The 72,089-nt window shown below is 37.4% G+C and overlaps 4 protein-coding genes across 7 annotated transcripts; all 4 read left to right on the top strand.

Moving 5' to 3' along the window:
* The first annotated feature begins 15,933 nt into the window (after positions 1-15,933).
* LOC141648256 (serine/threonine-protein kinase STY46-like) lies at positions 15,934-25,432 on the top strand. Its single transcript, XM_074456786.1, has 16 exons — positions 15,934-16,350; positions 17,581-17,695; positions 18,000-18,067; positions 18,214-18,330; positions 18,874-18,928; positions 19,288-19,398; positions 20,095-20,145; positions 20,548-20,723; positions 20,808-20,915; positions 22,421-22,494; positions 22,789-22,964; positions 23,496-23,591; positions 24,098-24,178; positions 24,271-24,324; positions 24,662-24,796; positions 25,136-25,432. The coding sequence occupies exons 1-16, from the start codon at positions 16,112-16,114 to the stop codon at positions 25,208-25,210; spliced, it is 1,731 nt and encodes a 576-aa protein (XP_074312887.1). The 5' UTR covers positions 15,934-16,111; the 3' UTR covers positions 25,211-25,432.
* A 1,691-nt stretch (positions 25,433-27,123) lies between these two features.
* LOC141648253 (serine/threonine-protein kinase ATR) lies at positions 27,124-42,880 on the top strand. 3 transcript variants are annotated; one of them, XM_074456780.1, is made up of 15 exons: positions 27,124-27,437; positions 27,538-27,682; positions 29,877-29,989; positions 30,471-30,787; positions 30,909-31,030; positions 32,210-32,354; positions 32,453-33,025; positions 33,123-33,219; positions 34,075-34,384; positions 34,709-35,947; positions 36,500-39,875; positions 39,958-40,521; positions 40,919-41,542; positions 41,758-41,952; positions 42,559-42,880. In XM_074456780.1, the coding sequence occupies exons 1-15, from the start codon at positions 27,278-27,280 to the stop codon at positions 42,724-42,726; spliced, it is 8,148 nt and encodes a 2,715-aa protein (XP_074312881.1). In that variant the 5' UTR covers positions 27,124-27,277; the 3' UTR covers positions 42,727-42,880. The 3 variants fall into 3 exon arrangements, with proteins under 3 accessions (XP_074312881.1, XP_074312882.1, XP_074312883.1); XM_074456781.1 differs by having other exon boundaries at positions 27,195-27,437; positions 33,123-33,198; XM_074456782.1 differs by having other exon boundaries at positions 27,205-27,437; positions 27,538-27,615.
* A 1,090-nt stretch (positions 42,881-43,970) lies between these two features.
* On the top strand, positions 43,971-49,924 carry LOC141648254 (uncharacterized). 2 transcript variants are annotated; one of them, XM_074456783.1, is made up of 5 exons: positions 43,971-44,423; positions 45,699-45,950; positions 46,194-46,337; positions 46,959-47,702; positions 48,982-49,924. In XM_074456783.1, the coding sequence occupies exons 1-5, from the start codon at positions 44,178-44,180 to the stop codon at positions 49,297-49,299; spliced, it is 1,704 nt and encodes a 567-aa protein (XP_074312884.1). In that variant the 5' UTR covers positions 43,971-44,177; the 3' UTR covers positions 49,300-49,924. The 2 variants fall into 2 exon arrangements, with proteins under 2 accessions (XP_074312884.1, XP_074312885.1); XM_074456784.1 differs by having other exon boundaries at positions 44,018-44,423; positions 49,311-49,924.
* Positions 49,925-55,316: 5,392 nt separating this feature from the next.
* Positions 55,317-58,062, top strand: LOC141648255 (pentatricopeptide repeat-containing protein At4g35130, chloroplastic). Its single transcript, XM_074456785.1, has one exon. The coding sequence runs from the start codon at positions 55,436-55,438 to the stop codon at positions 57,836-57,838; it is 2,403 nt and encodes an 800-aa protein (XP_074312886.1). The 5' UTR covers positions 55,317-55,435; the 3' UTR covers positions 57,839-58,062.
* The last annotated feature ends 14,027 nt before the right edge of the window (positions 58,063-72,089 follow it).

A 72,089-nucleotide genomic window follows, 5' to 3' on the forward strand; every position in this document is an offset into this window, starting at 1 on the left:
TCAAGTAACCTACTTACATCTACCTCGAGAAGAAAATCAATTCGCAGATACTCTTGCAAAACTCGCATCTTTGATTAAAATGCCGAATAGTATGGTAAAAATACCTTTATGCATCGAACGACGATCAGAGCCAGCTTATGTGCACCAAATCACCGATGAAGAGGAAATTGTGGAGGAACCCTGGTTCCAAGCAATCCTAAACTTCAAACTCAACGGCATCAATCCACCAGAAATGGACAAAAGGGGACAACGCGCTATCCGCTTACTAGCTTCCCAATACGTCCTCATGCAAGGAGAGTTATACAAAAGAACACCTCTTGGTGTAATCCTACGTTGTCTTGATCATTCACAGGCACGAAAAGTGATGGAAAAAGTACATGACGGAGAATGTGGCCCTCACATGAGTGGACCCATGATGGCAAAGAAAATCACACGTTTAGGATACTATTGAACCACGATGGAATCTGATTGCATCAAATATATGAGACATTGCCATAATTGCCAAATCTTCGGGAATATGCAACATGTTCCTCCCTCATTGCTTTACACCATGACATCTCCCTGGCCATTTTCTGCTTGGGGAATTGACATCATCAGCAAGATCACTCCAGCTGGAACAGGAGATCACTGTTTCATCCTAGTAGCAATCGATTATTTCACCAAGTGGGTAGAAGCAGCTTCCTACACCAGTCTTACAGCCAAGAACGTGGCCACGTTCATACAAACCAATATCATCTGTCGATATGGTTGCCCACATGAGATCATCAGTGACAATGGATCACATTTCCAAGCTGAGACTGAACAATTGCTAGCCAAGTACAAAATCAAGCATCACCACTCCTCGTCGTATAGACCACAAACCAATGGCGCGGTAGAGGCAGCGACAAAACGTTGTCACAATTCTCAAGAAAATGATTGACAACTATAGAGATTGGCCAAGCAAGATACCTTTCGCTTTATAGGGATACCGTACATCCGTTAGGACGCCCACTGGGGCTACTCCTTTCTATTTGACCTACGGCATGGAAGCCGTACAACCAGTCAAGCTAGAAATACCATCCTTGCGTATTTTACTCGAAAGTCAAATACCCGAAGCCGATTGGAAGAGGGACAGATATGAAGAGCTCATCCTCCTGGATGAACGAAGGTTACGTGCATTACATAATGTGCAGACATATCAGGTGCGTATCAAACGAGCCTTCAACAAAAGGGTTAAGCCAAGGAACATCAAAGAAGGAGATTTGGTCCTCAAATCCGTTAGGGCTCTTTTACCTGTCAATCCACGAGGAAAATTCAAAACCAATTGGGTCGGGCCATTCATAGTCAAGTCCATACTTCCAGGGGTGCGGTTAGGATCACAAACCTAGACGGGAACGAATTTGCCAACCCAACGAACCTTGATCAATTGAAACGTTATTATGCCTAGAATAGGGGCAAAAACGCGCCTCGCGTAACCTCACGTGTCGCTCTTATGCACGAAATAAACGGCCCCTGGCCAAGCTGAATCAAGCTAATGTCATCTTGCTCTTGCATTTTGACAATTTGTCATTCTCATATCATCAAATAAAATAAATTGCATTCTCAGAGTAAGTGAAGCACATGCTTATTTTCTAAAGTTCATTACAAGCTCTTGCTTAGAACAATTATTCTTTTACATTTACTCGAACTACGCGAAGGGTTTGATTTCATTTTTTAATGATACGTAGGCAATCCTTCACGGGATACAACCCAATTAATCACTTTAAATGTAAATAGAAGAACATTTGCAAATGCATTTGAAATTCGACAAGAATAATGAAAAGAAAACCACAACGGTTTCATAACCAATTAACCTCTTTTATTTCATTCCTAATAATAGTACGTTACGTAATAAAATCATAATAAAAATAAATAGGCTAGGATTCTAAAAACCCCACCTTCTTATTACAATAATAATAATAATAATAATAATAATAAATAATAAGAGACATAGGCTACTCTTCCATTTTCCCTTTGCCTTTGTCATTTTTATCATACTTCTTGTCGCGACCTCGAGCCGGCCGCTCCTGCGCCACTTCCGACCTAATCACCAATGGTCTCTCTCGTGGTCTCGCTTTGCCATTCTTGCCAACCACCATCTCGACGGCAGGAGAAGTCTTCGGTTTTTTCGAAGGATGAACAACTTGAAACCCGGCTTCTTCCTCTCCCTCGGTCAGGTGCTTCTCCTTCTCCTTTTCCACCTCGCGAACCTTGTAGTCAACTGGTTCACGCTTCCTCAGCCTCTCGCGTTCCTCCGGAGTAGCACCTTTCCTCCACCGCATATAGGAATCTGACACCCATAGAGCACTGACAGAAGAATTCAAGAACCAAATGTTCCTCTGAGCCCATTTGATGGCCCACTCTCTTCGACTCTCCGTAGTAAGCGCCACGGCAGTCTGCGGGACAATGTCAAGCTTCGAGATCATTTGCTTCAATCCAACCTGCCTCATCAACCTCTCCGGGAAGATGCATATCATAAACTCCAAGCCGGGAATGCGAACAGCTCGGATAGGATCCAGGGAAGATACTCCAGTAACAGATTTTAGGTGCCACCATGGTACGATCCATCTAATTAAGGGGCCATCTTCACTTTACAACTTGTTTTCCCAGTAGTTGCACACTCGAGTGAAGTCCACCATGTAAAGCCTGGTCCTCATTGCAATCGAACGAGTATGGTAAGAAGGAACATTAACTGGAGGCTCGATCAATCGAAGACGCTCCATAAGCCAGACCTACCAAAAGCGTGTATTAGAAAAAAAACGAAAAAATAACGGAAAAAAAACGAAAAAAAACGAAAAAAAAACGAAAAAAAAAATTTACTCTTTTACCTGCAAAATAATGGGACTTCCCAAATACGGTAGGTCGCGGTTGGCTTTCCTGTTATCCAAGCCCAATAGGATCTCTCCTAAACATAGGCAAGCTGGGCTCCTGCGTAGATCCATTTGCTCAATCAAGCTCAAAAGACGAGGGTCGCCCCTCATGTCCTCATCAACATGCCCTTGAAGGACATATATGTGCAGTAGGCAAAACCCGAAAGCCATTCGCCTTGCAACATAAGAAACAGTAGGATCAGCCTTATTGATGAAGCGATCGATGAAATCCAACATTCGCACTCCTTTAGAGGTCACAAGACGGTCAACAACAACTCTGACCAATCCAAGCAAGTCTCTAAACTTATTCTTATACCCTTGAGAAGTGGAGAGAATAGCAGGCAAGTGTTCCGGATCCCAACCACCAATCGCAGCAATCTCCTCAGGAAATGGGCAAATGTCTCCTCCAGGAAAGGCAAATACGTGATGATTAGGGTCCAAATAGTCAAGACAAGCATCGAGAAACGGTTTGACTACCTTGATCAATTTCAAGCTCAAAAGTGCTCCAAAATTATAAGCACCCATGTCATACTTCTCCACACTAGAGAACTCATTTGTCCACTCTTTTAGACGAATTTCAAGAGTATTCATGATGTAGGCTTATTTCGGGAGTTTTTGTGTAATAAGACGAAAAAAGACGGAAGAATTATGTGAATAAAGCCTCCTTCGACGTCTCTATTTATACTAAAAGTTGTTTCCTAAAATCCGTCAGAACGGACGCACTGGGGAACAGGCGCAGCAGGTGCTGCGCCTCTTCGAAGGGACGCAGCTCTTGTTGCGCCTCTTCCTCACCTCTTTTTCTGCGCTTTTCCGCGTTGGATCTTTCCTTAATTTCTCAACGAATAATTTCCTATTCATACGGGTTATTATTTTGGTAAATGCGTCAGGTACCATATTTCGTGTTTCCTAAATCCGCGGGCACGCATCTCGAGACGATATCGACGTTTTCGTCATTTTAGGACACTTATACATTTCTTTTTAATTTTCTTTTTTCGGGAATCATTTCACCAATTTAATTTCATTTATTCTTTTTTACATTTTTGATATTTAATTATATCATTTTTTCGAACTTTACAATTCCCTTTTGCTTTTTTCCTTTTGGGGAGAATCATTTCACTCTCCATTTCAAACTTATATGTTTTTATTTTTTTTCTTTTTTTAGGGGTAACCCTCCCTACCGTCCGGTCATTTCCGACCAATTTTTTGCATTTTTGCCATTTTCGACCAAATTTTTGCATTTTCATTTCTGGTCATACTTTTTGCATTTTCGAATCACTGTTTTGCGCTAATTTAGGCCATATGTACAAATATATGTTCTGTGTGATTTCTGTGTAAATTTCGGCAGCATGACGGCGTAAACCGTCATCTACCAAACATGTTCAAAGCTAACCTGCAGGTACAAACAAAGCAACCCAGCAGCAAAGGCACTCAGGTCATCATATATACAACCAAAAAAGGGATATGTACACCAAACTGGGGGCTCGAGCCCCGAAACAAGATCCAAATGTCCAAAATTATATAAATGTACAAAAATACAGCCAAAAACAAGAAGCAACGCGCAAGCTACCGCTGGTCGCCGTCTAGCTCAGCAACTCTCGCCTCGAGAACAGCAACCTCGGCGTCACGAACCTCGAGCTCTCTCAACAAGCGAGTCGTCTCCTCTCGGGACTGGGCAAGCTCTCTCTCCAGCTCGCGCTCCCTCTGCAAACGACAAAAACTGGCTCATGTCAATCATTTCAAGCATAAAGGAAGACTAGAAAACTCAAAAATAAAGTAAACGAAAGGTTCATACCTGACGTCCTCGGCCACCAGCAAGTGCCTCCTCGGCGGTAGCCCGCAGCCGGTTGACTACCCTCCACAAAACCACGAACCGGGATGGCGCGACCTGCATTTCAAAAGGAAAAAATGTTTAGCAATTGAGCAAATGTGAGCAAATGTGTTCTTACACGAAAACTATACAGGCTAGAAGACTCACCCTCCGAATCAGATGCTGCCAATCGTCCAAGCCAACATCTCTCACGTCAAAGTCACGTAGCTCGGAGATCGTTGTCATCCCCGTCGTGTCGGTGTACTTAAGGGTTTCGGGGTACTCTGGGGGCTCGATGCCCGCCGCCTCGACCTCCTGCAAGATCAGATGATTTTCGTTAACCGATGATTCTTCATCATATGCTCAAACAATCAAAATGAAAGAGGGCAAAGCACTTACCACAACCGGCCAGTACGCCAACCTCCCGTAGAGGAACGCCGAGTAGTCCTCACCAGGAAGGAGGAGGGCGTCGCCACCAACGCCAACCAAGTCAGTCTCCCTCTCAGCCTCAGAAGACTTCCTAAACATCGTCCGAGGAGGATCGATGGGAACCGTCAAGACATCCCGAGAGCACTACCGAGCCAAGCGCTCGCCCAGGTACCACACAGGACCCATCGACGTCCTTAGCAGCTGCCGACTCGAGCTCCTAGGTCGAAGGACCTCTGCCACGAAAGGAGGAGCGCCAGCATACTCCTCCCAAGGCCTAGGTACCCACTAGAAAAAGCAAACGAAGGGTCATTCTTATGATCAGTTCTAAAAGAAAGGAAAAGTAAAGACAGACAAATACTCACGCCGTCCAACTGAAGAGTGTTCACCTCCCGCTGACAGACGTCGTGGAAGGAACGCCGACTCCTCGTGCGGCACATCACCCAATCCCTCACAACGGGATAAGCCTTCTCCACTGGCTCCGTCCCCTTGGGCGCGAGGCCCGGAAAGTAGGAGTACACCCACGCTTGTAAATCAAGATAATCAACAACGATCTTTCGTGATTTGATAAGAAAAAAAAAAGATCTTTCATGAGAAGAAGTGAAGGTTCATACTTCCAACAGCAGTCCAGGGCCGACAGCAGCAGGAGAAGTTTCCTTCTCCATCAACTTCGGACGAACCATGGCCCTCATGAAGCGGATGAGGACCGCAAAACCAGCAGTGACCCAGTCCCAACGGCCTAGGGAGCTCAGGTCAGAAAGAAAGGGAAGAAGCTTCGTCGAAAGCCTCTCTCCCTTGTCTCCGAGGTAAATCGAAGACATAAACCACCAGAGCCACAAGCGGACTCTCTGCTCTGCAGTGCAGGGAGGAGGAGCTGTCTCCCTCCCCTCGATCACCACCAACGCCGGGGTCTTCCCCGCGAAGTAGTCCCGCACGTAAGAACTAGGCACCAAGCCAGGTACCGCAGCCGCCTTCGGTGCCAAGTTCCAGCCGATCAACCTCCTGGCCTCCGCCAAGTCAATCCTCATGGCCGTCTCTGGCCACTCCACCACCTCAGTCCCACACGGCAGACCAGAAATCATGCCGTAGTCCTCCAAAGTGACCCACACCTCACCAAAAGGCATGTGAAACGTGGAGGTCGTGTCCCAAGAACGCTCGGACGAGACTGAGGTTAGCCCGAAGCTTCCTCCTCGCAATGTCCCTCTAGGCCTGCACCAAGGCGCTGAACGCTCCCCGCTCGATCATGGCCCGCTCCTCAGCCGACAGCCTTTCGTAGCACCTCATCGCCGTTGTGTAACCCGAGAACGACCTGATGTTCCCAGCCTCCTATGTTGATTTGAAACAAAAGCTATCTTTAGCTCAAATAAAGGAGAAAAGGAATGACAAAAAGAAATAAAAAAGATGAATGAAGAGTTATGAATCCTATTTACCAAGCTCTTCACCGTCCTGTAGGACAGGTGACCCTCCGCAGCCCAGAGTAGGTGCCTACTGTCCCAGGTCTCAGCCCACGCAGGTGCTCCTCTCAAATGGCGACCACCTCATCCAACGTTGGCCCGTCTCGGGGCCTGCTCCTCCTCAGCAGCTTCCTCCTCTAGGATCTCGTCCTCAGCAGCCATCACCGCAACGGTGAAAGCCTCCTCCAACGCCTCCTCAAGCACCTGAGAAGGGTCAATAGCAGTGTCTATGTCCATGGGAGCCCTCCCAGACGTAGAATCCTCGTCACCTGCAAAATTAATAAGGCAAATTTAGGCCATGTCAAGTGACGACAAGCCGTGATTAGGGGATTTTCGAGTTTTCGGAGCTCCGAAATCGCTCGTTTCTTGCCATCTTTGGCAATTTTACCACAAACCCGTCCGCTCCTGTGGTAATTTGGGTTAAGTCAAGCCTAAGTTGAAGCCTAGTCATGGGTTCGAGTCGGAATTTCAGCAGCATTTCGTTATAACGGCGATTATGCCATAAAAAAGTGTCCTGAAAAAGCCGTCACAAACCAAAATTCCGAGATGGTAGGAAGTTTACCCATCACACAAGGATTTCAAATATCAAGTTTCGTCACAAATGGACAATCCTAAGGCCATTTTCGAAGCAATTTACAGTTTAGCTGTGAAACCGTCTCAATTTCACTCAAATGCTCAAAAACTCAACGAAAATTTGAAACAAATACATGGTTATGATCCTTATATTACCAATTAGCCATTTACAAAGTCAATTTGGCAAGGCAAAATCATTTGGAGGAAAAGCCCCAAATTTTCGACTAATTAGGGTCGAAAACCCTAATTTTGTCGATCCCATTTGATCAAATACGGAAGATAAATGCAAGATTGATACACATACCTCGATTAGTCATGGTAAATGCAAGCTCTTGGATCAAATTTTGACGGAAATGGTTGGAATTCGAGAGAGTAATTGAGATTTTGTGTTTCGAATAAATGAAATGAAACCCCTGTTTCATCGGGTTTTTACGCAGAAAAGACACGCCCAGGAATAGACGCAGCAGGTGCTGCGCCTCTTCCAAGGGACGCAACTCTTGCTGCACCTTTTCCTCAGCTTCCCTTTATACGAATTTTCAAAAATTCGTTATGAGTTCGTTATTTTTGTGGGCCCATCTTTGGTGCGCCTCTTCCTTGATGCTACATTACATATTTGGTCCGTTTGACGTATGTTCTTCGCCCGGATCCACATATTCCAAGCCAACAACAAATTATCGCCTTATTTCTTATCCAAGACCTAGCTTGTCACAACGAGCATTCCTTCTTTGACAGGTGTTTCGACACGCCTTAATTAAGTTCCCCCAGCGAGAGCACAAGGATAGACTTTCCCTCTCGAGACATGGAGATCAGTTCCCGATTAAGTTCCCCAGCGAGAATTCACGACCGACAGTCACTTTCTCTCGAGACATGGAGATCAACATCGACCCCAAATTCTTCCGAAATTTGTTTGAAGCTGAACACAAACAGATTTCTCCCAGCAGTTCCAGACTATGTCCTGCTGTCTTCCCCAAAATCATCGTTTTATTCCCCAGGCGAACCTTCATATCTCTTAGGTAACCCTTTTCAGGATAAACCCTTCAGATAACCTTCATATCTTTCAGAAACTTACCTTAATCTTTCAGACAACCCTTTAGATAACCTTCAGGATAATCCTTCCTTCAGCCTTCCTCCTTTCAGATAATCCTTTATTTCTTCAGACACTTCAGGATAATCCTTTCAGTATCCCTTCAGGCAACCCCTTTCAGTCCTTTGGGATAATCCTTCTTCAGCCTTTCCTTTAGAGATATCCTTCAGAGTTAGCCTTCGGAAGTGTTAAGAAGTTTCTTCATAATTCCTGTGACCCCTAATGCCTTCAGACACCAAGTTATCTTCAGACCAAAGAGTTTTGCCGAAGCGTCTTCAGTCCCGTTTCACCCAGGGGTATCTCAGGTATGGTCTCTTCTTATGGCTGGCGAGCTTTCTTATGTAGTCTAATGGACTTTAAACGACCCTCCCCGATAGCCGACAGACTCTAAAATATTCCCGACGACAGGTCCTTGGTTCAGACCCCTCGAACCGCCTCGCGTCGCCATAGTCGTCAGGTTGTAATATTCGATTGACCTGATGGATATACTTTAACTTTCGTCTTGTCCAAGCCTCAGTCAAAGTGGAGGCTCTGTAGATACCTCATTTCTGCACCTCCCGCAAACCACCCGGTGATGATTGGGCCGCATGTTTGGTACGCGGAACGATTTGTGACAGTTCGTAAGTTTATCGTCAAGTGATCGCTCAAACATTTATGTCTACCTCTTAATTGTCATCTACGCGCTGATACGGTCGTTTTGGAAGTAATTAGAGTACATTTGGAGTCCGGGCCTAAAACCGTCTTCATTTTCTGACAAACCTTAAAATGCCGAGTCGGAATGTTCTGGAATGTTCCGGATATTTCTATTCCATATTTTATAAATCTTTTAGTCTTTGGTAAACAATTTCCGTAATATTCACACAAAATATTAAGGAAAACCAAATTATTCCGTTATTCCATAAACTAAACATGGAAATCTTTCTTCCGCTGGAGGAAACCACTTGGGAATAGACGCAGCAGGTGTTGCGCCTCTTCCAAGAGACGCAGTTCCTGCTGCGCCTCTTCCCGAGTCCTTTTCTGCGTATTTTTTCGTATATTTTCATATCTTTTCGAGATTCACTTCCAAAGTTTCTCCGAAAAACCCTACTTCCTCCACGTGATTAGTATAAATAGGAGCCTTCGCTCCTCATATTTTTCACGCGAGTGTCCGCCCTTCTCTTCTTCCTTTGCATTCTAGACCACGTTCTTACTTTTTGGCGTCTACGTGCTTGAACTTTCGACCACGTAAGCTTGGATCCTTCTGAGTACCAGCCTCATTTTGCATGACCGACCAATTTGACCAACTCCACATCAATCAACTTTAATCAATCTTAATCGTTTTCCTCTTACGAGGGCACTTTCGTTACATTCGAGTCGAGCATCACTAAACGTTAACTTAGTTCATCTCCTTTCGTCAAACATGTAAGTCTGAGGGTGTAAATCTCTCTTTAATTTATTGTTATTTATCTTTTGTAATCATATTGTAAGGTTTATGTCGAAAATACAATTAAAACTGATTTCTAAAACCCTTTGTTTAAAATCCTTTTTACGGATTATCAGAGGACAACCGTCGAGAAAGGACGCAGCAACTGCTGCGCCTCTTCGAAGGGACGCAGTACCTGCTGCGCCTTTTCGTGAGGCTGCCGCAGTTCCTGCTTCCTTTCTTCTTCCTTCGTCTTTTGTTAGTTCGTTCGTTTCTTTTGTTTTATTTTGTTCCTTGTTTTAATGTAACAATCCGAACGTAATAATTTGACATGTATATTGTTCATCGTCATTAACATTAATTCATCTTTTAAATTCCCGACTTCAATCCCATGTAATCAATATTTGCGGGTTTTCGTCATTAAAGTCAATCCGGGTTGTAGAAATTCAATTCATTCATATTGGGTTTCTGGAATTCGATCTTTGATATATTTCCACCTGTTTATTATCATGTTCATCATTAGTTCGTCATTAGTCCATCGTATTTAACCTAATTAATTAGTTTAGTTTGTTAATTTGTAATTAATCCTCTTTAATCATGTATAATTCATCCTAATTTCGTTTCATCCATGTTTATTGCTTTTATGACCGTCAATAATATGTAAATAATATGCTAATAACTTTCACCCGAGTCAAATAGCATAATCGATCATTAAAATCACCAACGAGCATTAACGATTCGCAATTCCGGCTTCACAACCAGAACTGAGCCAAGAAACAGACACAGTGACTGCTGCGCTTCTTCCAGAGGACGCAGCTCTGCTGCGCCTGTTCCTGGCTGACTTCTGTCTCTGAACTCCCGTTTTGCCTCGACCTAGTTTATTTAATTACGTAATTAATTAACTATTATTCGTATTATCGCCTTAATTCCTGTTCGTTCATTCATTCATTTCTTTCTTTTCCAAATTATCCGTTTTAGATGTATTTTCGACATAAATCATTAAACCCGATATAATTGTTGTATTTTCCTTTATTGTATTTATCATTGTATTTTGTATCACTTGTATGTCTTCACATGTAATCAATCTTAAATCCCGATTCGACCTAATTGTATGCTAAATTAATTGTCTACCGACTTAGTTAATTCTCACATGCTATGATTAAAACGTTGGATGTTGCATTTCATGCATATAATCGACAATATATCAAGTATAGATAATTTCCCTAATCATTAGTAGAGGCCGCTATCGAGGCGGGCGGGATTAGGTGTTCGATCAAAAGAGCTTCCTAATACGTACCCTCACCCCTTACTCCAGATCTCTGTGAACATCCGTGTTCATTGGCATCCACGAGAGTTATTCTAGACATAGAATGCTAAGGGTAACGAGTTCTTGGTGTTCATGTCACTACTTTGTGTCTTGACATGGCACGAGGTATTCGAACGGTTTCCAATTTTCCACAATAAATTGGTGGCGACTCCACAAATACAAACGCTTGTTCTTTCCCAAGCGCCCCCGTGGGCCCATTGTCCACAGCCGTCTGGTAGGGCGTCTCGTTTATCTATCTGTCACACGCCCGACCTCACATACGCGGTTCATATTTTGTCTCAATTTCTTCACAAACCACGAAAGGAGCATTTTGATGCAGCTCTTCGCGTGGTTCGCTATCTAAAAGGTAAACCAGGTCAAGGTATATTATTGCGTTCTGATAGCACCTTAAATCTTTTTGGGTGGTGTGATTCGGATTATGCTGGATGCCCCTTTGACTCGTCGCTCACTTACGGGTTGGCTCGTTTTTGTGGGTGACTCTCTTGTATCCTGGAAAACGAAGAAACAACACACCGTCTCACTCTCATCTGCTGAGGCGGAGTAACGTTCTATCACTGCCCTTTTATGCGAGTTGAAATGGTTAATAGGACTTCTTTCTAGCTTGGGTGTGACCATACCACGACCTGTGTCCGTTTTTTCTGATAGTCAGTCTGCCCTTCAACTCGCTCATAATCTAGTTTTCCATGAACGAACGAAGCATATCGAGGTCGACTGTCACTTTATTCGTGATGCTATTGTTGATGGCCTCATTACCACATCTCACGTTGACTCTTGTTCTCAACTTGCTGATGTTTTTACTAAAGCCTTGGGTTCCGCCCGCAATTTGATTGTCTTCTCCGCAAACTGGGCGTTCTTGATTTACACGCTCCAGTTTGAGGGGGGTATTAGGATAATATATCCTTTGATATTATCCGATATATTATCCGATTTCATATGGTTACCTTACGATATTATTACGATTGTATTTTGATATTATAACGATTGTACTCCGATCTCATTTGTAACCTATATAAGCCGGACTATGGCTGAATGATTAATGACACACACATATTCTCTACAAAATACATCTCATTAGTTTATCAGTATGTGTTGCTTGGTCTAAATATCATGAATAAGATTTATAGAAAATTCAAAAAATATTTCATGTTGCGAGCTTCTTTGAGTTTGTATTGTTTCGGTTTCGGGAGTATGTCAGTATCTTCTACACTTTCAATGTTATATACTTACTTCGTATACAATTATATTGCCACAATGATAGTTTGGGTTTAGTTTGTTTTTTAAGTGAGCTATTGCTTTCGATATTTTGTATGGTAAGCAAAAACAATTATAAATGCGTGAGCAAAAGACATCTCTATATAAGCTTTGTGACTGCTGTTGCTTATTTTTAATTTTGGCGTGTTTAGCTCAATATTGCATGGGGTGAAGTATAACATTTATCGTCCAAGATAATACGAAGACGATGTTTATATTACAATAACTTTGTAAATCGTTTATGTACCACATATTATAGAATAAAACAATCTCACACGTGAGACAATTCATTTTTGTAAAAATATTATTCATTTAATTAATATTAATAAATGAGTTATTTTTTACAAACCATCACCGTTTTACAATGTGTGACCGTTTCAAACAATAATTATTGTTTGTGAAGAGCTTTATGGCGGTTTGTTATTCAAAAATGATCAACACACTCATAAAGACCGGACAATACTACAATTCAAGATTTGGGAATGAAGATGATCAATACATAATGACTTTATTTGCTTTTGTTTTCTCTATCGCGTGAGTCTTGCAAGTTTATTTCAGATGTTCATTTAGAGTTGGCAAACGAGTAAGTTAGGTCATGGTCGATTCAATTCATCCGTGTCGTATTTGATTTGGTTATTGAGGCCTTCGCCTTCTTCTGCTACGTTGTTTCCAAGTCATCTCGAATAAGGGTTATTCGTGTACGATTATTTCAGATATGGTCGTTTGTGTCATGTTATTCGAGTCGGTTCCTTATGATAGAGTCATGTATTAGCGAGGCAGTGGTTAAAATAATGTTGCTAAATTTGATCAATAAGAAATATTTTGCTAAATTATTTTTCGATAAGGCAATGATGATAAATGACATGAAATGGTTCAGGGTCAATAATGAATCACAACCAGCCGACCAATGGCTAAAAAGAAACTAATTAATTTTGTTACAAATACAAATTTGTTTATTAGTGCCAAAATATAAACAACAAAAATAGATTTGAGGTACGTAAATGGAAAAAAGAAAAAGGTTTACAACTGGTAAAAGAAATACTAATTAGAAAAGGGTTATAAATTGACTAAAAAATAGTTATTTAAACCTAAGAATGAATATTTTTTGCAGATAAAGATCCGACTGAAGAGTTCAGGCCAATTACATTTGAGTTTGGTCAATTTAATTTAGATTGTTACTCTGTATATTTAAGCATATCATTATTTCACACCTAATATATGAACGTTAACATTTTAATAACAGTTATGACTTAAAATTTGTTTAGAACATTTAATTTCATTTATCATATATCATAGTATATTTTATATTAGAGTTGAAACCGATATTTCATATAAGTGTCAAGTATCATAATTCATAAGCAAGAAAAATTGGAATATTTAAAATTGAAATTATTATGAGAAGGGCTAGTGGTCGCGATGAGTGGGTAATGATGGGGTGGGGAGTCGCATAAGATTATTACCAGAATGTTGGAGCTGGTGTCCTCCACAAATTAGTGTGATAACATTTGTAAATCTCTTACAGGTTCACAAGGGTATACTTCGTATATTTAATCAGTTGATTAACGTTTACCTAATAACGGTTGGCTTGCTAGAAAGTTTGACGTTATTATCATACAGATGGCGGTGATCAACTGGTCCCTAAAGGTCACACCTATAGGACGTATTTGAGAAATGTGGTTATAGAAATATAATTACATTGATGCCCAAAATGACTAAAAAGTTAGTCAATGTGTTGATGAGATAATTATTTAATGAAAATTAAATAATATTAAGTTGAGACGAATTAACTGTCAATTCGTAAATTAAATATAATAAGTTATATTTAATTAAATATATATAAGGTTAGTTTGAAAGAATTAATCTGTTAATTCGTAATTAAATATAATCAGTTGTATTTAATATCAACAAATTGAATGTGTCATAGTGGTAATAGTGAGGGTACACAAGCCAAGAGGTCATGGGTTCGATCCTCACTAGATGACAGTTTAACACACTTTATATATTTTTGGAAAGACCAAAAATAAGGAAATTTAATTCCTATTTCGGATCACATTGGCCGAAATTAGGAGATATAAATCTTTCTTAATTGATTTCGGATTTCGGTCTATATAAAAAGAAAGGTGGAGAATTAAAACTAACCTAATTCTTTTTCTGACCTAGCCTCCTTTCTCATCACAAAAACACAACGGAAAATTTTAGATTGATTTCTAGCATAATCAAAGGGTATATCTTAGATCGTCTTGGGTGCAACTAATAGGCGAATATCAATTTTTATATTGTTCTTAGGCCAATTTTGCAAGGACCCGAGGTTAATTCTAAATCTTTTTACTTATGCTTATGTATTTTATTTTATGACCATAGATCATCTTTATTATATCGTTATAATCCTTCATGTTAAAGGATTGTTACCAGAAGGATTATTTGTTTAGAACATTTAATTTCATTTATCATATATCATAGTATATATTATATTAGAGTTGAAACCGATATTTCATATAAGTGTCAAGTATCATAATTCATAAGCAAGAAAAATTGGAATATTTAAAATTGAAATTATTATGAGAAGGGCTAGTGGTCGCGATGAGTGGGTAATGATGGGGTGGGGAGTCGCATAAGATTATTACCAGAAGGGTTAGGGGTCACGCATGGGTAGGGTCAGGATGGTGGTTATGCTGGAGGTACGGGACATAGAAGATGAGGTGGAGGAGGCAATATGGGGTAGGGTAGTTGGAGGACGTATGGTATGAATTGCAAGGAGGGTGATTAGTTGTAGGGGCCTCTTGAGATACAGTTAATGTATTATACAACTGGTTGTATATACAACTTATTCAATGTAGCTGAGCTTTGTTACATAGTTGTCGAGCTTTGTAAACAAAATTATCGAGTTATGGTACAAAGTTATTGAGCTTAACATAATAATTATTAAACTCAATAACTTCGTAAAATAGCCCAGTAACTTGTAAAATAGCTCAGCAACTTTGTGTAAGAACTCAACAACTTTGAGGCGGTTGTACAATGCTAACATACAACTGGTTGTAGGATAGTATTTGTGCTTGAGATAAGGGTTGAGAGGGACGTCGTGGTCTAATGTGTTGGGTGTATGTGGTCATCACTGTGGTTGTGGTGGAGGTTCTGTTGATGGATCTCGAGGTAGTCGGTTAGTGATGGGCTGATGGCGAAAGCTGCTTCCAGGCAATGGTGGGTGGGAGAGAAAACGAGAGAGAAGGTAGACAATTAGAAGGAGAATAAACAAGAGGAGTAATATGATAAAAAAAAAAGTACAAAAACGAGTAGAACTAAATATATATTGCGTAAATAAACATGTTTATGAAATCTGCAATAATTTTATATCAATTTTTCAGATTTCACCTCTCATAAATTAAAAAGACGAGAAAAAAACCCGGAGTACTTCTAATAAAATTAAGCAACATAAAGTTATCAAAAGTGTATATGGGTATGTAAGTCAAGTAAAATTTTCTAATATTTAGTTATTTAATAAATAAATAAAGAACATAAGTCCTTACTTTTAATAATAATACTTTCCGTTGTCATTTGTGCATTACACGGGTTCAAAAACTAGTTATATTTAAAAAGTGGGATTGAGATTAAAAAAATAAAAAAATAACTTGCATCAATTCAATTCGTAAAACACAAAAAACTTCAGAGTGACTAAAAAACCCTACCTTTCCTCTTTTTTATTTCCTTTTTATTTTTATATATTATCACTCAAATCGGATTCTTCTCGTGATAAATAAATAAATAACATAAAATAAAAACAAAAAAGCATTAATCACAATTTCCCGTGAATTGTCCTTTTCGTGTTTTTCTTTTTCTTTTTCATTTTCTCTCTCTTTTTCAGAGATTAAAGCTTGAGAAAAAGGAAAGAGAAAAAGAAGAGAATGGTGATGGAAGACAGCGACGGCAGTTCCGACTCTCGACCACCGCCGACAATATCTCCGGCGGACTCAACACCGTCCACGGCCGCTTCGACGGCGGCGCAAAACACAAGACAGCAGCGACAAAAGCTCGAAGTCTATAATGAAGTGTTAAGAAAGTTAAAGGAATTGAATGTTCCAGAAGCTTTGGTTCCTGGTTTTGATGATGAACTTTGGGCTCATTTTCACCGTCTTCCTGCTCGGTAAATTTAACATTGTTTAATTTTGTTGAATTTAATGATCAATTCTTGTGTGATATGATGTTGATATGATTATACGAGTAATTCGAAGAATTTCGCGTAGTGTTTGAATGTTTGATGAATTAAACGAGTAATTTGAAGGATTTATTGAAGTTTATGATGATGAATTGATGTTATTGTTTGATATATATTGTAAAATTTGCGCGATTTTTTAGTAGTACTGCTCAATTCTGGTGTGATGTTATGTTGATAAGGATTGTACGAGTAATTTGAAGGATTTATTGAAGTTTATGATGATGAATTGATGTTATAGTTTGATATATTGTAAAATTTGCGCGATTTTTTCAAAGTACTGCTCAATTCTGGTGTGATGTGATGTTGATAAGGATTGTAGTAATTTGAAGGATTTTGTAAAGTTTATGATGATGAATTTATGTTATTGTTTGTTAAATTGTAAAATTTGCATGATTTTTGTAGAATTACTGCTCGGTTCTTGTGTGATATGATGTTGATGTGAATTATAAGAGTTATTCGAAGGATTTCTCGTAGTTTATTCGAAGGATTAAGCGAAGTTGTTGTTTTATTGATTGTCGTTATCATTGGATGTTGATGTTGAGAGAACGGATGATGTATTTTAAAAAGTTGCGTGCTATTTTGCAATTGCTGCTCAATTCTGGTGTGATATGATGTTGATATGATTGTAGTTCGAATGTTTTGGCATAGTTTATGATGAATTTTTCTGGATTAATACTCAATTCTGGTGTTACATGATGTTGATATGATTGTAATCCGAAGCATTTTGCGTAGTGTATGATGAGTTTTATGCTGTGGTTTGATTCGTAGTGTATAATGAGAAAATTTTAGAAACACTGCTCAATTATTATGCAGTATTCCTATCATGTTGATATGATTATCCGAGTAATTTGAAGGATTTTGCATAGGGTATGATGAATTTCGTTTATGGTTTGATTCTTACGGTATGATAAATTTAGAATTGCAGATCAATTTTTACGTGAAATGATGTTGTAGTTATTATACGTGTAATTGGAAGGATTTTGCATAGTGTATGATCAATTTTTATTTTGTGGTTTGATTCTTAGTTTATGGTCAATTTTTCAGAATTACTGCTCAATTCTTATGGGGATACAATATTGCTATGATTGTACCAGTAATTTGAGGGATTTTTCATAGTTTACGATGATGAATTTTGTGTCGTGGTTTCGTTGATTGTAGGTATGCGTTGGATGTGAACGTTGAGAGGGCAGAAGATGTGTTAACGCATAAAAGATTGTTATATCTTGCTCATGATCCAATAAATAGACCTGCATTTGACGTCCGATTAGTTCAGGTTTGTTTACTTCTTTGTTTAATTAAGATTAATCTGGTCCACAGTTTCTTTTTTTGCAGTTGTATAGTTGTTTTCATGTCGTTAGTTCATTTTGTTGAATATCAAGACACTCTCTTTGATGTGTTTGTTGCACTTAAGGTAGTTTTACGACACACTTACATGTCATTAGAGTGTGAATTTGAGTTGGTCATATGTAGTTGAACTTTTGCGGAGATCAATCTGACCGTGTCACGAAGTCTGAGTTTTCTAGCTTCTTGATTGGTACTCCGCATAAAACTAAAAGATCTGTGGCTGATTTGATTAGGTTCTTCATGCTTCTGATCCAACATCAGATGATAAAACTCAAGAATCTGCCCCTTCTGCTCGAAAGAGGTATGCAATGTTAAAGCTGTGCTACTGCAAGAAGCCTATTTCCATTGTGATGCTGATACTTTATACGCTCTATTGCTTCTTATTATACTTTGTTAATCTTTACGTCCTGCTGATTCACTGCCTCTTCTTTCATGATGTGCTTATAGTCATCCACCTCCAGCATTTGGTTCATCTCCAAATCTTGAAGCCCTTGCAATAGATGGAAATAAATCACATGATGACGAGGAAAATGATGATGATGATGTCACTTCAAGGCTTTTGCGGTAAATGGTGCTAGACGTAATTTTACATTGGCGTGAGCATAATTTTTCATTTTCTCTATGTTGTGTGCATGTGCATAGATATACTGTGATTTCGCTATTATAAAAGCAATGTTATTTGTCTTTATGATGTAGCTGCGGTACCTTATCACGTACTGTTGTCTAGAAAATGTGATTTAATCAAGAAATCTCACTGTATTTATATCTTGCTTCCAGTGCGGGACTAAAAACTGTGCACATATGATTGATCTGGTAATTATACGAAAATCTTTTCTTTCCTTGCAATTCAAGGAAATGGGTGGCTTTAATTGACATTGTTCGCTTAAAATGGCGTCTTAAAGCAACACCAATTTGATGACTTCCATCAATCTTGTACTGATTTTTACCTGTTTTCTCTGTATCACTTGTTGTCAAATGAAACACAGAAAATCGTTGTACTTTTGTACCTTTAGTTTAGTACTTGCAGTTTCTTTGTTCGTTTCTACTGCTAACTATTTGATTGATCTACTTATATAAGCTTACAGCTACAGCTTATGGTTTGTGCAGGCCCATGCATGAGATCACCTTTTCCACAGATGATAAACCAAAACTTCTTAGTCAGGTTGGTAATTACTGTTTTTAGTATAATAGCTAAAACGTAGGGTTTTGGATTGGACGGAATGGACAAAGAAGTATGCTGGTGGCTGGATTCAAATTTTCTTTTGTTTCTTTGATTTCCTTAACTGAAACTGGAGCAGAATTCTTTCTTTCTTTTTTCAGAAATTTTTTCTATCCTTTTTGAAATCTTACTGAGAAGAGATGTGTAACATGCTTATAGCTTAGCACAATATTTTTTTATACCATGAGTAGTGGTCACTGGTCAGGCCTCTAGAGATTTGTCCCTTTTTTTTATACCATAGCTTAGCACAATATTTTTTTATACAGTGGTCGGTGGCTTGATTAGACTCTTGATATTTGCAGCTTACATCCCTGCTGGCAGAGGTAGGGCTGAATATCCAGGAAGCTCATGCCTTCTCTTCAACAGATGGCTACTCGCTAGATGTTTTTGTTGTGGATGGATGGCCATACGAGGTACGGAGTGCTATTTCTTATCTGATCATGACCAAAACGCTCTTGATGTTTTTTTTTTTTTTTTTTTTTTTTTTTTTTTTTTTTTTTTTTTTTTTTTTTACAATTACAAGGCTTCAAGTAGTTATGCTGCCAAAATCATCTTTTCATCTTTCTGTCTCTGTAGTGGTTCAAGGTTTACTTCCTTATATAACGAATTTATTGACTGTCGGGCTCCCACATATTCGATATGGTTTAGGTAGCATTAGACAATCACAGCTTTCTGCGTTTATAAAGTAATATCTTGTGGTGAAGTTACAATGGGATGTTGTTTACTACGAGTAGCTTCTAACTCATCAAAAATACAATTGGCTAGATGTGTTAAGTTCAATTTGTTGCACTATTATATGTAAATGGCAGTGACGCCTGTAAATATCTGTAGATAGTTGCTTGAATGCCGTGCACTTTTCTCCTATCATGGCTTACATGGCTTAAACATAACTATGTACATAAACTTGTACCTAACCCCCCCACCCCCACCCCCCACACCCACCCCCTCGCAGTTGCTTAAAGAATGGAAAGACACTAGCTGCACTTTTTGTTTGTGTTCCTAACAATATGTTTATTTTTAGAGAGTGTGAAACGAGTTCTTATATCTTAAGTAGCATTGCAGTTTGTGGGTTGGCATGTTGAACATTGTTTTTTCTTTTGCTCTTACAGGAAACTCAAAGGCTCAGGTCTGCTTTAGAAAAAGAGCTAATACGAATTGAGGTATTTTGTTTCTTTTGAGCTTATTTATTTTCTTTTTCTTTGTGCGAAGTTGTGGACAGCTTTTCTTTTTTTGGGATGTGATTTAGTGTTTTTGTATTGCGTATTTTATGGAGATGCAACTATGTCGAGACTGTTCTTCAGTTGACGTATCCTGTTACACTTGATCCCCCTGTTGAACAAATGTCATAGGTTGGTATAAGCTTGCAAACATGCCTATTTCGTCATAACCGGCATGATATTTGACGCCAGCGTGATCCCTATGTCCTTGTTTTTTTTTTCAATCTAAAATTTTGAACCATTGTTTGGTCAAGGATACCGTGTACTTCAGTTAGAGGAGGTATCGTTCCATTTTAGTTAATACCCTGGTAATAATTGTTCGCTTTACACTTAATGGTTTTACAGAACTCATCGTGGCGCAGCCAGCAGTCATCGTCTCCTTCAGATGACCTAGAGCAAACCCCAGTCGAATCAAAGTGTGACCATGTAGAGATACCAAATGATGGCACTGATGTTTGGGAAATTGATCCAAGGCTCCTGAAGTTTGAGAACAAAGTTGCTTCTGGGTCATATGGTGACTTGTAAGTCATCGATGCTTTAGCATTTTAACTACCGCCTTGTATCCTTTAAATATCTGATCAAGTTGTCATTTTCTTAAAATTCAGATTTAAGGGTACATACTGCAGTCAGGATGTGGCAATCAAGGTCCTCAAGGCTGAACGAATAAATACAGATTTACAGAAAGAGTTTGCTCAGGAAGTGTATATTATGAGGTGTGTTTCCATGTTCTAAGTACTTTAAGATATTCTTTTCCTTTTACTCGTAACTTCGTAGCGTTGTAAGATCTCTTTCAGAAAGATGCTGACAAATAACATTAAAGCTGAGACCGGTTTAGTTTGTTTATGGCTGTGCTATCATTAAAGTATCAGCTGAATGATGAAGTTTCATTATTCTGAGATATTATGTTAGCAGTCATACTTTGCCCTGGACATATATATCCCAGGTGTACAATGGCTCGTTCTACTTGAGGTTGGGTTGGGTGTGGGGTGGGGGGAGTCAGATTTTTGAATGATGTTTGACGAGGTGATGTATGTTTCCGCACTCTATTTCCACGTCTTTACAGTTCATCTACGTCTTTACGTGTTGCCACTATTTTTTCCTTTTGCCCCAGTGGATGAAATGAATAGCACCTGCATATGAGAAGGCTCCATACGATTGGGGGATAGATGACTTGATGCTCTTATTAGTGTTCTCTGTTCATATCTTTGTCATATGATGAAGATGTTGATATATGCAAGGCAGAAACTTTAGGAACCTTTAGTTATTTTTATTTTATTTTATTTTTTTACGTGGGCTTACCGGGACAGTGCCTACTATTACTGTTATAAATCAAATCTGGAAGGGCAAAGCTCATCTCAAAGTACAGGCTTTCTATTCAACATTAGAGACAGTAATACATATGATATTCTTCAGTTATGGAGACCTTACAAGGCTCTTAGCCCTGATGTTTGTTTCCCGTGCTGTAAAAATTCTGGATGTGGCTCTCATATTTCCCATTGCTGCAATTTTGCACGTGCCCTGTAACAGAAGCTTATTCGCACCTCTGAGGAGGAATAGGGCTGTCCAATTTTCTTGTGCGGTTTGGGACCAGTACATATGGGAGGGTGCGACAGAGATGTAGTGTTTTGGCAGCTCTCTGACATGTTTGGTTTAATAGAAAATTTCGTATAAGATTATACTTGGGGTTGGGTAGATTTTTAGCTTCTCCGCGAATGAAAGCTGCTTGTGCTTTTAAGAGGGGGCGTCAATTTTCTCGCTTTGGAGGAATTGAAGATACTTGTTATATCATGACAAGGACTGTTTGTCCTTTCTTGCTTCCCCCAGCTAACAATAATTGCTATTTATTAAAAAAAAGGGCAGCCTGGTGCACGATGGCGTCCCCGCTAGGCGAGGGTCCGGGGAAGGGTCCCACCACAAGGGTGTAATTGGGGCAATCCTTCCCTTGCCATTTTGGCAAGAGGCCGCTCCAAGGACTTGAACCCGTGACCTCACGGTCACAAAGCAACACCTTAACCGGTGCGCCAAGGCTCCCCTTCAATAATTGCTATTTATTAAAAAGGTTTTTTCATAAAACTGGCAAGGTGTTTTTTTAATTAGCAAGGCTCCAATTAGGTACTTTTGTTCTAGAAATGAAATGCAAAATATATTGTCTGCTTTTACTCGCATTGCGAATTTGCAACTACAGTATTTTTAAGCTCGAGTATCTGCATTTTTGCAGGAAAGTTCGTCATAAGAACGTTGTTCAATTTATAGGTGCCTGTACAAAACCACCTAGCTTGTGCATTGTTACAGGTAACTTGCCTGCTTCTTTTAGCCCTACATCTTTACTGGAAAATCTATTTCTATCTGAAGTGTACTGTATGTCGTTACAGTTCTAATATTTTACACCCTAGAGTCCTAGACCTCCTTCTCTGCAGTCATTTGCATCTTGAATCTTGATGCTACTTAGGCCACCTTCCATGCAGATATTTGCATCTTGATGCTTTTATTTTAGTGACAGCAAGTTTCTTTTCCTCTTTCTTTGTTTCATTTTTATCATGTGTTTACATTACCGTTCTTTTTTTTTTTTTTGGGTTAACTGCACAGAGTTTATGGCTGGTGGAAGTGTTTATGACTATCTGCATAAGCGGAAGGGCACATTCAAGCTTCCATCTTTGATAAGAGTAGCTATTGATGTTGCCAAAGGAATGAACTATTTGCATCAAAATAATATCATCCACAGGGATTTGAAGGCTGCCAATCTTCTGATGGATGAAAATGAGGTAAGGCGGTAGAGATTAAAATTCTGTTTTCTCAAATCAATTTTAGCAATTTCAAGAGTACTGATGAACCTTTTTGTATCTGTTGTAACTGTGAACATTTGTTTGTATGATGCAACGTGGAAAAGATTTTTTTGGTAGTTGTGTACCAGTACTTCTTGAACCTCAAGTGAATGTTATTCTTGTGAATCTCTATGGACGACCCAATTTTTGGTGACACAGAGGAACTTGTAAAATAGTGGCTTTGTTTAGGAAACATACCTCCCCTCCCCCTAAATTTAGTTTTCTTTGTTGATTGGTTAATTGTTTTAAATTACGGGTGCTAATCGTATTGCACCCTATCAAGGTTTCAAAAGTTATTGTGCTTGCATTTTAAGGAGGTAATTGGCCACATAGCGCTACGGCAACTGATTCTGAGATCAAGTCTCGATCCAAGATTTAGCATCTATCTTTTGGTTAAAGCCGTAAATAGAATGGGACAGTACTTCTGGAAAGCTATAGCTTATTTTATCTGACTCTTTCTGTGTGATACAGGTGGTTAAGGTTGCGGATTTTGGGGTGGCAAGAGTAAAGGCCCAAACAGGTGTGATGACTGCAGAAACCGGAACTTACCGTTGGATGGCTCCTGAGGTTCTATTCCGCACCCTATGTTTTATAGACAGCTATATATCCTTTGGACCCTTATGGTATACATGTCACATGTGTGTTCACAATTAGGTAGTCAACTAGTCATATCATCTCTTATACCCCCTTCATGTAGGCTGTACAGTGTTGGAGAATACGAAAATTTACTAGAGCGAACTACAACTTTAGAAGTATGACCCTATTGGGTGTCAGCCTATACTTCAGTAGTTGAAGAAGGTTGTTCTGCCTAACTACAACTTTAGAAGTATGACCCTTGGATTCAGTGGAACTCCTTCTATTGAGTTTTTTGCATCAAAGTTATGCTGGATATTTTATGGGGTCCTATGTACTGATCTATAATTGGTCCATTATGTGATGCGAAAATACCATATGCATTTGTGAGATTTGCTTTGTTTAAGCATGGTAGAACAATTGTACATGTTGATTTTTCTTTCTAATATTTTTGTCTAAAGACCAGTATTCGTCAAGTTAACCTTTGTTGTACATTGAAGGTTATTGAACATAAGCCATATGATCACAAAGCTGATGTATTCAGTTTCGCCATTGTGCTGTGGGAGTTGCTAGCAGGAAAGGTATGCAACTCACAAAACTAGTCTCATGACTTCGTTTCTCTATCAATCTTTTTCATTTTACTTATTTCTTTTTGCCTTCTTCTGCATTGCAGCTTCCATATGATTATTTGACTCCATTACAAGCGGCTGTAGGGGTAGTGCAGAAGGTAAACATAATTTTTTCCTAATCAATTTTAGCGTAAAAGTTAGGAGAGGAGGGGGCTCTGCAAGATCTCTGTCCTTTTACTCCTTTGTAACTTCGACTCTTCATATTACATTTACCTGGACATCGTATAACACTTGGACACTTCATTTTAACTGAAAATATGAGAATCATTCCTAAAGTAATGAACCTGACTCTTGGTCATGCATCCATGCATAATACTTCTAACCGAGTATGAGTAGTAAGTCTTTAACAGTGAAACTTATTGAAAAAGGAATTGCTAGAGAGGTGTGGTGCTAAAGTCAACTTTGACTCAACTGGTGTATTTTGATTATTGTCAGGGTCTACGCCCTACTATCCCAAAGAACTGTCATCCCAAGCTCGCTGAATTACTCGAGAAATGCTGGCAACAAGACCCTACATTGAGACCAAACTTCTCTGATATCATACCTATTTTGCAGCAGATAGCCAAAGAGGTAAAATAACCCCCACTGATATACTTGTATCTACTTCTATATGATAAATGAAGTCGCAACCTAGGTTCTGTTGTTATTTGGTACTCTCTTGATTCCATCGATATTTTCCCGATTTTTGTGTGTCTTCCTTTCCTGAATCTAGTAAAAATAAAGGTGAAACAGTAGTCAATGAAATGGTGGTAATATAAATGAAACAGAATGAGAACTATGTTTTCTACAACCTGCTATTTGATGGAATCTGTAGACGTATCTTATACATAGAACTCATAGAAGCCACTGCTTGTTTAACACGGAGAAGGATTGAAGTGAAATCTTTCATTAATCCATTTTTCTAAACAGGTTGCAGGAGAAGAACGCGATAAGGACAAACATAGTGGTGGATTCTTTTCAGCTCTTAGACGAGGCCATAACTAAATACAAGGCACATAATCTTATAGGCTACTTTTATCACCAAGATAAAGCAATTATTTATTCCACCCCTCGTAGTTTTACTTGAGCGAATCGTTCACATTAGCTGAGAAAGGGAAGAATGTATGAGCATGCTCCTTTTTGAAACTACCCCACCGCAGAAGAAATGACAGATTTACTGATTCTTGTTCATTTCTTGATTAATAGATTTTTGCTTCCGAGTGTAAACCTGTATGCATTTGCATTACATAGTTTGGTAGACAATAGTACGGAGTACATAATTTTGGGATAGAAAATAACGAGCAATGTATGCAGGTTATGGTATATGAATAGTAAAATTCATCATATATTGCTTTTTCGATACATTCCGGTTTTTGACATAAACCCATTTGTGTCTTAGTAAAAATGTAAATTAGAAGGCTAATGGTCTAATACCACCTTTTCAATACCTTTGTAAACTAGTCTTGTAAAACATAATCCAGTTTTTGGCATAGAAAAACAAGTGTTGCGATTTACGTCCAAAGGTAGTAGAGTGACGATCGTGCTATGCTAAACACTTAATTAGTCACGCAGTCTGGATATCACATATAACATGCCATAAAACAGTCAATAGCGCAACCACCTGTGGTATAATCGTTAAATGACCCGCCAAAAACAAAGTGTCAACCACGGTCTCTATCAGGGGCGCCTAAGGCCCTGTGCAGCCACGAACGAGGAACCGGACCTCCGGTTTTCGGATCATCGATTTTACAAGTTTTATTGACGAAATTCAATACGCATGTCGGGAGTATACTATACAGTACACTTGTGTCTGAATTTTTGGAGCCATAAATTTTTTTTTTTGTGGTGCCAAGGACCTTCATTTGTTTTAAGACGCTACTAAGTTCCATAAAAACGTTTCATGCCTGATGCCTCCGCCTCCGCCTCCAACATTATTGTATTACTCGTTCTTACAAGTTTGTAGTACTCGTTTTTCATTGAGTAAGGCGGCGTTGATATTGTAAAACAGTTATACACCGTACAAATGTCTGAGATCCCATAATTCTTAAGCAAACAAAGTGACTATCTTAACTCATTAAAATTAAAATTATTGATTAATAGGTGATTATATATTTATATTTATTACTATATGAGTTCAAAATTCATCAATATTAAAACTATTCTGATGACTTTTGTAAGCTAAAAATATCAGAAAAATATTAGAGATTGAACACGAACATTTTATGCGTTTGAGAAATCTTATAATTTGGAATTGGAATTGTGTTCAATTTATTACATCAATTTCAAGCTAGATAAATTTTGGATCCTCAAATTTCTACTTCGTAGTAGTCATTTCGATTTTATCATTATCTGATTCCTATGCAATACTTTTTCATGACACAAGTTATGCCAAAATATTTTCCTTTTTCTTTTTTTTTATATGCAAAAAATTATGTTTTTTGATCATTTTTTTCTGATGACCTTAAGTCGGACGTGCTTCGCCTAATTTCAATACTAAATCCATGATTTCAAAAACAAATTAAACAACTAAAATCATGAAAGTGAAATCATTTCGCGTTTTCTAATACTATAATAAATTAAATTAAATTAACTCGAATGCAATACTAATTCATTAGTTACATACTTACACCTAGACCTGAGACTTATAACCCGACCGATAGCCGATTCGACACCCAAACTTAGTGATTCGAGATTTGACTCGTAACTCGAATTGACCCGATCAATATCATGACCCGAGTGTTTATTGCTGCACATAACTTGATAATAACATACCCGAAAATGATCTGATCTGCAATTAACCCGAGTCATCCCAAAGCCACTTAAACCTGAAAATAAGCCGATCCAAACTGACCCCAACCCGAATTTGACTCACTTAACCCGTTTACCAGATGTACTTGCAGTCTTGACTCTTGACTCTTGAGTCACCTATTTCCAATTCTCAAAAAATATCTCAATATCATAATTCGAAAATAAGGAGGGAAAAAGCAAAACTCCACTCCACTCCCCTTTCAACTTCGAGTTAAACAACAGTATGTGTGCGCATATGGAAGCTTAACCGCCATAGCCGTCGCCATGGCCAGTCGCCTTTCAAGCTTAGTAGACGAACTCCGCGTTCGACTCGCCACATCATCATCTTCACCTCCTCAACCTGGAGACGACGTCGTTTTAGTCACTCGCTTTCGCACCGTCCTCCCTAACCTTCTCAATGCCTACGTTATCGCTTCTCCTTCAGGTAATTCAATTCCTCTCAATCATCAGCTTTTTTCAATCATAATCTATTGATTTCATTCAATTATTTTGATTGAATCGATTTTATTTGTCAAATTATGTAGCTAATGAACGCGAAGTAATTGCGGTACTAAAGCTGGTTAATCATACCGCGAAGAATTTTCCTGGAGTGTTCTATGATGGTAAATCCGACGTCGTTTTGCCTATTATTGGCCGTATTTTGCCTTTCTTCGCTGAGCCGGCGTTTCGGTATAATTTCATCGCCATTACCGCTTGTCTTTGTATGATTTTGTGATAGTTCTTTCCTCTTAGGGTTTTGATTGGTCTCGCGTTGGCGTAATCATTATCACATTTTACCTTAGTAGGAGGGGATGCATTTGCGATCAATTGTTATTGTGGAAGACGTAGTAGGACGGTCCTTTTAGTTAACGAAACAATCATTTTATTGATTGAAATAAAAGGACCGTCTCACACTCAACGCTCTAAGGCAGTCTTATTCTATAATTTGTTTTTTGTGTTACTTTTAGTGGGAGGGGTGGGGAGGCTATTGCATTATTGCCTACCGGTGTGATTAGTACTCCCTTCCTTCCGGTCATTTGTTTACCTTTGATTTTGGCACAAAGACCAAGGAAAGATGAGAAAACCAATTATTTGATGACAAGTAGATCAAATTGAGTGTGAAAGATCAAATTATTTATCAAAAGTATTCCCAAAATAGAAAGCTAAACAAATGACTGGACAGAGGGAGTATCAATTATTATCAAAACCGACTTTTGGTTGGAAGTTTGGAAGAAATTTTTGTGAAATTATGTGTTTTGATGAAAAATTATATAAGGTAGAGTACAAGTCTTGGAAAAAATTGGTATTGAAAAGTATTTTTTTTGGTGAAATGTGAAAACATATTGACAGTCAGCACTGAGTAACTTGATCTATCCTATCCATAATTCTGGGAATGATGGAGGCCTTAACATTCATCGTATTAGGATGACGTATTTCCCCCTCAATCCTGCATCTGTTACGAGCTTGCCAGATGTGGTAAATTAAGCTAGCTACACCAGCCACAACAATTTGCTTCTTGAGGAGGGATCTGCAGCGCCAATTGGTACCACTTAGTTGGTTCCTCCCCTTGCAAGTTAAAGCCCAACCAATTCTGCCCTAGGAATAAGCATTGCTTGCTGAACTCACAATCAAAGAACAAGTTACCCCTGGTTTCATCACTTTGTTAGCAAAGAAGGCAAAGTTGATCCATATTGATACTATGATGGAACAGCCTGTCTCTTGTTGAAAGTCTCCGCAAGGTATACAACCAGAAAATAAAAGCATGCTTAGGCAGGGTAATTCTGTTCCAGACTACAGGCCACCAGTCTGTTTTAGGTTTAGCAGACTGCAACCAATCATAGCCTTTCTGGGCAGAATAAGCTCCAATGGATGGTTTTAGGCAATACCGTTGATACATATGACTATATGAGTCGTATGACATTCAGAGCAGTTATTAGAACTATCATTAACTGAGGTGCATAACATAACTAGTTTTTGACCCATGCAGAATTGCACGGGTTTACTCACTAATCATTTTTTAGTAAAAAGTTTAAACAATTCTTCATGTTGATTTTATTGGGTAATTATTGTTTTCTTATTTAGCAAAAATTTAAAACAATACCCCATGTTGGTGTTAATTTAATATTTTAATTACTGTTGTTTATTAAGATTTCGGGCTTGCTTGGGATGAGAGTAATTATTAAGGGAGTAATAGTGCTTAAATGAACTAAAAAATGGAGGGAAGGTATGGGGTTGGAGGTAGAAATTGATACAAAATGGGGAAATATAGTATAATAGTCCCTCCATTAAGGGAGTAATTGTTACCTACCTCCCCCCCACGTAATGCATTACCTCCCTATGGAGGTAATAATAATTCCTCCCTCACCTCCTCTTTCCACCCTCTACAACCACCACAAAGCACATTAAGCCTAGATAGGAGATGCCACATTAAGCCTAGAAAAATAAAAAAATAGTTTAGGTCGATACTCTCACATAAGTGAGTGACCAGACTTTTGTTTTTTTTTTTTTTGGTCTAAACCATCCGGTAATCCGAACCACATTGGGCCGACTAATCCGGATTTCGGGGCGTGTCCAAGGATTACGGTATTTAAACCCCTCCCAATCGCAGTTGCGGGGGATCGATCCGCAGACCTCCCTACCAAGCGCAGCCCCATGCTACCACTGCGCCAACCAACGATTGGTAAGTGACCAGACTTTTGTCCCTTGGCGTTATCACCGCCTGAAATGAGGTGCATAGCATAGGATGAAGTCGTTGTATGATGTAAAAAGGTCTTATTTGATTTTTTATGCTTGTTCCATGCCATTACCTTAGTAAGTGAGCCAAGACCTTTTGTGTACTTACTCCATTGGCATTTTGTTGTTAAACTAATGAATGCTGTGACAGGTCCCGACATGGAGTAATTTTTGATACCATTGGGTCGCTTCTAGCTTTGCTCCGAAGTGGAGATCGAGATGCATATCGACAATTTTTCGTGGATACCATGTTACTAGTCGAAGGTTAGATAAATCAGGGTGAACTTAAATTTTACGTCAATCCATTGATGTTTGTTGTATCTATGTAGTATAGCCTTATGTATTACGATAACCCTATAGTTACTTCATTTCGGAGAATTACGCTAGGAGTATTAACAAAAAATTGTTGGATTTACTTCATTTTGAGCATTGCAATTAGTGGTAAGAGTCCACCATCCCATTTCAACCGAGGCTGTGATTCCCCTTCATTTCTCTCTTAGTCTCTTATGATCTTAAGATAGGCATTACGTTTCAGATTTCAGTTTCTACTGTGTATTTTCTGGGTTATGTTGTTGCTTGTAACTTCATATACTTTCACTTCAATTTTTGTTTATGAATCATTGAAAATGTTTTGGTGAACATTATCAATTCTCATCATTCGGAATACCTCAACAGCGATATTCTTAAGCCTAAACCAGTGATCTCTTGATCTCTTCCACATTCTGAACAGTTTTCCATTGTGCAGATCTTCTTTGTGCAGTATCGAATTCTAAACAACCTTATCGAGTTCCCTTAAGGTGCTTTGCAAAGTCATTTTCTAGATTATTTGACAGTGGAGGCCTCCTTACTGATCTCCCTGAATGCAACAAGCCTGCTGATGGGCATGGAATTTCAATTGATCTCTTTCTTAAGGAGAGGTGGCGACTATTTTCTACCTGGACAATTCGGCTGTTGAATAAATGCTTGACTGAGGGAACCTTATATGTGGATGGACTTGTGACCTCGTCTTTAGTTTGGGATGTGTGCCACATGTTATGTTATGACGATGCTGAGCTGCTACTGGTATGATTGTGTGCAGCATTTAACTGAGTTTAAATTATATTACCCTCTGAAGTGTGAACATTGTTCTTTCGCTCATCTATCCATGCTTATAATGATGCAATTGTTGTCTCTTTTGTTCTAGGCATGCTTTGACTTCGCTCGAATCGTTGGAACAACAATGAAATGTGATGTTCCATGGAAGGAAATATTGCTGTCCATAGCAGTTGTACTAAGTGAAGATGATGGCAGCTTTCCTGTGTTCAGGTATGTCGAAAAGTACAAAAAAGGGGAATATCGGCCTTTTGGTCAGGGAGTACCTAACATTTACCCTCATTGGCACCAAGGTACCTAACTTTTTACTTTTTGCCCAGAGGTACCTAAAATTTTATGTTGACTTGTCGAGAGGTACCAAATGCTAATTGCCGTAAAAAAAAAAGTCAGATTTCCGTCAAAACTAACGGAAAACGTAATGAAGACCTTACTTTTTCTCTTTAATCCTTTACCTAAAAATATTTTTTCATTAAATTAACCCCTTCTTCATTTCCTCCAACCAATCCTAATTAACCACCCTCTTCATTTCCCCCATCTAATTCAATTTTCCTCCACCATAGACTAATTCAACAAGAAAAAAAATACTTTGTAACTAACAAGTACAATACCCATAATATCTAGGGGTTTAAGAAGAGAGAAGTAATGGAGTTTCAAAAGGATGCAAGATAAAGATAAATGACATGGAGAAGATGATTAGAGTTGAAAGTAAGAAGGTGAAGATGGGTAACAAAGAAGATGATGAAGAACAACAATGGAGATTGATAATAATTATATGTATGAGTTGCAAATCGTGCTATAGTTCTTGAAGAGGAAGAAGTAGACTAGGATTACAAGTTTTGTGGTGGTAATTGAGAGATAGATGGTGGTGAAAAAAAGGTGAGTAAGGAGGGTGGTTATGGGGTTGGGTAATGGGAGGGAGATTTGGAGGAGGAAGAAAGGTTGAGGAGTGAGTTAGTGAATTAACAATGGTATTATAAGATCTTAATTATAATTATAAGTTTTAAAACAATTTTTATTTATGTTTTTCTGTTAATTTTAGCGGAATCTTGACTATTTTTAACGGAATTCGTCAATTGGTATTTGTTAACAAACAAAATATGAATTTTAGGTACCATTGGGCAAAAAATAAAAAGTTAGGTACCTTGGTGCCAATGAGGCTAAATGTTAGGTACTCCCTGACAAAAAACCCCGGCCTTTTTTGGAAAGTTTGCCAGGATCAAGTGACCTAAAATTGCAATCCCTATGGTGTTTCCATTGTTTGGGCCACTAGCAATGCATTTTCATTTTCGAGATTACGTTACCAAATTGGGACTTTTGTCTCCTCCCATAGTAGTTTTCCCCTCTGAAAGAATGCACAGTATGTTTGCCTCAAGATGCTGTTTTTCCATGCAGAGATACGTCCTTTGATGCTACTATAGGTAGTTGCCTTCATGCTCTGCATTCCAGATGTCCGGATGAAATTATCACGTCAACAGCGGCCGAATTAGTTTCAGCGTTTTATCATTCTGTAACCAAAACAAAAAGTTCAGAGCTGCAGGTCAATAATATTGCTTTCCTTTTTTCCTTGGAGAAAAAGTATCAAGAAATTTGTTGTTTTTGTTTGAAAAAATTTATTGATTGGAGGTTTTATAACAGGTTTCCTTGTGCAATGCATATATCCGAATCTGTAGAAGTTGCCCTCCTTATATCTGGAAGCCAGATCGTCTGATAAATATGATTTTCTCCTCCAGCATTTGCTTTACTTTACGAGATTGTTTTGAGGTGGCTGTTTCTATTCTTGGTCCTGCTTGTGTCGAAGGAGGCACCATTAATAATAAGTCTTTGGGTCAATCTATAACATGTGATACAGGATCAGAGAGGGTTAGAGTTGGGTGTAAAAGATCAGGCGAGGATTTGGAAAATTTGAAGATCAAGCGTCAAAAGGCAAATGCGAAAAACTTGGATGCTCAAGTTGATGTCCAGGGAGCTGACAGTTTTCTTCAGCTGAATTTTCAGATGACTGAAAAATATGCTTCTGATATTCACTTATTACTTGTTTCATCTTTTGAGTTTCTAAAACCTCCAGCCACTTTAGAATCTCGGGGAGAAGAGCGTGTACTAGCAATTCTTAGCATGCTCTGTATGGTCTTTTGTAAATACCCAAACACCAAAATATCAGTGCGTGCCGTTGAGCTGATTCATTCATGGATCCCATGGATTTGCAAGCAGGTATATTGTGTCCTGCGCTTTTGCCAAATTGCTGTATCCCACATTCTCACCATATATGCTGGTTTTCTTAGTTTGATACGCTGTCTCTCCTCTGCAGGCAAATCAGAATAACTCAATCAGCTTTGATTTGACAAATTATCTGGATGCATTACACAGCACACTTTTATTACCAAGTATGCAAAAAAGCTGTATAGGTAGAGACTCTGAATTTGGGCCTAAGAATCCCTTTTCATGAAATATTTAAATCAAACTGCGGAGGCCTTCTGTTTTCTTTTTCTTTATCATCCATGATTTGATGCTATTTTTACATAGGAATTTGTACAAGGTTTTGATTATCTGCATAAGCATTGATCTATTTAACATGATGAATCCAACCAGATTAATGCGTTGTACTTGTTAAGAAGCTACTTGGTAGGAACGCATGCCGTGGATGACATCTGAGTTGATAACTTTTGCTCATTCTAGATTAAGTTCACTACTGTACATGAGCTTAAGTTGGCAATTTCAATGGAAATTAGGTTTAGGTTTAATGTATAATGTGACTCTATGACAATAAGGTGCATTGGTTTGCATTGGAATCGTCAACCTTTGTATATTCCATCTCCGTTTTTCTAATTGGTGCTTGATTTTTACTTCCTAAATAGCTGATCCATCTCTTTCATATATGTAGGCTAAAAAGAGAGGTACAATATTTAGGCCCTTCTTTGAATGAAGGGGTTTGGAGGGAAAGGAAAGGGAGGTGGAAGGTGGGATATAATCTCTCTTGTTTGGTTAGCAAATGGAGTAGAAGGGAAACAGAGAGGGAGGGAAATGGAGGGATCTATTTTCCCTTCTCCAAACCAAATCAAAATCCCATCATTAAAGGAAAGATTTGGAGGGAAATTGTATCCAAATGCACCTACAACACTCGCTCCCCTCCCTTGACCCTTAAAATTGTATCCTAACACACTCTTATACGTGAAGTATAACTGCAGTGGCTGTATATCCTTTTGTGTTCATAAATTAATTCTTGTCTTACCTTTCACATTTTGTGGTCATCCAATATCCAGGGGAATTTGCTGGAGATGTGAAGCAGTCCTGGAATGATAGTGGAAATGCAGCTCTGATATTTTCTTTGCTTCAGCTTCCATGGACCCATTCTCTAGAAGTCATTGAAACCCATCAACCGTGGAGAGCGAAGTGTCTTTCAATTAAACTTTTTTCTAAGATTGGTCATAAATCAGAGTCTGAACTTGGTGTCTTGGAATTGGGTCTTCATGATGAAGTGGAAGATGTTAGAATTGAAGCTATCCGGGCATTGCCAGTAATTGTTCTGACATCTGCTTTCCGTGCACTTTCACCTGTTTTTAAACATATTAAGTAAGTGAAGATGATATTAGCTAGTTGATTATGCTGTGGCTAAGCGAACAATTCATGCTACCAGATGACTTGAAAGATTAAAATGTGACTACGATGGCATCTGCTTATTGCTAATTGAAGCTATCATTGCATTAGATGGTTGCTTGCTTGCTAAATAAGTGTAAAACAATTGCTTAATTACTCTGCAATTCTGCATATTGCTATATGAAGAGGTGTCTAGGTTCAAGTCTTGCGACTAAAACTATAGTCTCTGCTGTTGTTGATCTGATTCCACAGAAAATGCTTACATTTCCTTATTTCGGTCTGTTTTTCGTAAAATTATAGGTTTCTTGGGGAAGAGGTGCATGAGAAAGTAAAGAAAATGATCCCGGAGTCTTTAGGCTATTTAGCATGCCTGCATGGATTTTATCATGATTCAGGTGGTAACAATGGACATGACTGCAAAAGTTCAAATCGCAGTGACAAGAAGTCCAAGTTGATGGTTGATACTTTCTTGCAATCGTTCTGGTGCTTTAAATGTGACAAAAGGGCAGTTCTTGCCGAAGCTCAGTTTTCCCAAGTTTCTGACCCAGAAAAGAGCAGCGTTAATAACATTGCTGTTTGCGACTTTCTTCAACTACAATCCTTGTTTTTCAGTTTTCTCTATGACAACTCTTCGGAAGAAATGCAACTTTCCTGCATTGAAGTGCTACATCGTATTTTGTTGCATGTAGAGAGAAAAGCACTCTTAAAAACAAGATCTGAATGGATCAAATGTATTGAATTTCTTCTTCTTCATAGAAAGAGGTCTTTGAGGGAAGCGTTCTGTACTCAAATCAGCTTTTTCGTCAGTGAATCTGTTTTGATTTGTTTATTTCCAGAGAGTGAAATGAAGGATCAGTTGTTCCTCGACTTAATTAAAACTGCATTGGAAGCAAGTGAAGACACCGAGATAACTGAGACTTTGCTGGAATGCCTAGCTGAGATTTTGCTCACTGTTGATCTGAAGTGTCAGCTTTTCTCCTCCTGTTTTATTTTATTAGTTGACAAGCTTGATGATCATCATATGACCTTGAGAGTGACTGCTGCCAAGTTAATCAAACGGGCTTGCCACTTCCGTCTTAAAGGGGGATGTAAGCTTATCCTGTCAAAGGTTACTCATTTTCGAAATGATCTTTTTGCTTATCTTTGCGCAAGGCTTGTTACTCGTCGGAAATTGATTAGGGAGTTTGCGGAGTCTGTTTTAGGCACTGAAACCACACGGCTGATCAGCGAAATGATTCCAGTTGTTCTTCCAAAGCTTATCATTTCTCAAAAGAATAATGAGCAATCAATTGTCATTTTGTATGAGTTGGCCAACTGCTTGAATATTGACATGCTTAAATTGATTGTTGATGGGATCCCTAAGGTACTTGCTTATGTTCTTCAGCGCGCTGACAGTGAAGAGTTGCTCTCTGTATTAGAATTTTATCAGACACAGACTAGAACTGGCAAGCAAGAATTGTTTTCTGCTGCATTATCTGTGCTGTTGGAAGAGTTAGTGTGCTTTGTGGATGGCAATGATCCAGATGAGATAAGCCAAAGGTACAAAAACTACAAATCTTGTATGCTGCTCATAACTTAGGGTGGTTACATTGTACTTCCTCTATCCCAAATGTATCTTTCAATTGACTTTTTGAGGCAAAATTTTTAGAACTTAGATCATGAGTATCATAAAATATAGAAAGATTTTACTGCTTAACTTCACTCAGTTAACCTCATTAGGCTTTGGCTCCTCACAGATAAAGTCAAGTGAGGCTAATTGAGTGAATGGAGGTAGGACATGACAATAAAATATTTATCAAAATGTCTTTCAAGATTATATTATCAACACAAAAAGTAGTATGTGAATGGTAGCAAAAATATGACTAAAGTGTTGTATTGGAGACCATGCAAAGTCAAACAAGAAGTTATTAACCGGGATCCATGGACTAGTCAATTTAAGTTTTCTCATCAAGTTTCTTTTATTTACATTCTCTCTTTTACCTACTATATATATTGTTCAAGTGCTCCCTTTCTTCTTCCTTCATTTCATAGATTCTTAGTATGACCATTTTATGCCACCTTTTTGATAAGGTACTCTTAACTCAAATACAGGTTGGAAAGAGTACCCCAGTTGATACAAGAGGTTGCCAAAGTTCTGACTGGAAGCGGGGATCTTCCTGGCTTTTTAAAGAATCACTTTGTCCAGCTTCTTAGAAGCATTGACAAGGTGATGCTTCATGCAGCCGATGTCTCTTTGCAGAAACTAGCCGTGCAACGAATAGAAATGTTAATCAAAATGATGGGCCCTCAACTTAGCAAAAATGTTCCAAAACTTATGGTGCTTCTTATGCATGCGGTTGGGAAGGAGTCACTGCGGAGGGAGGGTCTCTCCGTGTTACATTTCTTTATCAAGCAATTGGCATTGCAGTCACCAGCCAGTGTCAAACACGTAATATTTCAAGTTTTTGCTTCCCTGATTCCTTTTTTAGATAAAGAAGAAAAAGATAACTTACAAAAGATGGTTGACATTTTGGAAGAACTTGTCTGTGAGAATAAGGTTATACTGAAGACACATATACGTGAATTCCCCCTATTGCCTAGCATTACTGCTTTGGAGAAGGTGAATAAAGTGATACATGAAGCAAGGGGGTCAATGACTTTAAAGGATCAGTTACAACGTGCTGCTGATGGCTTGAATCACGAGAATTTAAATGTTAGGTATATGGTTGCTTGTGAGCTCAAAAAACTACTGAACCTTAGAAAGGAGGAGGTGGCTAGACTAATTGGCACTGAAATGAGTTTAGAACTCAATGTATTGAGCTCTTTGATCACATCTTTGCTAAGAGGATGTGCAGAAGAATCCAGGACTCTACTAGGGCAGAGGCTGAAAATGGTCTCTGCTGATTGTCTTGGAGCTTTAGGTGCCGTTGATCCTGCTAAAATAAGAGGAGCTTCATGTCAAAGATTTCAAATTCAGTGCTCAGATGATGATTTGATTTTTGAATTGATTCATAAGCACCTAGCCAGGGCATTTAGAGCTGCCCCAGATGCTATAATTCAAGACAATGCTGCTCTGGCTATACAGAAGCTTCTAGAAATTACCGGCTGTGAGGCATCTCTTGATGAGAATTCTACAATGTCTGAATCCGAGAAGCTGAAGATTACAGCCCTGCGGTCTAAGGGATCCAGTGACGGTCAAATGATGAGTGGAAGGGGTCAACGTTTGTGGGATCGCTTCTCAGATTATGTCAAGGAGATTATTGCACCATGCTTAACTTCTCGATTCCTTCTTCCTAATGTGTCCGATTCTACAGCGTCTTGTGCTATATATGAACCTTCATTGTCTTTCAGAAAGTGGATCTTTCTTTGGATTAAGAAACTAATTGTGCATTCAACTAGCTCTCGTGCTGATGTTTTTAAAGCCTGCCTGGGTATAGTGCGCCATGATGTACAAACAGCCATATACCTGCTCCCATATCTGGTTCTTGATGTTGTTTGTCATGGCTCGGCAGCAGCACGCGAAGGAGTTACAGACGAAATTTTGTCGGTTCTTAATGCAGCTGCCTCAGAAAATAGTGGAGCAGCAGTTCATGCAATAGGTGGTGGGCAAAGTGAGGTTTGCATCCAAGCTGTATTTACTTTGCTTGACAATATGGGGCAGTGGGTAGATGATGTAGAGCAGGAAATAGCACTTTCCCAGTCTCTTTCTTCATCGTCTTCTAAACAGTCTTCCAAGTCTAGTAACACAAGTAGAAAATCCTCAACTGACCCTTCCCTGCTTAGTGCACAATGCAAATATGTTTATGAACTTTTGTCCGCGATTCCAAAAGTGACACTCGCGAGTGCATCTTTAAGGTGTCAAGCTTATGCTAGATCCTTGATGTACTTTGAATCACATGTTAGGGAAAAATCCGGCTCATTTAACCCGGCAGCTGAAGGTAGTGGCACCTTTAAAGATGAAGACATCTCATTCTTGATGGAAATTTATAGTGGTCTGGATGAGCCAGACGGGTTATCAGGGTTGGCAAGCTTACGCAAGTCTGTGAGCATACAGGATCAGTTGTTAATAAACAAGAAAGCTGGAAACTGGGCGGAGGTGTTGACTTCTTGTGAACAAGCTTTACAGATGGAACCCACATCAGTTCAAAGGCAGTCGGATGTTCTTAATTGCTTACTCAATATGTGCCATCTACAAGCAATGGTAACACATGTAGATGGACTAGTTTCTAGAATACCTCAATACAAGAAAACATGGTGCATGCAAGGAGTGCAGGCAGCATGGAGACTGGGCAGGTGGGACTTGATGGACGAGTACCTTGATGGAGCTGATAAACCAGATAAAGAGGCCTTACTTTGTAGCATCTCTGAGAGCAATGCTTCATTTGACATGGATATTGCAAAGATTCTTCGATTAATTATGGAGAAGGACAGGTTTGGGGTTGAAGAGAAAATTGCATTGTCAAAGCAAGCTCTGATTGCTCCACTAGCTGCCGCTGGAATGGACTCCTATACACGTGCTTACCCATTTATAGTAAAGCTTCACTTACTGAAAGAACTAGAAGAATTTCATGATATGCTTGAAGGCGAGTCATTCATGGAGAAGCGTTTTCTTCTTGATGATCCAGCCTTCATGAAAACAATGGAGAGCTGGGAGGGCAGGCTAAGATTCACGCAGCCATCTCTCTGGGCGAGGGAGCCACTTTTAGCTTTTAGAAGATTTGTTTTCAGTGCCAGTGGTTTGGGCGCTCAAGTTGGTGACTGTTGGCTTCAGTACGCTAAACTCTGTCGCGCTGCTGGTCACTATGAGACTGCCAATCGAGCAATTCTTGAGGCGAAGTCTTCTGGTGCACCTAGTGTTCACATCGAAAAGGCAAAGCTTTTATGGAGCACGAAGCGATCCGAGGGTGCAATCGCTGAACTTCAGCAGGCTCTTTTAAACATGCCTACGGAGGTTGTTGGTTCTGCTACAATATCATCAATAACTAGTCTTTGCCTGGTTCCAGCGAACCCACAACCCCTTCATTTGGATACCCAGCCACTGAATGAAAATCAAAATATAGCAAAGACTCTTCTCCTGTATTCAAGATGGATCCATTATACTGGTCAAAAGCAGAAAGAAGATGTGATGAGTCTTTATTCTAGAGTTAGGGAACTGCAACCTAAGTGGGAGAAAGGTTACTTCTATGTTGCTAAATATTGTGATGAAGTATTGGTTGATGCCAGAAAACGTCAAGTGGAGAATATTGAGGCTAACACTAGGAAGCCCACTGCTGCTGCTGCTATTGTCTCTATTAATATGAACACTGAAAAGCCGTGGTGGGTTTATCTTCCTGAAGCGCTTTTGTTTTATGCAAAAGGTCTTCACAGGGGTCACAATAATCTTTTCCAAGCACTTCCTAGATTATTGACCCTGTGGTTTGACTTTGGAAGTGTATATCAGCAAGGTGGTTCATCGACAAATAAAGAACTAAAGAAAGTTCATGACAAGGTAGTAATCTGGCTGTTCTTTTTGTTGTCTCTCCCTAATGCTTTTCAGTGCGAGACCACTATGCTTAACTCCGCTAATGCAGGTTACGAGTATCATGCGTGGCTGTTTGAAGGATTTGCCGACTTATCAATGGTTAACTGTTCTACCACAGTTGGTTTCTAGAATCTGCCACCAAAATGAAGAGATCGTTCGAATGGTTAAACACATTATCACTTCGGTACTACGTCAGTATCCTCAGCAAGCTTTATGGCTTATGGCTGCTGTTTCCAAATCTGCCGTCCCTTCAAGGAAGCATGCAGCTGCCGAAATTTTGCAAGCAGCACGCAAGGGGTCCAGCGTGGACAGCAGTCACAGTGACTTGTTTGGTCAGTTTGCCAGTCTAATTGATCATCTTATTAGATTGTGCTTCCATGCAGGCCAGTCAAAGTCAAGGACAATCAACATCTTAACTGAATTCAGTTCACTAAAGAGAATGATGCCTCTGGGAATTATTATGCCCATTCAGCAATCTCTTACTGCTAATTTGCCCGCTTGTGATTCAACTCTAACAGACTCATCTGATATCTTTTTATCTACTGATCTTCCGACAATAGTTGGAATAGCTGATGAAGCAGAGATTCTTTCATCTCTTCAACGACCAAAGAAAGTGAGCCCTCTTTGGTGTTTCATATTGTAGTCAACTAGTCATATAATTGCTGGATACTTGCATTTAAGCTGTGGAAGATCCTTTTTTTTCGTTTTAGTGAGGTTGAGAGGGCATTATTTTCTCCACTTTCAAAGGCGTCAGGATTAACTTTCTTTGAATTTCACGTACAAATCTAAATATTTTCCTACAAAAGATGACATCAGGCTGTTAAACCTGCTTTTTGTCTCTTGATTAAATAATTTGTTCTGTGCCCCTTTCAAGTCGATTCTAAATTAGAACAGATTAGTTATTGGCAGTATTGTTAGTCTGATCCTTAAGTTTTCAGCATCCACTATGCCCCACAAGTCAATGTTAAAAATTTGTCTGTAGTACACTGAAAGATAGATTGCTTCTGCAGGTAGTTTTTGTTGGAAGTGATGGCATTGAGCGTGCCTTTCTTTGTAAACCCAAAGACGACCTCAGGAAGGATGCCCGTATGATGGAATTTAATGCTATGATAAACCGCTTACTATCAAAGAGTGCTGAAAGTCGTCGCAGGAAGCTCTATATTCGAACCTTTGCAGTAATTCCTCTGACCGAGGATTGTGGTATGGTGGAATGGGTGCCTCACACTCGCGGTCTCCGGCATATTCTTCAAGACATATATGTAACAATCAGAAAATTTGATCGGCAGAAGACCAATCCTCAAATAAAGCGGATTTATGATCAGTACCAAGGAAAAATCTCAGAAGATGAGATGCTGAAGAGCAAAATTCTTCCGATGTTTCCCCCTGTTTTTCACAGATGGTTTGTAAATACCTTTACTGAGCCAGCAGCCTGGTTCAGAGCCAGGGTTGCTTATGCACATACAACTGCCGTTTGGTCCATGGTTGGTCATATAGTTGGACTTGGGGATCGGCACGGCGAGAACATTTTATTTGATTCTACAACTGGTGATTGTGTTCATGTTGACTTTAGCTGCTTATTTGACAAAGGCCTGCTGTTGGAGAAGCCTGAACTCGTGCCTTTCAGGTTGACCCAGGTGAGTTTTTTTTTTTTTTTTTTTTTTTTTTTTTTTTTTGGTCAGCTGACCCAGGTGAGTTAAGCACCAGGGATTTGTATCTAGAATTCTGGCTTTCAGTGGCCTATGTGTCTGACTTCTGTTTTATTCAAGAAAGACTAATTTTGATTCTTGTTCAAAAGATTACATAATACTTGATAAGTTCTGATTAAAGATCATTTGTGATGCATGTTCAGAACATGATTGATGGACTAGGAATTACCGGATATGAGGGCATATTCCTGAAGGTCTGTGAGATCACTCTTTCCATTCTCAGGACTCATAGGGAGACTCTAATGAGTGTTCTCGAAACCTTTATCCACGATCCGCTTGTAGAGTGGACAAAGTCTCACAAATCAAGCGGAGTGGAAGTTCAGAATCCGCATGCCCAGGTTTGATTAACTTTTCTTCATGTTCATCTTTTTTTTTTTTAGCTGGGGATCTTATTTCACAATTTGGTTGGTAAATAAACCCAAGATGAAGAGACGGTAAGGAGGAACACAACTTATAGCTGAAATGAACCAACAGCTTCTATCAATGAAATATAACATTATAACCACCTTGATGCACAAGCAACATACCTAGTTACACAACTTTTTTCACTTGCCATATGAAAATGGGTGTTTTTCTAAAATGCTGGTGCGACAAGAACATTGTCTTCTGCATTTCTGAGTTACACCATAAATTGTAAATTGGCATCTAATTCAGAGAGTAGGTTGTTTGTTCGGTTTGATATAAAGGAGTTTGTGTGAATTGTGTCCCAAAATAATCATATTGCTTTAAAATACATATTGAACTACATTTCGGCGAGCAATAGTAGTTACATACTATCAACACACAATCTGCTGGCTGCTGCACTGAAAACTTTTTATTTTTTTTTTAATCCGAAGTTGACAGCTAATAAAAAACACACATAAAGTGAATCTGATTGCTGTTGACAAGCTACAGTTGCAATATAACTTTGAATCGTCACTGAAACCGTTGCTCTTGACTTGCAGCGAGCCATAAGCAACATTGAGGCGAGGTTGCAAGGTGTTGTGGTGGGAGTAGCAGCAGCACCATCGTTGCCTTTAGCTGTTGAAGGCCAAGCTCGTCGATTAATTGCTGAGGCAGTGTCCCATAAAAATCTTGGCAAAATGTATATATGGTGGATGCCTTGGTTTTAATTGTGATAAAAATAGTTACTCTATTTTTGTGCCTAATTCTTTTTTCCCATCTATATTTGTGTGTTGAGCAATATTAAGTATGATCTCGAGTCCTATCACGTATTCACGTTGTGTACTCAATTCGGCGGAAGTAAAGGTAGTGGTTTTAGAGAAATAAGGCTTCGTAGGTAGGCATTCTTCAGATTTTGTTCTAACATATTTGACCAGTCTTAAAGCTTAAGATGGATACTACCGTCTTAAATAATAAACATATGTTATGAAAACAAATATATATACGAGTATTAAAATACAAAAGACGTCATGAAAAACGAAAGATGAATAGTATTTTGAATGAAAAAAATCGATCTGGCAAACAGATCGGGTCGTGTTGGGTTCGTGTTTGTGTCACATGTAAATGGGTCACAAACCCTTCAACTCAAACCCGATCCGTTTAAATCTCCTGTCGTGTTCGTGTCGACCCACTTACATAAATGGGTCATCAAGCCTCAACCCTAACCCGCTAATATCGTGTCTGGTTCGGGTCGTCTTTTCGTGTCATGTCAATATTTGGAAAGTTTTAAGTATATTTATGTGATGCAAGATAAAAAAAAATAGGATTAATTTATTAAACAGGCCATTCGTGTCGGGTTCGTGTTTAGAGAGCTCAACCCAAACCCGACCCAATTAAATATCGTGTCGTGTTTATGTCGACCCACTACATAAATGGGTCATTGAGCCTCAACCCAAATCTGTTAATTTCGTGTCGGGTTCGTGTTGTGTTTTCGTGTCGTGTCATTATTTGCCAGCTCTAACTAAATGTGATCAAATACAAGTTTGGATTGGAGGTTGGTTCAACTTACATTGAATTTTGGATTGCCAGACAAATGGATTAGCGGTTTAGGACGGTTCAGTGGACCGAGTAGTGGACCGAGCCTTCAAGATTATCGGAACTGTAAAATTTACCAGTCCGTTTTTCTTAAGATCATTGCTTTTGGTCTAAAATAAGACGAGTAATATGTCATCATTTTACAATAAAATGTTGTTATTTTTTGATAACATGTTACCATTATTGTTCACATCATTTTCAGGGTAAAAAATGACACCTCTAGTCATAACATTTTGTGAATTAATTGGTTACATTTTCTTAAAAAATGGCAGCATTTTATCCGTTTGACAAATAAGACCAAAAGTGTCGGTCTGAAACAAGAACTTGTGAAAATTTACAGGTCGAAAATGCCAAATACGGAGTATAACGAGAACGACCCATGAACCGCTCTAGTCTAAATTAATCAGTCTGCTAAACTCCCAAAAAATCCCCCAAATCACCTTTTCGAGAGTTGTTCAACTGATTCTTTACATTTAATGAACACGAGTACGTACCCTTATTAATCCCCCAAATTTGAGAATTCAACTTGCATTCAATTCAATTGCTTTTCGATCAAACAATCTACCAAACAAAATTAACCCTCTCAATGAGTGTGAACAACCCTAAAATTGAGGCAAAGATGGGTGTGAAGAACCCTAAAATTGAGGCAAAGATAGGTGTGAAGAACCCTAATATTGAGGCAAAGATGGATGTGAACAACCCTAAAATTGAGGCAAAGATGGGTGTGAAGAACCCTAAAATTGGTCGTGATAAGACAATTGTGGATGTTTTGCAAAGAGAAATTGGCCAAATTTCTAATAGAAACTTCGCTAATCGTCTTGCTGCTTCTGAGGTTTCCCATTTTTTCCCATTAATTTGTTCTTATTTTTTCCCCAATTTTTGGGTTTCATTTGATTGTTTGCCCTTTTAATTTTCTGGGTTTGATCAATTAGGAAGTAATTTTTGTAAAGTTGCAGATTGATGGAGTTCTGTAATTAGTGTTGATGAAATTGATGAATTAGCTAATTAAAATGTGGTTGTTATAGTTCTTTTGAGTTGAATTATACATTTATACCTAGTGAATGTTCTGGTATTAGTTCTTACGCAGTTTTGTTCAACTGATTCTTTACGTTTGTTCAAAATTCCCCTCACTGAAAAATGCAAAATGTCAAAAAGCCAGTTGAAAAGGAGTAGTAGTTTCTAGTGTGTAAATTTCGCCAGCAAAGTTTGGTCTAAATTTTCGATTGCGGTTCTTCAGGATTCTGGGTTATGAGGACCTTTGAGTGTGATAATTTGATAGGGTATTTATTCAGATTGCGGCGACAATGTCTTGATTATATATTGCTAAGGTAGTAAGGTTGTTCATAGTGTGAAGCGAGAAACTTTGCTTGTTTTGAAGAATTGGGATCTGGGTCTCAGTGTTTAAACGACTGAAACTAAGGCGTTCATTGTGTACGAGTTTTATTCTATCGACAATTTCTTTGAGTAGTTTCTGGAGAAGTCAAGTATGTGTTTTGTCCATTTTTTTAGCTGATACGAACTTAGTTCACTAGGCTGATTTCAGGGAGTAAAAAAGATGGATAGTATAGGCACATTTTCTCTTTGATTGTATAAGGGAGTTTGAAGGGGGACTGTTTCCTTTGCTGGGTAGCAAAATAGAGGTCGAGAGATGTGGAGGGTTTTGAAGGGAGGCAGGTTCCTCCATTTCCCTCCTATAAAACAATTTATTTTCCCTCCCTTCCCTCTTTCCCCTTTCCCTCCATATTTTGTATCCAAACAAAGCCTCAGTAGAGGGTGAATATGTTTAAACACATATTGTTGGCGCAAGGAATAAAGGAAGGCAAGCTAGCACACCATACTCAATACTCCACAAAATGTGCATTAATGTTGAAAATCTATTGTATTCCTCCCAAGGTTATCCGCCAATGATACATTTTGCTCTGTTTGTTTTACTAGCTGAAGATTTGGATTTATCTATGCTTTCATGTGTAATTTATTAGGGTTATAAGCTCTTAGTGCATCTCAATCCTCTTTGCTTGTATATTTTTTTCTCTTCAATAATTTATAAATTTGGTTTTTTATTATTGTTTCAAGACTAGGAGCACTGAATTTGTTGTTTCTATTCCAGGACCTTGTTCTGAGACTTGATGTTCTAAGGAAGCTAAATGAACACAGAGGCTGTGTGAACACAGTGAGCTTTAATGCATCTGGTGAAATTCTCGTGTCCGGCTCAGATGATAGGAGTGTGATATTATGGGACTGGGAAATTGGTCACGCCAAACTATCATTCGATTCTGGTCATAATAACAATGTGTTTCAGGCCAAATTCATGCCTTACAGTGATGATCGCAGCATTGTTACTTGTGCAGCTGATGGCCAGGTTCTTGTGTTCATAGATAGTAATTGTTTGCATGCATCTCATAGAGTTAATTTTAGATTGTTGTTTATTTGAGCAAGACTTTACAATCCACTAGTAAATACGTAGTTGTTTATGGTTATACTCAAAAGTTTCACACTCCTTCAAATTGTAGCTAATACGGCTTTTGCATTTTTCTTATCCATCAATTGTTGACATTAACTAACTATAGTTTTCTATTATCTCTTTCTTTATGCTTAATCACAGGTAAGACATGCACAGATTCTTGATGGCGGTCGTACAAAGACCTCATTGCTTGGTAGGCATCAAGGTCGAGCTCATAAGTTGGCAATCGAACCTGGAAGCCCTCATATATTTTATTCGTGTGGTGAAGATGGGTCAGTGCAGCATGTAATTTACGCATCTCTTCTTTTTAATACTTGATAATCCTGCTACACAGATTGAAAAATTTAATTATAGTATTCTACTATGCAATACAATGGTAATATGTTCTAGCTTTCTTAGTTTGGTTCGTCTGTAGTGATATCTCAGCCACTCCCAAGTAGCATGTATAATGCGTCCTTGTTTACAATGTTCCCTTAGAAAGGATTACTATAAATTTACTTATCAACATCCGAGTTATTTCCTATAATTTCATCGATCATGCATGTAGTCTTATATATGTAATTCTACGACTCTTGACATCTATTTGCCTACAGTCAGTAGGATTTCAGTTTATTACCTCCTCCCTCTTGAGGAAGGTTTTGTTTGAGTGTATTCTTTTTATGTTGCATGGTGTAGTAAGAAATACAGAGAAATTATGAGCTAAAAAAAGTTTTGAGCCTACTTTAAGTCTCAAGATGAGCACTTAGTACTGCAGGAGACCTTGCACGTTTCAACATTATCCGTCAACCATATCCACACTTCACCAGTAATGTCAAGCAAATTATACATCAGAGTATTGCCTAGCTAATTTTGTACTTCTCAGTTATCAGTATACTAGTGACTGACTGACACTGTGTTCTCTTCCAGTTTGATCTGAGGACCAAGACTTGTACGGAACTTTTCACTTGTCATTCGACTCAGAGGTACCCACCAATTGTGCACCTGAATGCTATAACAATTGATCCGAGGAGTCCTAATTTATTTGCTGTAGGAGGGTCTGATGAGTATACCCGAGTTTATGATATCCGGAGCTATAAATGGGATGGATCAACTGATTTTGATAAGCCCGTTAACTATTATTGTCCTGAGCATTTAGTTGGTAATGATGATGTTGGAATAACAGGATTAGCCTTCTCTGATCAAAGTGAGGTTCTTGTATCTTATAATGACGAGGATATCTATCTTTTTGATAAAGATATGGGATTGGGACCAAATCCTGCTCCATCATCTCCTATATCAACTTGCAATGATGCTGATGAATTAGAATGTGATGACTCAGTTGTGGCTTCTAAGTCGCTTATGGATACCGACTCAAAGCGCTCTCCCCGAGTATTCAAGGGCCACTACAATCGTGATACGGTGAAGGGTGTGAATTTCTTTGGGCCAAAATGCGAGTACGTGGTGAGTGGATCAGATTGTGGCAGGATATTTATTTGGAGAAAGAAAGATGGGGAGCTTCTCCGTGCCATGGAAGCTGATAGGGATGTGGTTAATTGCATCGAGTCACATCCACATTCTGTAATCCTTGCTAGTAGTGGAATTGAAAGTGATATCAAGTTGTGGACTCCAAAGGCAGTGGAAAGAGCTCCTTTACCCGCCATCATTGACGAGGTATTTCTTTTCATACAGTCCTTGAATGTACCCTTTAGTATGTGCGTGACTGTGTGTGTGTGTGTGTGTGGATTCACTAGTAGGCCCCTCCAGAAGGCATATTGTTAAGTTGTCCTTCACAAACAGTTTTCCATCATAGTGTGTTTTCTTCAAAAGTTTGTGCCTTGTCAAATCCGCTTACTTCACGCCTTCACGGTCTCGATTAGGCTACCACCTAGGCTGGCACTTGGGAGAAAACCAGTCTTTTCATTAGGGACGGATCCAATGTATGTCGCCTTCTAAGAACATGACTTTACTAGTACAATTGTGCTGAGACCCAAGTCCTGTTAGCCTAGTCATAATTGGCAGTATTCATTTCTTGCCACCCACTTGTGATAAAAGTCTTAATGTCAGGTGCAAATGTGTAATACCCCGAGGATCAAGAATTTGATGCATACTATAGTTACTACTCGTATTAGTTAGTAAGATTACAACAACAACAACAACATTACCCCAGTGCCTCAATGGCTCCCGCAAATTGCGGGGTAAGGGGGGGTCGGATGTACGCAGCCTTACCCTTGTGCTACACACAGAGGCTGTTTCCGAATGACCCAAGATGAAAATTGCGTCGAGAACTGCATCGAAGGACTGCTACTTCACAAGAGAAAGAAGTGCAGCCACTTTAGTAAGCCATTTTGCTTTACTCCATCATAATCCAGAACCAAAGAGTAATGAGTCTTTGACTCCATTTGGAAATATGGAGAAGATTAGTTAGTAAGATTGTTTCGAAAAAATCTAGTTCAAGTTAAATAGGAGCCTGCAAATTCCAGGTGCAATAGGTGGCTGTTGGAGGTAGTGTTCGGCAGTTGATTTACTGCTAATTTTCCCTTGTTACTAAAAAGGAAGTCCCACTTTCAGTGGATGGCCTCCAGAGACCAGATCATAAATATGGGAATATGGGCGACGCCGCGATGGTCTGTCTTCTGCGTCTTACTAACCCGTCCGCTTTACTTCACCCTGGCTTTTACTGCCCTCTCCCCTCTTCAAAGCTGCCATTATTTTCTATTGGTTGTCGTGTCTTGATTTTCGGCTAACTTTTAAGTTGATTAGATAAGTTTGTGAGTAAAAGATGCAGAAAAACTAACAGTATAAAATAGTTTTACATGTGATACCAACCTTTGCGCCTTATAATTAAATGAAGAATACAATGATTTGGGTTGGTCTCACATGCTCACCCAAGACTCACCGTAAAAGATGAGTGGCAAACGAAGTCTAACTTCTCGGCATTGCTTTTGAAAAGGTTGTGATGAGAAAACGATCTTTTTTCTTTACCTTTGGTGGCTTTGATGACGATGATGATTCATATTCTGATGATGATGATGATGACAACGAAGATGACGATGACGAGGAGGGTGTTTATTCTTATTTACATACCAATGATGGTATCTTCGATGATCTCGATGACGTCGACGATGTCGATGGGGATGATGATGATGATGATGATGATGATGAGGAGGATGAGGATGAGGATGAGGATGAGGAGGATATTGATGTAGATGATGCTAACATTAATGATGGTCGTGATGGTGATGATGATACTAATGACGATCATTTTTAATCCATGTTCAGTTGAGGCCGAGGAGGCAAAGGGACTGGATGTACCGGGTGACTTCACCACAGGAGCTGTTACTACAATTATTTTCGCTGGAAAACCGGCTATCAAGCCCAGAGCACACAGGAGAGAATTCCGGTTCGAGACAGGAATTAGTAGACCTGCTACTGTCATTCAGCAGGCACAATCCCAATTCATCCGATAATGGTAGCGGAGATGAGAGTGGCCCTGAGGATTACTTTGCTTGATGCATGTCGCTTCGAAGATAAGAACTGTGAACTCCAACATGTATATATTATGCCAGCAATAAACTTAATTGCATGCATTGGAGTGTTTTAGTGTGGCTAATCACAATGCCACGGGTTTGCGGTCACTGTCTTAAGTGCGTGTAAACACGCATTTGAGACAGTGACCCGTGGGGTAAAGGGATTACCCTCGTGACATTAGCATTGCCCTTAAATATTTACAAATCTAGTCTTGTGCAACATTTACTGCTTCTGAATTGGAAATTTTAGTTTCTATCCTTATGCTCTTTGTATGTTCATAATACCGAGTTTACATTATCCGCCAAAGTTCGTCTTACAGTTTGAATCTTCTTGAAATAATCTCAAGTTTGCGCCTTTTATTTTAATTCAAGTCGTATTTTGTAGGTAATGAACTCAACATAGTATATCATATACTCCCTCTGTCCCGGTCATTTGTTGTCCTTTTCCATATTGGGGTGTCTCAGTCATTTGTTGTCCTTTCTATTTTAAGAATGAATTTGATGAGTAATTTGATCATTCTCATTCAATTTGTTCCACTTGTCATTTAGTTATTGGTCCTCTCCTCTATCATTGGTCTTTGTGCCAAAACGAAAGGACAACAATTGACCGGGACGGAGGGAGTATTTGCTATTAGCGTTAGCAATAAAGCTTTTTGTACATGATACCGCCTGGCAAATGGGTCAGGGTTATTTTCGGGTCAATGACTTATCAGGTCACTTTCGGATCGGGTCATTTTTGGGTCGGCCACTTCGGATCGGGTCATATTGGGTCGGGTCAATCTGGGTTGTTTGGGTCATTTCAGGTCATGATTTTGCCTTAATTAAGTCATTTCGGGTCACTTTAAGTCGGGTCACTTTCCGGTGATGCATTTCGGGTCTCAGGTCGGGTTGTTGGGGTTCAGGTCTAATGATACGGCACATGGTCGAATCTTTGAAATTGTATTGTACGAAACAGGGGTGGCGCGAGTGACAGCGAACATGAACACCATCACTCTAAGCGGTGCAAAAATACGTCCCTCTTAAAAGGGAGTAATTTTTTTTTTTTTGCGGCGTAAATCATACTGTTACAAAAGGTACATAAAATCGTACTTAAATTGATTAATAATCAACACGAAATATGTCATACGTCTCAATTACTTTGATTAAAACAAGTCGAACTACTAGAAGTACAATCGACTTAATTCTATCAACGTTTTTGGACGCGAGTGGTGAAATTCTCTTATTTCTTGGCTATTGCGAATGAAAAAAAGTCCGTTTTAAAACTAAATAAACGGCAAAAACGATCTAAAAAACGTAACGCTCCTCGGGAATGCTCTGCAAAGCAGGTGTCCAAGAAGTATGACAACTCTTCTTCCTTGTACTCCTTGATGATTGTTGTACTCTTTGTTGTCTAATAATTTTAAGATTATTTAAACGTTTTTCTAATGTAGAAAATGTTTCTACATTTGAAAATGCTTTTACTTTTACTATCTCTATATTATTACTATTCTTACCATCTTTAGTTGCTATTGCTCCTAATATTTGCTCTAAATCTTGCTTCCTCACCACAAATTTCACCCTTCTTACTGATTTCTTGGCCTCTCCATTGCCATGAACATTTTCTCCGACTCGCGCCATCGTTTATTATGATTTTTTTTTTAGCTTAAAAGACAATGTTTTGTAGGTATTTGTGTAGTTTCTTTGATTGTTGTTCTCTTTGCTTGATATGTCTTTGTATATATATAGCAACTAGTCAACTACTAAGTTTATTCTTGTTATTATATTAGTGACCAACAATATTATAATCTCGTTGCCAAAAAAAAAAAAAATTATTATAATCTACCAACATTAGTAAATGACTAGTAGAGTCTTGAACTATGTAAAACATACTAATTGGATACTTGATTACTCCCTATTATTTTACCAATCAATAGGCAGCCAACTGCCCAAGCCCTAAGAAGGCTAGAGAACTACTTCGTACTACTAACTATTAACCGTTGGTCTCCCTTCAGACGGGTCATTGTTCCAAAAAAACAAGATTTTGAAAGTATTTCACAGCTAAATATGACCGCTTTTGAAAACCAAGTTATTATAAGCTGTCATCTAGTTGAAGCATTGTGATTACATTTGACCATAAAGTGGTTACAAAATCCCGTCTTTTTAGAAATATGAAAATGGTCCCTCGAAAATAAGAATCTGTGAACTAAGAATATTATACTCCCTTCGTACCGATCATTTGTTTACCTTTGATTTTGGCACAAAGACAAAGGAAAGAAGAGGGACAATTTTTGGATGACAAGTGGATCAAATTGAGTGTGAATTGATCAAATTGTATATCAAAGGCGATATTCCTAAAATAAAAAGGTAAACAACTAACTGAAACAACTAAAATGGAATAGGTAAACAAATAATCGGGACGGAGGGGGTATATATATACATAGTAGCGGGTCTTGATATAAATAGTAAGGGGGATCAAGACTTGAACACGTAATCTTGTAAGGGAATATTTACACTCAACCACCAAGCCAAGCAGGCCGAATGATAGTTTAATCTGAATTGTATTTAAACTTAAATCGTTAGGGGCCTAGGGAGTCACGGTTTGCCCTCCCAACATAACTAAGGTTATCCACTGCATATACGTTCTAGTAATTTATAGGAAAAACAAAGTATTTACAAAAAATCTCAAAAAAATTTGAAATTGAAGGGTAACTGTCGTCCCTACTAATCTTCGTCACATAGTTCACAAAGCCGCAATACTTATATAAGACGACTTTACAATGTACTTTTAATATTACCCACTAATTAACTATATTTGTTTTCATTTACCACTATGTAAAACTGTCTTACGCAAAAATAACAAAACTAATCACTGAATTTAGGAAGGAGTCAACGAGGTTACTATAATCCTAATTTTTTTTTCCGGTCATTTTTAACACCACCATTGAAGGTTTCACATGCAAAACCCCATTAATTCCGCAACAAAATTATAAACTACGAATTAAAAATTGGTGGTACGTATATGGACCCCACGTATATCTAACATTTTATTGGATATTATGCTACTAAACTTCATGATTAGTAGCCTAATTTCTTCACACACCCCATGTGATTTCTCATAATTATCAATAAAGATTGATTTTCTTGATTTGTCAATGTGTGCATCTAGAGTATATTAAATGAATTCAATGATTGGACCAATATTCGTTTTACACATAACAACAAAAAATATTACTTTTTCGGTCTCGGTTATTTGTTTACGTATTCCATTTTTACGCGTTGCAATTAAGTGTTTACTTTTGTATTTTGACAAGGCCTTTGATGACAATTTAATCATCCACACTTAATTTGGCCAACTTGTTATCCAATAATTGATCTCTTCATCTTTTCTTAATCTTTGTGTCAAAATTAAAAGTAAATAAATGACCAGAACAAAGAAAATACGAGATTTTTGGGAGTGAAATCAAGCTCCACAAATTAAATAAGAATGCGATTATATTGTATCATAGACAGTACCAAAAGACATCCTACAATAATGGAATTAGTAAACCCTTTTGAGGCCGTGGTTAAAAGAGTATGGGTGATGGTCGTCAGAGAGGTTGGTTATCGGAAATGATGGGTCTAGGTTGTTCATTGATCTCCGTCTACTGGAATAATGTTGATGGCTTGTATAAATGTTACTCTTTGGATAAATATAAGAGTAAAAAGTACTTAAATAGATGAAGTACATACATCCAATGTGCTATCCTTTTTTTTTCCCAATCAAACCACCTTACATAAGTAGTGTCTATGATTCTGTTAATTAAATACAAGTAACAAAGTTTACGGTTAAAAAGAGAGGTATAACACGAAAAAGGCGGAATTTAAAGGCTATACTTAAAAAATATCGAGATAAATATTTGGGAGAAATTGTCTTTCAGCTTTTGAGAGATACTAGTTTTAAGCCCGTGCAACAAAAATGCACGTGTAGAATATATTTTTTAAAGTAACCGTGTCGTTTAATCTATCATAATAACTACGAAGTACATTTTATCATAAGTAAATGCACAAATATTGAAAACAAAACGATTCTAGTTCACTATGTTCAATAGAATGAAATACTTTTTAAAATTAAACTTATAGAAGTTCTCATTTACATTAGTATTTAACTTGTTTTCTTGTATTTTAGATCTTAAACTTCTAGATCTAGTAAATATATGATCACTAAAATCTCCAATTTTTTTAAAAATTAAAGTAAATTTAAAGCTAAATGTTTGCCTGAGATGTTAATTTTTGTCGATTATATTAAAACCTAAATATTTGCATGAGATATTACTTTTTTGTTGATTATATTGTACAAATATAGGATGTGTATTATTTTTCGATTTTTGTCTTTCAATAATTTTTTTGGTTTATAAATATTTTTTTTTATTTTTTCCATTTTTTTGTGCCTTAAAATTTCAAAACCCGTACAAAATAAATTCACTAAATCATCAAATTAATCATTCATATATATAGAATGGAATAAGAATAAAAAAGGATGAGAGAGAGAGAATAATTAATTAGAGAAAGGAGGAGAGAGAGTAATTAATTAGGAGTAGAAATGATGGTGGGTCCATTTGTTTTTTCATTTCCTTAAACTCATCAACCAATAGAAAGTCTAGAAAAAACTCATCTTTTATATTATGTAGATCCCCTGCTAATAAGTAATAACTACATTTTCTAATATTTCATCCGTCCCAGTTATTTGTTTGTCTTTAATTAAAATACCCCTTATAAATAAAAAAAGCAAGTAAATGTTTGGGACAAAGGAAATATCGGTATATCTATACGTGTAGGACGATAGCAATATTTAGTGTGTTAGGAAGATCATCTGTGATCTGCATATATGCATTGAAGATTATGCAATCAATTAGTTTGGAATTCAGCTCTGCGAACTGCATTAGCCGTTAGCACTGCTACCATAAACATTTGTGTTGATCATTGGCATTAGGTAAACTGTCCATGCATAATTATTCACATGCCTCTTAATCTCTTATGATTGAATCTACCAAATTTTCTCTTTTCATTGTTTACACAATTCGTATAAACAGTTAGAAAAAATAAAGGAGCACATGATATAAAAAGGTCATTTTAAAATTAAAACGGAATAATGGTCTTGAATCTCACTGTTTTCTCGTAATTCTCACCGCACCAAATAATACTCACTTTTAAATCTGATTATTTATTTACCTAATATATTGGGAATTACAATCATTTGTTTTTAATTCTATTTTGAAAATGATTTGATTAAAATACATGCAGTATAATTAATCAAAATGGATTCATAGTGAAAAATAGGTCCTAGATTCGGATCACCGACCATTTGCAATATACTACCAAAAATATCTACCATCCTAACCAATACAAATTCTTCTGCAAGGAGGATTGATATAGAAGTTTGTAAAACGAATTTCTTTGATACTCCTTTTGTCCCAATGAATTCTTTACGTTTACATTTTCCACAAGAATCAAGATATGTCAAACAAATGTCCAAAATTACCACTTATTTTCTTCTCTACTTTTGTAAGGCTCACTCACACTCACACATGAGTAGCATAAGGTCTCTTTGGTAATTTTACAAAGGAAAAACATGCTAAAAAACGTAAATAATTATCCGAAACGTTCATAATAAATGGAACAAATTAGAAAAACCGTAAATTAATTTTTCAAAGAATTAATTGAATTTCACTTAATTAAATTATGATATTTGTATAAATAGATCCGTTTACACAATATTTGTCTAAAACCGCCTCATCCATATAGTAGTGCTCCATAAACACAAATTGGCGCCAAGAATAACGGATAACAGAATTATGAAAATATTTTGAAATTAGGTAAAAAAAAAAACCTAATTTACATGCTGATTGCTACTAAAAAGCCATGTCTACTTCATCAATTCACACAAGATTGCTAATTTGCGAAACACCCAACAAATTTTTGCAGCTAAATTTTGTACAAACCACAAATTTGTTTAAAAATCCTTGCCCTTTTAAAAAGTATGAATCTTTGAGTTTGATTCTCAGTCATCCTCGTAGTACCCGTAGGATTTCTTCGAAAAAGTCGAGTAATGTTGATTTTATTTCACAAACAAATTCGATTATTTCGTATGTGCAATCGGGTGATTTGGAAGTTGCACTCCATTTGTTCGATGAAATGCCCAAGAGAGATACTTTTCTTTGGAATGTTATAATTAGGGGATTAGTTGATTCGGGTTGTTATGAAGATGCCGTAGTGTATTATTATAAGATGCAATTTGAAAGGGTTAGAGCGGATTATTTGACGTACCCTTTTGTGATCAAAGCGTTTGCTTGGTTGATGTCATTGGATGAAGGTCAAAAGGTTCATGCTAAATTGATAAAGATTGGGATGAATTTTGATCTTTATGTTTGTAACTCGCTTATTTCGATGTATTGGAAACTTGGTCTGGTTAGAGATAGTGAGAGATTATTTGAGGAAATGGTGATTAAGGACTTGGTTTCGTGGAACTCGATGGTTAGTGGTTATGTATCAAATCAGGACGGATTTAATGCTCTGATGTATTTTCGCGGTATGCAGGCATTTGGGATTGTGCCGGATAAATTTAGCATGATAAGTGCCCTTGGCGCTTGTTCATTAAAAGGCTTTATAGAAAATGGGAAGGAGATCCATTGCCGAGTTCTTAAATTTGGACTTGAAGTGGATGAAAAGGTTCAAACTGCGGTTATTGACATGTTTAGCAATTGTCGTCAGTTAGAGTACGCAGAAAGATTTTTTAAGGGGATAGTTGTAAAAAATGTTGGAGCATGGAATGCTATGATAGGAGGCTATGTCGTTAATGATCGCCCTTTAGAGTCATTTTCTTGCTTGAAAAAGATGCAGGAAAATGATAAATTGGTTCCTGATGTAATCACTGCAATAAACATACTTCCTGCTTGTGCACAAGTAGGAGCTCTTCGACAAGGTAAATCCATTCATGGTATTGCCATCCGAAGAGGCTTTATCCCTCATTTAGTCCTGGAAACTGCTTTGATCGATATGTATGGCAAATGCAAAAACCTTAATTTAGCGAAGTTTATATTTAGTGGAATGACTCAAAAGTCGTCCATATCGTGGAATGTCATGGTTGCTGCTTATGTACACAATGAGTGTTACGAGGAAGCCGTGAACCTATTTCTAGATTTTGTGAATGTCGGTTGGGCTCCGGATGTTATGCTAATAGCTACCATCTTGCCTGCCTATGCTGAAGTAGCCTCACCGAGACGAGGTGAGCAAATTCACTGTTTTATAGTGAAATCAGACTTTCTGTCAAATACCCATGTTTCAAATGCGCTCGTGTTTATGTATGCCAAATGTGGAGATCTCACAGGTGCTCGAAAACTGTTCGACAGTTTACTTGAAAAGGATGTTGTTTCCTGGAACACCATTATTATGGCATATGCCTTACACGGGTTTGGTAATGATGCTGTGGAATCATTCAATGATATGCTGGAAAGGGAAATTCAGCCGAATGAAAGTACATTCGTATCTTTGTTGACAGCTTGTAGCATTTCAGGTATGGTTGAGGAGGGTTGGAAATATTTTGATTTAATGAAATCGGAGTATGGTATTGATCATGGAATCGAGCACTATGGTTGTATGGTTGATCTTTTAGGTCGTAAAGGATTTTTGGACTTGGCTTTGAATTTCATCGAGGAAATGCCTTTGATTCCCACTTCTCGGATTTGGGCCTCCTTACTAACCGCAAGTAGAATCCACAAAAACATCGAATTTGCAGAGTATGCATTTCAGAGAATCCTGTCATTAGATAACGATAATGATAATACTGGATGCTATGTATTACTCTCTAATCTTTACGCTAAGTTAGGGAAGTGGGAATATGTGAAGCTCGTCAACTCTTTGATGAAAAAACAAGGCATAAAGAGAAAAACCGGTTGTAGCATTGTCGAGATTAATAGCAAGATTAACAGATTCGTTAATCAAGATCGATCTCATGAAGAAAGCAGGAAAATTTATGATGCCTTGGATGTTATTTTAAGCAAGATGGAGGAGGGTATTTATGTTCAAAGACCATTAAAGTCGAATTCCCCGAAATATCATAGTGTCAGATTAGGAATTGCATTTGGCTTGATCTCTACTACTATTGGGAAACCTGTTCTTGTGAGGAAAAACATCAGATTATGTGAAGATTGTCACATTGCTGTGAAAAAAATGTCGGAAATTACAAAGCGAGAAATCATAGTCGGTGATTCAAAAATGTATCACCATTTCAAGGATGGGAAATGCTCATGTGGAGATTACTGGTGAGTTTTAGTCAGTTTTGTTCATCTTATTCCCTTGGCTAATTATTATAGCCACAAATCGGCGCAAGGCGATGATATAGTTGTTGTAGTTTGTAAAGAGGTGTAGCTATAAACTGCTGTTAGAAGAAATATGTAACAATCAGCTCGTTTGTAACGATTTGAAAGTTATGTGACCGCATTCTGGGAAAGTATTGTATCTCTTAATGAACAAATTATGTGACCAAATTTGCCATTTGTAAAGACACATTTCCACAAATGTTGAGTTCTTATAATGTTTACGAAAAATAAACCAAATATGTATTTTTATGTCTTTGTGTCAGAAGGAGAGAGCATGGGACAGGATATGAGACACAAAAATGAAACAGGTGATTCTCATTGGTTTACAAATAGTGTTGTGTATGTTTTAACAAATAGTTTTATGTATGTTTTGATTATCAGGTGGCCATGACTGGCAAAGCTACTTGATAACAATGATAAAAATTAGAGGCGATAATCATTGACACCACCCGAAACACGACACGAACCCGGCACGAAGTTAGCGGGTTAGGGTCAAGACGTTGTGACCCATTTAAATAATTGGGTTGACATGACACGACACGACACGAAACTTAAATGGGCCGAGTTAGGGTTGATATCTTTTGATACGAACAGGATACGGATAACCCATTTATTTAAAACCCTTGTTATAATATATTTTATATGAGTAAATAATTCAACAAAATAAATTAAAAATAAACATTTTCATTCATCATTTTTTAGATATTAGAGTTATAAAACGAAGTTTGTTGTATTAGTTTATTGGGTTAAACGGGTTAAGTGGGTTAAAAATGACCTACTTAAAGATAAATGGGTTTAAACAGGTCAGGTTGGGTTATAGAAAAATTAAATCGGTCGGGTTAGAGTTGAGACAAATGACCCGTTTATGTAGTTGGCTCGGGTTAGGGTTGGGGTAATGGTGACCCGTTTAATATTGACACGAACACGACCTGATCTGTTTGTTAGGTCTAATAAAACCCGTTGTCTTGGTTGTTGGGGAGTAATTATCAATCGACATAAATCCTAGTAATTCTCGTTGATTACATTCGGAGTACAATAATAAAGCGAACAATTACTCCGTAAATTAGAGTGTTCGTTCATCTACTGATTGTAGCACGAGATGACGAGAAGTTACCGAATCTAATTTACAAAATCCTCAAACTCCTAAGAAATCTAAAAATATAAAGAAAATAAAGATCAATATGTACATTTCATTTGGTTGATGTAATCTAATGTTACCTTTTTTGTTTAGATTGATCAATTGAATTCTTCAATCTCCAAGCCAAACATTCTTCATCATACCCGTAATGTCTACTGATTCAAAACCCGTCTACATCAAAAGTTAACGCCCGTCCTCGCACCTTCATAATTATTACTCCTTCCATTCCGTAAATAAGCAATAAAATTTTACTTATTCACGAAAATGGATGGCTTAATTCAATTTCGAGACCTTCATACTCCGACTTTTCCGTAATTGGACGCCAAACCGTCACAATCTACGCAACCAACTCTCGCCTTTCTACGTGAACCAGAAGGTTTAAACCATACCTTAATCCGACCGAAAACCGCGTTGTTCAAAAAATCAACGCATGAAAAACTTGTACGTGACGAATGTGTCTCCCTACATGGCCGCGTTGGCGTTGAGCATAAATACGCCAATGCAGCCTGTTTCACTAACGGATCTTTAATACAAATATACGACGGCGGATTTAAATCAGCCGTCGTAGGGATCAAATCCCTTAAACTCGTATAGGCGACTGGAATTATTTCCATCATATCAATTTGGTTGTACGTAGTTATTAGATGTGTTGAGGGTTTTGGTTCCGGCCGTATCGACTGACGACACATGTTGATTGATGAGATGGGGGAATTTTATTAAAAGGGTTTAAGGAGTTAATGATGGAAGAATTGAGTATTTAATGAGGAGATTAGAAGAGTGTTAACGTGGAGATTTGAGAGGGATTATTGTTAATTTGGTTATGATTGATTGAAGTTGTTAGGAGAAATTTTAGGTGTAGAAGATTCTTAGGATTTTTTAAGAATATAATTAATTAATTAGTTAATTTTATTAATCTGATGCTTTTGCTTTATATACAGTGAACTAGTTGTAAGTTGTAACCAACAAAATATAGCGTACTACTCGTAGTTCAGTAGGACACAAAATCTCATTATAGACGGTACATATCCGTCTATAACTAAAGACAGACCAAATACAATACCACATTCCTAATAGGACAAGCAGCAAGTGGGGTGTCGGGGACAAAAAATGTCACCACTTTCAAGCTATTTGACCCGTCTTTAGCTATAGACGGATATATCCGTCTATAGCAAGACTAGTTGTCAGTAGGAACTGTGGTTTTAAGTCAATTTGTGTTTTTTTTGTTTTGTTTGACTATTTCATCAATGTTGTATGGTTAGTTGGTGATGTTGATTAATTCGGTGGTGTTAATTTATTTGGTATTGAAAATAAGGTGTGAATTTTTATATTCTATTAAAAATCTTAAATCTAAAAGAGTATCCAATAAATAACACCTTGAATTTTAAGTTTTTACTTTCGTCTGGATATAATAGTGGATAAAAATCCCATTTTATTATTTTTTTGAATTAAATAATTATCATTATGTCGGTGACTCGGTGTATATATATATATATGAAGTTAAATTAAGATAAAATGATTAATTGTACAAAATGATACCAAGGTGAGTCTTAGATTGCATTTTCACCCAAACATGACAGTCGATAATAAATCATACTTCCTTCATTCACTTCCACTCTATCATCTACCGTGTACCTCTGAGTTTTTCGATTTTCTATGTTGTACCCCACCTTTTTTTTAAATCTACATTGTACCCCTAAACTTCTTAGTTTTTCTCCATCATAACCTCGTTTAACTCTTCATTAACTTTATTATTATCAAACGACGATACTTTGACCTTTATTCTAACTTATTAATGTTGTATCACCGTTGTATATGAGAAACATCATAAATCACTTTTAATAATCACCAACTACTATTAAAAACATATGTTATGAGTCACGACATGATAACGAAGATTTTTTAAACTTTTAGTTAGTTTCGTATACTATTTCGTGGGCTAATGAGTAATTCAACGAACTAATAAGTAAATGAGTGGGTTACCGAGTAATTGGAATGATAAATTGACGATTTAATATGTCATTTAAGAAACTAAGTTAGCAAAGACAATAAATAAGGTCATGATATAGACTAATGTATAGAGTTTAGGAGTACACCATAGAATATAAAAAAAGGAGGGGTACAATGTAGAAAACCAAAAACCACAAGGGTACACCGTAGAATATCCCTTTGTTTTTTTTTAAGATAAAATGATTAACTGCACAAAATAATAACGAAGTGAAGCTTAGATTGTACTTACATCCGACCATAATAGTCGTTAAATAAATCACACTTATTTAGTATTTATCAAAAATATATAATTATTGAGGATATGTTGTTCGTCATTAGTAAGTGAATATTAAAGATACAATCTTATATTAATATGAATAAAAAAAATATGTCGCTATTAGTTACTTGTAGTTCTTATATTAAGCACTTTGTTGGAGTTTAAACTTACAGTTAACCAGAATGAGTTTAACGTCCTTCGAGTTACCTAAATTTGTCATTTAAATCCTCTATATATTAATAAAAGAATACGTTTCTTGGAAAGTTTTACGTACCAAAGAACAAGAATTAAAAATTTATGGGACTAATTAAAATGGTATTTTGTTAACTTTTAGAAAAAGTAAGTTAAGAAATTAATGAAAAAAAAAATTCTTCAAACTACCACAGTTTATTTTACAAAAATTTATACAAAAAATATTTATTTGACAAAGTTTCTCAATTATTTTTTAACAATTTTTTTTACATATCAAAATTTATCAAACTAATTTTATGACAAGATGCGTATCATAAAATTATATAAGAAATTAATGAAAAGTTTTCGCCTAAATTACCACAAATTGTTTTTACCACGAAGCTAATGATCTCATTTTATAAATTTTCTTAAATTATGTTTTGTGTATCATAATTTTCTTAAACTTTTTTTTTTAACTTATTTTTAGCCCATAATATATTATCGCCAATGCAGCCTGTTTCACTAACGGATCTTTAATACAAATATACGACGGCGGATTTAAATCAGCCGTCGTAGGGATCAAATCCCTTAAACTCGTATAGGTGACTGGAATTATTTCCATCATATCAATTTGGTTGTACGTAGTTATTAGATGTGTTGAGGGTTTTGGTTCCGGCCGTATCGACTGACGACACATGTTGATTGATGAGATGGGGGATTTTATTAAAAGGGTTTAAGGAGTTAATGACGGAAGAAGTGAGTATTTAATGAGGAGATTAGAAGAGTGTTAACGTGGAGATTTGAGAGGGATTATTGTTAATTTGGTTATGATTGATTGAGGTTGTTACGAGAAATTTTAGGTGTAGAAGATTCTTAGGATTTTTTAAGAATATAATTAATTAATTAATTAGTTAATTTTATTAATCTGATGCTTTTGCTTTTATATACAGTGAACTAGTTGTAACCAACAAAATTTAGCGTACTACTCGTAGTTCAGTAGGAACTGTGGTTTTAAGTCAATTTGTGTTTTTTTTTGTTTTGTTTGACTATTTCATCGATGTTGTATGGTTAGTTGGTGATGTTGATTAATTCGGTGGTGTTAATTTATTTGGTTTTGAAAATAAGGTGTGAATGTTTATATTCTATTAAAAATCTTAAATCTAAAAGAGTATCCAATAAATAACACCTTGAATTTTAAGTTTTTACTTTCGTCTGGATATAATAGTGGATAAAAATCCCATTTTATTATTTTTTTGAGTTAAATAATTATCATTATGTCGGTGACTCAGTGTATATATATATGAAGTTAAATTAAGATAAAATGATTAATTGTACAAAATGATACCAAGGTGAGTCTTAGATTGCACTTTCACCCAAACATGACAGTCGATAATAAATCATACTTCCTCCATTCATTTCCACTATATCATTTTGTTTTTTTTTTTACGTTTGTCTCAACGCGTGTTTTACGCGATAAATATGGTTAGCTACGTATTTGCAAAAATTATAAAAGTTAAGATATTTTAATGTACTCCTAAAGACGAATCAAACAAGATCTACATGAATATATTTTCACTTGTATATTGAGAGGAAATCGAAACTGAATGTTTATTTGTAAATAGTATAGAAAATGTATATTGGTAGAGTGGAATTGAACGAAGAAAGTAGTATTTATTTAGTATCGGTTTTTCTGTCATATGCCCACTAGGCATAGCATAAGAAATTTAAAAAGGAAAGAAATAAATGATATTTTATGGGAAATTGCAATATCAATTACTTTTACTTTTATTTACAAGAAAATACATTTATTACTTTCCTTTTTGGGATTTTTATCCTATGCCTAGTGGGCATAGATTAGAAAACCCATTTAGTATTTATCAAAAATATATAATTATTGAGAGTAGTTGATGTTCGTGTTAGTTTGGAACAACTAAGATAAAATGATTAATTTTACACAAAAGATTTTGTCAAGATACGGTCTTATATTAATATGAATAAAAAATATGTCACTAATATATTAGTTACTTGTAGTTCTAATATTAAGCACTTTTGTTGGAGTAACCCTACACTTAACCAATATGAGAGTTTAACGTCGTTGGAGTTACATAAATTTGTCATTTAAATCCTTTTAAAATTAATGGGACTACTAAAAAACAAATTAAAAAATACTTTGTTAACTTTTTGGAAAAGTAATATAAGAAATTAGTGAAAAAAATTTCTATTAACTACCACAATTCATTTTACAAAAAGTTTCTACAATTATTTTTAATGAATTATAGTTATACCATCTTTTTTAACAAAAAAAACTTTTTTTGTATATTAAAATTTATCAAATTAATTTAATGAAAAGAATGTGTATCATAAAATTATATAAGAAATTACTGAAAAGTTTTTTGCCTAAACTACCACAATATGTTTACCACGAAGCTAATAATCTCATTTTATAAATCTTTGAACATTACATTTTTTGTGTATCATAATTTTCCTAAACGTTTTTTTAACGTATTTTCAGCATATAATAAAAACACTATCTGTACTATGTTCCATTAAACTCTTTTTATTTTTATTTTTATTTTGAAGTTATATTATAGGCTGGCTCATTTGTTTGCTAATCGGCTACTCACAGCCTCTAACTTTTTTGTTACAAATCTAATTATTGTTGAAGCCTGCAATATTAGTGATTGTTGTATATTTTGCTTCTCATTTTGGTCTTGTATTTTTTTAATTAAGCTCAAGATTTGATTATAGATAGATAAAAAATAAATGAATTACAATTTATTTTACCTTTAACTTTTGAGAATGTTAATATATATCAAATTATTTTGTTAAAATAGTGGTTAGATATATAGTACAGTATAGTTAAACAAAGCAAAAGAGTTGCATCAACGTAATTAGGCCAAACTGGTTAAAATTTTATGAAACTGCATTTATAAAAGTTTGCGTACAATCGTAGTACTCCAGACAAATGTTGATTAATGAGATGGGAAATTAAGAAAATTGTTTAAGAGTTAATGACAGAAGAAGTGACTATTTAATGAGGAGAATAAGAGAGTGTTAACGTGGAGGTTTGAAAGAGATTATAATTAATTACCATTATATCGATGTATGAAGGTAAATTAAGATAAAATGATTAACTGCACAAAATAATAACGAAGTGAAGCTTAGATTGTACTTACATCCGACCATAATAGTCGTTAAATAAATCACACTTATTTAGTATTTATCAAAAATATATAATTATCGAGGATATGTTGTTCGTCATTAGTAAGGAACTAATATAAAATGATGAATATTAAAGATACAATCTTATATTAATATGAATAAAAAAAATATGTCGCTATTAGTTACTTGTAGTTCTTATATTAAGCACTTTGTTGGAGTTTAAACTTACAGTTAACCAGAATGAGTTTAACGTCCTTCGAGTTACCTAAATTTGTCATTTAAATCCTCTATATATTAATAAAAGATTACGTTTCTTGGAAAGTTTTACTTACCAAAGAACAAGAATTAAAAATTTATGGGACCACTAAAAAACTAATTAAAATGGTATTTTGTTAACTTTTAGAAAAAGTAAGTTAAGAAATTAATGAAAAAAAAAATTCTTCAAACTACCACAGTTTATTTTACAAAAATTTATACAAAAAATATTTATTTGACAAAGTTTCTCAATTATTTTTTAACAATTTTTTTTACATATCAAAATTTATCAAACTAATTTTATGACAAGATGCGTATCATAAAATTATATAAGAAATTAATGAAAAGTTTTCGCCTAAATTACCACAAATTGTTTTTACCACGAAGCTAATGATCTCATTTTATAAATTTTCTTAAATTATGTTTTGTGTATCATAATTTTCTTAAACTTTTTTTTTAACTTATTTTTAGCCCATAATATATTATCGCCAATGCAGCCTGTTTCACTAATGAATCTTTAATACAAATATACGACGGCGGATTTAAATCAGCCGTCGTAGGGATCAAATCCCTTAAACTCGTATAGGTGACTGGAATTATTTCCATCATATCAATTTGGTTGTACGTAGTTATTAGATGTGTTGAGGGTTTTGGTTCCGGCCGTATCGACTGACGACACATGTTGATTGATGAGATGGGGGAATTTTATTAAAAGGGTTTAAGGAGTTAATGACGGAAGAAGTGAGTATTTAATGAGGAGATTAGAAGAGTGTTAACGTGGAGATTTGAGAGGGATTATTGTTAATTTGGTTATGATTGATTGAGGTTGTTACGAGAAATTTTAGGTGTAGAAGTTTCTTAGGATTTTTTAAGAATATAATTAATTAATTAATTAATTAGTTAATTTTATTAATCTGATGCTTTTGCTTTTATATACAGTGAACTAGTTGTAACCAACAAAATTTAGCGTACTACTCGTAGTTCAGTAGGAACTGTGGTTTTAAGTCAATTTGTGTTTTTTTTTTGTTTTGTTTGACTATTTCATCGATGTTGTATGGTTAGTTGGTGATGTTGATTAATTCGGTGGTGTTAATTTATTTGGTTTTGAAAATAAGGTGTGAATTTTTATATTCTATTAAAAATCTTAAATCTAAAAGAGTATCCAATAAATAACACCTTGAATTTTATGTTTTTACTTTCGTCTGGATATAATAGTGGATAAAAATCCCATTTTATTATTTTTTTGAGTTAAATAATTATCATTATGTCGGTGACTCAGTGTATATATATATGAAGTTAAATTAAAATAAAATGATTAATTGTACAAAATGATACCAAGGTGAGTCTTAGATTGCACTTTCACCCAAACATGACAGTCGATAATAAATCATACTTCCTCCATTCATTTCCACTCTATCATTTTGTTTTTTTTTTTTAACGTTTGTCTCAACGCGTGTTTTACGCGATAAATATGGTTAGCTACGTATTTGCAAAAATTATAAAAGTTAAGATATTTTAATGTACTCCTAAAGACGAATCAAACAAGATCTACATGAATATATTTTCACTTGTATATTGAGAGGAAATCGAAAATGAATGTTTATTTGTAAATAGTATAGAAAATGTATATTGGTAGAGTGGAATTGAACGAAGGAAGTAGTATTTATTTAGTATTTATCAAAAATATATAATTATTGAGAGTAGTTGATGTTCGTGTTAGTTTGGAAGAATTAAGATAAAATGATTAATTTTTGATACAAAAATGGTAAGCTCAAATGAAAATGACGAAGTGGTACTCAATGTTAAGGGAATGGTGGACGGGATAGCAACACAGGTTCACGCCAATCAGCTCGCCTATTTGGGTTCGAACACAAGTTCAGCTCGTGTTCTCCTAGTACAGCTCGGAGTCGAATAATTTAGCTTATATTATTTTATTGTTATTTATTTATTTCAGCATAATTAGCATGTGTCGTAATTAGATTATGTTATTTACTAATTACAGAATAAGGAAAGGCAATTAGAACAGTTTTAGGAAAGTCGATTTTAGGAAAGATGGTTGTTGAGAATTCAGCTTGTTTTAGGCATGTAGGAGCTGGCCTTAGGTCGGTTTTTAGGACTATAAATAAGGGTCATATGCGTTGTTATTTTATCATTCAAGTTATAATAAAAACCTAAGCTTTTGCCTTGCAATTGTTATCTCGGATCGACGCGTTTTCGTTCCAAAACGGTTTCTATCTGACGCGCTTTCGGGCTTAAACTAGATCGACTAGCACGCGCTTTGCTACATCGGTCACCATTGTTCAAAGCATAGGTCTGTTTTGAGCAAATATCCCCTTTTGTTCGTTCTTATTCACGTTCTTATTATTGTTTTATTGTCTTTGTGCTCTCGTTATTTCGTATCTGCATTGCTATTGTTATTGCTTCCGCTACTTTCAAAAATTCGGGTAACTTCGTATCATTAGTGGTAATCAGAGCATCAGGTTACATATTCTTTTGCTATTTCGATGGCTGAGCTAGATGATGACACCATACTGGCTGAAGTACGAGATTACCTACGTAACAGGCCAACGGGACCCAGAAGTGGGCCGAGACAAAAACCCGTGGATGAGTTCAAAATCACGGAGTTGCCGGAATTTGTTGGTGGGACCGATCCTGAAGATTACTTGGAATGGGAACGAAAGATTGATAGGTTGTTCGATTTCAAGGATCTTGATGACAATAAACGTTGTAAGTATGCAATTCTCAAACTTGCTCGAGGGGCTTCATTGTGGTATGAGAATTTGAAGGCTCAAAGAGCACGGGCTGGAAAGGAGAAACTTGCTTCTTGGGATACATTGAAACGAAAGCTAAGGAAGAGATATGTAACGACAACGCATAGACTTACCTTATACAAGAAAATTGCTGATTTGTTGCAAGGTAGAATGAGTGTTAATGAATATATTGACGAATTTGAGAAGCTTTCTTTAATGGGAGAGATAGAAGAAAATCAGGAGCAAAAGATGGCACGATTTTTTCGTGGTTTGAATCGAAATATTGCTAGTTCCATTGAGATGTATCCGTATGCTGATTTCGATACATTATGTGGCTTGTGTTTGAAACTTGAGGCGCAGGGAAAGAGCAGGTATGGGGCGAGTGAAGTAAGTAGGTCGAGAAATTAGAGTAAGTCTGATCCATCCAAATCTATGGTGTCAGGCTCAAATTCTAATACGGTGGTGACGACCGTGAACACCCCTGCAACAACCGTGGCTCCTAAGGCTACTCCACCTCCGAGGGAAACAAGCCTTTCTAGGGTTCGTTGTTTTAAATGCCAAGGATTTGGCCACCTTCAGAATTCTTGTCCGAATAAACGAAACATAACCTTAATAGAGGCCATGGCTGTTAGGGACGAGTTATTTCAGCAGGAAGATGAGACATTGGGAGGCGTGTTTAATCTCAGTATACAAGACGAAGAAGAAGGGGACGTTGAGTCCTATGATGCTCCTATTTATGACACGCTGGTACTTCGTTCCTTGCAAGCTAAATCCGAACCCATTGTGACGGAACAGCGAGATCAAATATTCCACACTAAGTGCCAGGTGAAAGACAAGTGGTGTAGCTTGATTATAGACGGTGGTAGCTGTACGAATGTCGCATCAACAGAGATGGTTACTAAGCTTGGGTTAGAGACAACGGCTCATCCTAAGCCTTATTCTTTGCATTGGCTTGATGACGGTAATAAAGTGAAAGTAACCAGGCAGGTCCGAGTTGGGTTGGCAATGGGTTCATACAGTGACGATGTTCTTTGCGATGTTATTTCAATGGACGCGTGCCATATCCTTTAGGGGCGTCCGTGGCAGTTTGATCGAGATGTTGTGCACCATGGTCGGAGTAACGAGTATGAGCTACATAACAAAGGCAGGAAGATTGTGCTACGACCAATGTCACCTAAAGATGTTCGAGCTATGAGTGCCAAGCGAGCTAAGAAACCTAGCTTATCTGTTTTTGCTAATGAGTGAGAAATTGAGCAAGCTCTAGACGATGGTGAGCCCGTGTATGCGTTAATTGCTGATGAGAAAAAAGACGTCGCTCCAACAATTGTAAATGAAGGACCCGTCAAAGAGTTATTGCACGAGTTCAAAGATGTATTTCCCGATGATTTGCCACCAGGTTTGCCGCCAATCCGAGGAATCGAACACCAAATCGATTTAATTCCAGGTGCGTCGCTTCCTAATAGAGCAGCCTATAGGAGTAATCCCGAGGAGACAAAGGAGTTGCAAAGACAAATTGATGAGCTCATGAGTCGAGGCTATGTTCGTGAAAGTTTAAGCCCATGTGCTGTTCCGACATTACTTGTACCAAAGAAAGACGGGACTTGGAGAATGTGCATCGATAGTAGGGCCGTGAATAACATTACAATCAAGTATCGAGTCCCAATTCCGAGGCTGGACGACATGTTAGATGAGCTCCATGGGTCCGTTATTTTCTCAAAGATTGATTTAAGAAGCGGTTACCATCAGATTCGAATGAGAGAAGGTGATGAATGGAAAACAGCTTTTAAGACTAAGCATGGATTATATGAATGGATCGTCATGCCTTTCGGTTTTACAAATGCTCCGAGTACTTTTATGAGGTTAATGAACGAGGTGCTTAAACCATTCTTGGGCAGGTTCGTTGTTGTTTATCTAGATGACATTCTTATTTACAGTAGAAGCTTGGAGGATCATCTTGTCCATCTTAGACAAGTATTCGAGACCCTTAGAGCACAACAACTCAACGGGAAAATGGAGAAGTGTACATTTTTGGTGGATAGCGTGGTATTTCTTGGCTATGTCGTTTCAAAAGAAGGAGTTTCAGTCGATCAATCTAAGATCGAAGCAATCAAGTCTTGGCCATGTCCTAAGTCCGTGACTGAGGTTAGATCATTTCATGGTCTTGCTTCATTTTATCGAAGGTTTATTCGGGATTTTAGCACCATAACCAGTCCTATCACGGAGTGTTTGAAAAAAGGGGCGTTAGTTTGGAGTGAAGCAGCCCAAAGAGCATTTGAGGAGATCAAGAAGCGGTTTTGTGAGGCTCCTGTATTGGCCTTACCTGATTTTACATAACCTTTTGAACTTGAATGCGATGCTAGCGGTGTTGGAATTGGAGCCGTGCTTATACAAGGTAGACGCCCCATTGCTTACTTTTCTGAAAAGTTAGGAGGAACGAGACTTAATTATTCAACTTACGATAAGGAATTCTATGCTATTGTGAGAGCTCTTGATCATTGGAGTCATTATCTTCGTCCGAGTCATTTTATTTTACATTCGGACCATGAATCTTTGAAACATATAAACGGGCAGCAGGAGTTAAGCCCGAGGCATGCTAAATGGGTTGAGTTTTTGCAATCGTTTCATTTTTCTTCAAAGTATAAGGATGGTAAGAGTAACGTTGTTGCTGATGCTCTATCTCGCCGTTATTCTTTGATTTCTACACTCGATATTCGGTTGCTTAATTTCGAAACTTTGAGGACGGGGATTTTCATGAGATATATGCCGAGTGCCAGACGGGTGCATTCAAAGATTTCGTGTTGCAAGATGGCTTTCTATTTAAAGGTAATTGTCTTTGTGTTCCTAAGCATTCGGTTCGAGAATTGTTAGTTAGATAAGCACATGGAGGAGGCTTGGCTGGCCATTTCGGTGTTCAGAAGATATTGGATGTTCTCCGAGAGCATTTCTATTGGCCGAAGATGCAAGGCGATGTGCATAATGTCGTGAGTAAGTGTGTCACTTGTCACCTTGCAAAAAGTACTTTTAAACCAGGCGAGTATATTCCGTTACCAATACCAAGCAGGCCATGGGAGGATGTGTCGATGAATTTTATCGTTGCTTTGCCTCGCACTCAACGAGGTAAGGATGTTATTATGGTGGTCGTTGATCGATTTTCAAAAATGGCGCATTTTGTGACTTGTCATAAGACCGATGATGCGAGTAATGTGGCTGATTTATATTACCGCGAAATAGTTCGATTACATGGAGTGCCCAAAACGATTGTTTCTGATCGTGACTCGAAGTTCCTAAACTATTTCTGGAATACATTATGGAGAAAGGTGGGAACCAAGCTTTTGTTTAGTACATCGCATCACCCTTAAACCGATGGACAAACAGAAGTAACAAATCGTATCTTGGGTACTATATTGCGTGTATTGGTAAGCAAAACTCAGAAAGATTGGGACTTAAAGCTTGCACATGCCGAGTTTGCTTACAATCGCTCTCCTACCTTCGCTACTACGCACTCTCCATTTGAAGTTGTGTACGGCTTGAATCCATATTTGCCTTTGGACCTCATTCCTTTGCCTAACGACGAGTTGGTGCATAAGGATGCAGAGTCTAAACTGAAATCGATGATTAAGTTACATGAGCAGGTACGAGATCGAATCAAGTCTGTGAATGAAGCTTATAAAAAGAAATCGAACAAGCATAGAAGACCAAAGTTGTTCGAACCAGGGGACTTGGTTTGGGTGCATTTGCGGAAGGAAAGATTTCCGAGCAAGCGAAAGAACAAGCTTATGCCAAGGGCCGAGGGACCATATAAGATCATAGCCAAGGTGAATGACAATGCTTAAAAGGTCGAGCTTCCAGGAGATTATGGCGTACATGCGACATTCAATGTAGGTGATTTATCGCCCTATCTCGATGATGACGGGATTGCTGAATTGAGGACAATTCCTTTCAAAGGAGGAGGGGATGATACAAAAATGGTAAGCTCAAATGAAAATGACGAAGTGGTACTCAATGTTAAGGGAATGGTGGACGGGATAGCAACACAGGTTCACGCCAATCAGCTCGCCTATTTGGGTTCGAACACAAGTTCAGCTCGTGTTCTCCTAGTACAGCTCGGAGTCGAATAATTTAGCTTATATTATTTTATTGTTATTTATTTATTTCAGCATAATTAGCATGTGTCGTAATTAGATTATGTTATTTACTAATTACAGAATAAGGAAAGGCAATTAGAACAGTTTTAGGAAAGTCGATTTTAGGAAAGATTGTTGCTGAGAATTCAGCTTGTTTTAGGCATGTGGAAGCTGGCCTTAGGTCGGTTTTTAGGACTATAAATAAGGGTCATATGCGTTGTTATTTTATCATTCAAGTTATAATAAAAACCTAAGCTTTTGCCTTGCAATTGTTATCTCGGATCGACGCGTTTTCGTTCCAAAACGGTTTCTGTCTGACGCGCTTTCAGGCTTAA

Source organism: Silene latifolia, chromosome 3, assembly GCF_048544455.1.
Source record: "Silene latifolia isolate original U9 population chromosome 3, ASM4854445v1, whole genome shotgun sequence".
Classification (NCBI taxonomy): domain Eukaryota; kingdom Viridiplantae; phylum Streptophyta; class Magnoliopsida; order Caryophyllales; family Caryophyllaceae; genus Silene; species Silene latifolia.

Coding starts and splice junctions, on each gene's coding strand:
- LOC141648256 (XM_074456786.1), top strand. CDS start 16,112: ATGGTGATGGAAGACAGCGACGGCAGTTCCGACTCTCGACCACCGCCG. Junction 18,068..18,213: donor GCCCCTTCTGCTCGAAAGAG/GTATGCAATGTT, acceptor ATGTGCTTATAG/TCATCCACCTCCAGCATTTG. Junction 24,325..24,661: donor CTGTAGGGGTAGTGCAGAAG/GTAAACATAATT, acceptor GATTATTGTCAG/GGTCTACGCCCTACTATCCC.
- LOC141648253 (XM_074456780.1), top strand. CDS start 27,278: ATGGCCAGTCGCCTTTCAAGCTTAGTAGACGAACTCCGCGTTCGACTC. Junction 27,438..27,537: donor CGTTATCGCTTCTCCTTCAG/GTAATTCAATTC, acceptor CAAATTATGTAG/CTAATGAACGCGAAGTAATT. Junction 41,543..41,757: donor TGCCTTTCAGGTTGACCCAG/GTGAGTTTTTTT, acceptor ATGCATGTTCAG/AACATGATTGATGGACTAGG.
- LOC141648254 (XM_074456783.1), top strand. CDS start 44,178: ATGAGTGTGAACAACCCTAAAATTGAGGCAAAGATGGGTGTGAAGAAC. Junction 45,951..46,193: donor CTTGTGCAGCTGATGGCCAG/GTTCTTGTGTTC, acceptor GCTTAATCACAG/GTAAGACATGCACAGATTCT. Junction 47,703..48,981: donor TACCCGCCATCATTGACGAG/GTATTTCTTTTC, acceptor GCTTTTGAAAAG/GTTGTGATGAGAAAACGATC.
- LOC141648255 (XM_074456785.1), top strand. CDS start 55,436: ATGTCTACTTCATCAATTCACACAAGATTGCTAATTTGCGAAACACCC.